Consider the following 72089-nt stretch of genomic DNA (forward strand, 5'->3'; position numbering starts at 1 on the left):
CAAGTTTAAAGACTTCAAAGGTAAATTTCAAACCCATTGGCTTGGGCCATATGAGATTGACAAAGTCTTTAGCAATGGAACGGTAAGAATCAAGACCATTGATGAATTTCAAACTCCTCTTATTGTGAATGGCCACAGATTAAAGATTTATCATAATCCACTCTCAAAAGGGGAATTTTCAAAATGTTTCAAGAGAATTCTGCAATAAGGCTGGTGAAGAATCCTTTTTCCCTACCAGCCTAGCCTTTGTTCCTTTCTGTTAAAAAAAAAAAAAAAAAAAAAAAATTGTATAAGCCTAAAAACCAATCACTGATTGGTAGTATTATACAGAAATTATGGAGTGAAAATCAGGGACACCTGACACTCTATATTTTCCAAACAAAATCTCTCCTTCTTTCCCATTTTCACTTCACTTCATTTCCATCCCACTCCATCTCCATTTCATCTTCATTTCACTCCACTCCATTTCATCTCACTCCATTTCATCCATTTCATCAATAAAAGTCTCTTTCATGACCATTTCCATTCAGTTAGTTATTATCTAACTATCTTTATTCAGCCAAGTGGGTGCTGTGTCAGTTTCCGCAGCTGGAATCAGTTTCCGCAGCCAGAAGCAGTTTCCGCAGCCACCACTCTATTATTCAAATTTATAGTCAAGATATTAGTGCAATAATCATGAAAATGCAGGTATGACTGATCATATGCTATGAAGACATGGAGCATCTACAGACATCAATAAGGAGCAGTTGATTAAGGGCTAATGGACAACAAATGACAAGGATTCCAAGGTATGAGTAAAAATTTCTTTCAAATAGCAATCAAAGGCACAATTTTGCATAGTTATTAAACCTTAAAGCTCCACTATATGCAATGATTATCACGATAGCTCCATTACCATTCCACGACATTATTCCATAAACCATGCATTTATTCCCTAAACGGTCTCATGATTAATTTTCGGGTTTAACTCGTAGTTGACTGCACTTTCACACTCCACTTGTAATCATGAGATGTGACCTATTTCATTACGGCTCCTCTCCACCGCATTTTTCGCAGCCATTTCATAAACGTGTAACATCTCATACGCAGCCGTTCAATTCAAAATTCCGACTTCACTTCACTACCCTGCCATTTTGTTAAAGCCATGGCTACATTACCACCTCGTTCACATATGTCTCCACTCCATTTTGTGAACTCACCTCAGCTGCTCATCCTCTGTTTCCGCTTACAGTTCCTGAACACTCCCATTACCTGTTATCCATCTTCCAATTGCAGCCACTGTTTTTTTTCCATAAACCCTGCAACCTAGCCATCTTACCTCTGCTAAACCCTCACACGCAGCTGAATTTCAGTTGAATTTCAAACAGAGGAAAGGATGGGACGATTATTGAGGGCAGAACCGGAGGGGCCTAAGTTCTTAGAAGGATATCCTCAAGTAAAATACTTGCTGAAGAAGGTAAAATGGCTACACTTCATTCAAAAATTTAAGGGCCACAATAAGGAGGTAACAAAAGCCTTTGCAAGGTCTTTCAACGGCCACATAGTGGAAATTGGAGACCTTAAGTTCACGGTCACTGAAGCATCAATAGCAGCTACCACAGACTTGCCCCAGGAAGGTGAGTGTTGGTTTAAAAACAAAAGTTTGGACGAGCAGGCATGGAGAATTATATTACGTAACCCAAGTATGGACGTTATTGTATTCACAAAAGGAATTCTTGTTCATGCATTAAAAGAAGAGTGGGCCAGCTTACTGTTAGTCATTCAAAATTTTATCACTTGTGAAGGCCGATTTGGAGCAATGTACATGTATCATACTAGGTTATTGATGAACTTCTTAGAGAACCAAACCCTTAATCTGCCCTATTTCTTATTCCTGAGCTTGAAAAAGATGAGCACCGCAGTCCAAAAGAACATAGGGGACATAGAACCTCATCTATATCATCATGGGCTTGTGAGGATTTTAATTGAAGACCAATTGAAGAAAAACAAAGATACCTGGGAACGGTTTCTAGTAAGAAACTACTTTCAAGAGCCATCTGAGGCACCTGAAAGCAGTACACCAAAGACACCAAGAAGGAGTAGGAGAAAAGAAAAAAGTGCCATAATCCAAGACTCTCCTATTAGCAAAACTAAAGAAGTTGGTCAAAAAGAGGAGGAAAGAACTAAGGACAGAAAACAGAGGAAATTGAAAGGAAAAAGGAACATAGAAGATGTCTACCAATCACCAGAGCCATCTGTAGAGGAAGACTATCAAGTGTTGTCTGAGAGACTAGTGCATCTTCGAAAGCAAGCTGCTACAGCTAAGAAGAAAGAAAAAGGAAAACAGAGCATGGAAGAAGGAGTACTAGCCCACAGTATTTAAGAAGAAGCAGCAGACTTAGAGGAAAGTGGAGGAAAACACAAGTAAAAGGACCCCACTTCATCGACTTGGGTGGGGAAACACCCGAGAAACCTCCAGCTGGCCGTAGTCCACCTCATCCTTAGCCAAATATTGAAACCAGTCCTCCAGATGTTGATGTAAGTCCTTCTCGGCCAGAATTAGAAAACAGTCCTCCTCCTCAACAAGACTTTGAAGTCAGCCCAAGGAAAACACCCGAAATAGATCCAAGTCAGCAAGAAGTGTATGATTACCTCGAATCCTTAGAAAAGACAGCTGCAGGCCTGAGCACATCATCCACTCTACCTCACATAACACAAGATGCACAAGTCCAATCCTTAAAACAAGAGGTGTTTGAATTGGAGGTTTTAAACAGACACATTAAACAAGAGAATGAAGCATTAAAGGAGCAAATCAAAGTGGACAAAATAGTTCATGATAATACTATGCTACATCTGGGACTGTGGCAGAAAAAGAACAAGAAACTAAAGAAAAAGTGCAGAAAGTTGAGCAGGGAATTAATCAATCTCAAATTCAGATGTTTGATAAGGAAGCCCAGGATGGTGGTAGCACCAAGAAAGAAGAGAAGAGGACTGGATGTACTAGCAGAGGCTTCAGAACATATGGACTAAAGGGGGATGACCAAAATTTTGGTTGCATGAGGACATGCAACACCTTCACAGTGGGGGTATGTTGAGTCCCAAACTTGCATCTTCCCTATACACCTTTTTAGCCTTTTTTTTCCAGTTACCTGAACCTCCAAGCTGTCAAATCATTGCATATTAGTTTAAAAAGAGCATATAAAATGGTTTCCTAACTATGTCTTGTGACTGCTGTTTGATCTAGATTTTTGCTCAGTCAGCTACGGAATCTTGTCACTTTCCGCAGCCAGCTCAACTTTCCGCAGCCTTTTTGTTGAAGTCTATGTTACAGGTGTCTACAGGAGAATCCGGCCACATGGGCAAGTTGCAAATTATGTGGACATGGAACGTGTCCCATTTGTTTAGCCGAATCACTCACAGAAGGTCGTGGTCAAAGACAGTTAAGCGGTGGTCAACCTAAGAGTTTTACGGTGGCAGAACTCAGTTATTCAACACGTGAAGACTTGTGTGGCAAATTCCTCAATCTCAAGAGGCGTGCTAACACCTGTGGACTACTCCATGAACCAAATCTAACAGCCACCTTCCTTGGATTTAATTTTCACGGCTACCATATTGCTAGATTTCCGGACGTGGTTATTCACGTGTCTGTTTATTAGCGCAGATTTTAGGAAGTAGTTGTATCATCCTTAGTTATAAATAACGTGTTATCATACGCATATTAGCTAGCTTTGTGTATGTAATTTTGACTGTTTTACGAGCCCACTGTGCCGTGACTCAATCTTTATGTTATGACTGCATTTTAATACATGAGAAGACAGTGTTTTTAAGCTCAATTCGTGGTTGATTGTTGATTGGCCGAGGTTGCAGAGGGCCCCTGTACACCAAGGTTCTGTAATTACTGTATAGTTTCATGCTTTCTTCCTTTACGTTCCTGATGCCATAATCGTTTGCTTGTATATACCACACTGTTTATGGTATTCATGTTGGTTGCTGTCCATAGTTTTTTTATGCTTTCTAATGACTGTTAACTGATCAGTGTTTTTCTTTCAGGTTCTAATAGACAGCCTGGGCAAGTGCACATAGCTTTTTAATGACTAATGACATGAAATTATCTTGTCCTTCTGCTGATTTATTTTCCTAGTTCTAATTCTAGCACTATTTATTTCTTTCAGTTTTGTTTTGTTCATTTACTTTTCTGCAAGATAGATATTAGACTGCTCATGTCATTTTCAGTTACCTCCTATAGCCAGAGCGAGTCAAATGGTGAGGGATTGAAGTATGAATGCGTAGTTTGATATTAGTTTATTTTTCTGCAAGTTAGTGGTTAGATTACTCATGTCATTTTCAGTTACCTCCTATAGCCAGAGCGAGTCGAATGGTGAGGGATTGAAGTATGAATGTGTAGTTTGATCTTAGTTTCACTTTATGCAATTTAGATATCATATTACTCAATTTATTTATGATTACCTCCTATAGCCAGAGCGAGTCGAATGGTGAGGGGTCAGAATATGAGTTGATGTAATATGATTTAGTTTACTTTGCTTACAGTTTTTGAATTGCTTTGAGTTCAGTTTTCTTTTTATACAGCAGCAAGGATACTGGGTTTCATAGTCACTAGCTCACTGTTTGGTTTAATTAGAATTTAGGTACACTTTTATTTCCTCTTAGGAATTGGTTTCATCATTGCAAGTTTTAAAACCTTTTTGAGAACTTTGAAGTTTGGAAATCATTGTAGAGGTCACCATTGCCTTGAACACTTATATCCATACTTGACTTTTAATTTTTCCATCTCACATTAGGGAATCAACAAAAGATAAACCCAAAAACAAACCAAAAATAAAAAACGACAAAGAAGTAAGAAATCGGTTATCTTGCATATATAGTGCACTTCACTTCAGCAGTTTACGACTCCCGGATTGAAAATTTATATAGCAATTTAGGAAACACTAAATTGACCAAATAGGTAACATACCCTCCCTCTCAACCACCAAGTCTCCATCAATTACCTTGCTGCTCAAGGCTTTGCATGCATCTTGAACCTCAAGAGCATACAGGTTCTTGACCCGTGAACCGATCTGCTTCACCTGTCTAGTGATGATGTGTCTATGGAAAACCTTTCCCTTACTTAAGACTACATCATAGCCTATGTCTTCCAACATCGCGATTAACACCAAGTTTCTTTTCAGTCCTGGTACATACTTGACATCGGTCAAGGTAAGGCAAGCTCCATACACTCCTTGGCCTTCCTAAGAGCTAGAAGCTCATCCCTGCATGTGATGAGCTTTTTCAGATACATAGAGATCGTCTCATCCTTCTCACACTTGATCTTTTGAATTTTTTCCTTTAGTCCCATCTTCCTCTAATCACTGCTATTCTTATATAAATCTTTCAATGTTTTCCACATTGCAAACGGAATCTCCTTCCCATGGAGGCTTGAGACAATGTGATCTCACACTCCCTCCAAGAGAATTCTCCTAGCTCTAGCCACACACTTCTTCCATTCTGCCAATTAAGTAGCATCAGTAGGCTTAGGGACTTCTTGATCAATGAAGTCCTTAAGGCCGTTATCTTCCAATACTGCCTCCATGCAATCCTTCCAAGCTATATAGTTTGAGCTGCCATCAAGGGCATACTCAAGCCTCAAACCATAGAACACTATCGGTGAAATAGATGTGATAAGAACTTGAGATCTATATCTCAAATAATAAAATTTGAATTCCTTCTTGTATATTATTCTTCCTTGATCACCTGTGCTCCGATACCATGTAGAATTTTCTATACAAATCAGCTAGCTCACTGATATCATGTAGAAATTTCACCTGCAAATCAACCTGATATATGCACTGTACTAAAGCATAATACTAGATCTACATCTACCATAAACTTTGCGGAAGATAATTGAACATGAGAAACATCAAGCATGAACACATATAACTAATAAGAAGGAACCAATCACACATAACATAGAAGAATTTATCCAAGAAAAGCACCAGCCTAAAACCCCATCTCTGTATTATCAATCAAATGGAAATCCTCAACAACATACAAAAAGAATCAACTCAAAAGCTATCCTGCTCTCTCTGTACTCTGATGATAAAGCTCATGGACTACCTAGCCCTGTATATAAAGGTTGCACCTCAGTTCCAAGCTCCTATTTCCTTGCGCAGTTTTGATTGGGGTCCAATTACAAAACACATGTAAATTGGCTTGATCATACTTGTTGTCACCTCGGGTCCAACTACGCAGTCATAGAAGGAAGAAGATTCCTTCCCCATGCAAGGAATACTTACTAGAAATATCCTAGCATCTGATAGTACACTATCCCACATCTGATCTCAACTAGGTCTCTGACAGAACTGACATGCATTAGTTATCCATGAGTGAATACACAGTTATCTAAAAATAACAGTTGTCACATGCATGCAAGCATCAACAAATTGTATCTCATTAATTAAACAACTTGTTAAATTAATCTAACTGAACTTGACTAAGTTAAACTAAGTCAACTGATCCTCTCAATATATAACTCATCCTTAATTCCTCAATCAGTGGAGCAAATCAAGGACACATTCCCCAATTAGTCGAGAAATAATTGCATGCTCTCACAAAGACTTCAAGTTTGATTTTCCTTAACTAATCAACTCATGGAGAATTAATTAATTAATATTCCAAACTGATGGTAAGACCAAAATCGAATTTACTTCCTATAGATAGACCAGGGACTGTTATAAATAAGAAGGGACCCATAAATGCTATTTTTAGAAGATGCTATTTTTAGTAGTTTCACCTCTCACCCAAGGTGGCCAAACTTCCACACTGGCCAAACTACTATGTTTAGCAATTTCTATTTTTACATTTCTTGTTGCACACTTTTCAACAGATTCTTACAACTTGAAATCTTTAGATGGCAGGACTGAACTTCTTCCTATCAATGGTCAAGCCTTAAACACTACTTTCAGTAGCAGCTTTGAGCTGCGTTCTTTTTGTACAATTTTATTTATTTGCTTCACGTTGTTCATTTTTTCATGTTTTGTCCCCTTTTCTTGCTTGGTCAGTGTACATAAATAAGACATATATGTGAATTTATGTATGGCTCAAAAGGACTATGTGGCGAAGAAATCAAGGATTGTGACAACCACAATGCTTGGCTATTTGTTAGTTCTTCTTCTTTGTTTTGGATATGCCTCAAATCAAGTAATTTCAAGATGGATAATATGATACATTCAAGAGGAAATCCTTGAGTAGAACCATGACACTCACATCTATTTAGAATCCTCATTCCTTCACTTGGTATTCTTCATGCTAATCCAATCAAGTAGAGGAGAAAAGGAAAAATCAATGGCGAGCAAACCTATATTAGAGGTATATATACCCTTCTCTGAAGGAGCAACCTCTTCTGCTCTCAATAATTCAGGATCCCTCTTTCGCTCCAGTGAAATAAAAAGCGCCTAAGCACATTCTATAAGTAAAATAAATAAAGGGTGATGAAGGGAAAGGCTTCCTAGACAGAGAGGCGAAGCAAGATAACTTCGTCAGGGTACTGAATAGGCTTGCTGGAAGCAAAGCAATGCTTGTGTTCCTATAGTGACTCCGCAGGAGTACTAAACATGTATGTTGGCTATGGAGCAACAGCAGAGATGAAAACTAAGACTTTGAATATCTTTAACTCGTAATTACATATTACCCTTCTCCTGGATTGAAACATTTGTGAAACGAAAAAAATATGTTGTGTGCTAAACCAAGAAGTATAAGTTATAATGATGTGTTAATTTGGGTCAGGCCTAATTCTAATCCTAACTTAGTGTGTTCTACAAGGCATCACCCTTCCAGACTTAGATAATTTTATGACTTTATACCCATGCCCTATAGGCCATGAGGAGCTCGTAACACAGTCCCAAGGCTTAGTGGAGACCCTCCTTTTCATTTTTTTTGCGCCTATCCCCTGCCTCATAGTTGAGCACACTGTGCTCTCTTAGTTGAAAATGAGGCCTCCCTTGTGCCTTGTTGTTGTACCTTGTGCCCTCCTTATGGCCCCGGTTCTCCCTTCTCAACGCACAACACACCCTCAGTGAACAGTCACATAGCCTTATACCTTGAAGTTGTGCCCTATGCTCATTAGGCCTCCTCCAACTCCATTTGAGCACACAGGGCATTATCAGTGATCAATGAAGCCCCCCCTTTCCCCTTACAAGTGCGCTTTCTCCCAAAAAGCTTCTCTCTCTCCCCTTGGCGCACTATTGATCAATAGGCAGAAATTTTGCATTAAGCATGATATAATATCCTATTTTTGGGTTAATGTTTTCTTTCCATGAGTGATATACATCTATAGGTGTTCAATGAAGCATGGAAAAGATATGTGAGAAGATATGATAAGAATTGCTTCCCAAGGAAGCATCCTGAAGATGAAGGAACCTTGTTGGTGACAATTGGCAGAATAATGGATCCTAATGACCAAAGTGACTCATGAATACTTCAAGATCTCTCAAGACCCTTTGGAGGGTATATGGAAACAAAAATGTAAGATATATTATGAATATTTAAGACATAGTGGCAATTTCATCACTTATCAAAGAAATTTATGTACAAGTCACCATGAGTCAAAGTCATTAATGTTACTGACTTGTCATGTTGTCATCACATGATGGTGTGGAAATTATAATGTAATTTTGGAAAATATTGTAAATGTAAATATGTGGAATTCCAAGAGTCATATATAGACAAAAGAGACACATGGATAAGTCCAAAGTCACATAGAAGTCCAAAGGTCACTTAGGGGTCCAAAAGTGATATAGAATTCCAAAGGTCACATTAGAAGTTCAAGATTCATGAGGAAGTTCAAAAGTCATGGGGATACGAAAGGTCATTCCTTTTGTTATAAAAGAGGCCTCATTACTCAAAGATTTGACTTTTAGCCTTGGATTCTCCATCCAAACATTAGATAAGAAGACACTTCTTTTGGAGAGCAAGTAGTGGCTTAACGCTCCACTATTGAAGCTAATGGTGTTCATTGTATCCATGTATCTTGGAAAATTTGCCTAATATTTGAAGCTCATTGAGCCAACACATTTTCATGTGTATATAGTGAATGTTTAAGGACTATTGTTGGGATGTTTGTGGTATATGTTAGAATTCATACGTACTAAAGAAATTTAACTACTTCAGTGGCTTTGGTGCTCATCTCATTGAATATGTGTTGTACTTGCTTTCATGATTGTTGCATCTATGTGAACTATTTAACTTGATGATTAATGATTCTTTCATATGTATATATGTGTGTATTTATTAGATTATTACTAATACTTTTCTTCTTAAGGCTCATTTTTGTTTCCTTCCAGTGAAAGAACCTTGATACATATTACAATCAAACTTTTCATAAGACACACTTGCTCATTCAAAAGTACATGTGGATTTCTCTATAATGCTAACAACTGCAGCCAAGGAAAATATTTAAGAAAATGGAAGTTGGGACATATTCCCATATGGGGCTCCTACACCAAAAGATGTGAAGTCTAATTAGGACTTCATATCGAGGAGACTCATGTATGCTAGCGGGATCCAGCACTGTCAAAACCACACAAAACCTTTCTCTTCATTGGCTCATCTTCAACAAAATCTTCTCATAGGGAAATTCACGTAATGGGGAACATTGCTTCATAAGGGGGCGGGGGGGGGGATTGATCCAAATGGAAAATAACATCCACCCACGGTATCTACCCTTGGTATTTACTCATGGTATTGTAACTCAAGAAGGCTATAAATAAGAGGCCTCACTTTTTGAAAGGAAAAAATAGTCCACCACAACGTAGCTATAATTGTTTTCCTTTATTTTAATAAAAGGTTTCTTTGTGTCTTTTCTTATTCACTCTCATGGTTGAATTTTCTCAGATCTTGGCCCCCAAGATCTGGATCATTACAGGTACATTTTCCAACATTTATCATAATGAATGAGTATTAAAGTGGAAAGAATACTTCACTATCATTACTTGCTACTGCCACTTCTTTACATGATATTCCAAAATCATAACTCACCCTCCAAAATTTGTTAAACTCATCACTCTGCACCAAAATTGGAAACTATCTCCTGAAAATTACCAAGCTACCATTTTCCTCTTGAAAACAGTGACAATAAAGAGAAAGAGAACTACAGGTACCATAGGAGGCTTGCTTATCCATCAAAAACCCACTAAATCAATGATGTTTGGAGCCTATGACCACATTCAAGCTATTTTTCAATAGACAAGATGGATGGAATATGTGCATAGGTTAAAGGGTTGTGATGTTGAAATAACACTTGAGTTTGCCTTGAATATTAGGGACAAAAAAATCTGTAGTGGTTGGAGTTTTTATAGAAGTAACAAAGGAATATATAGCTAAAGTAATGGGCTTCCTCAAGAAGGGGAGAAATGGTGTTGCAAATGGACCTCCAATCTTGAAATTATGTAGAAATTCCTAGATCCAGGAGAGAATTTGGTAAAGAAGGGGACAAGATTCAATCGTCGGTCTCTATTGAATGCCTGGGGAGATGTAGCCTCACTTATTCAAAGATATATCACATGTGAGGATGTTATGGGATTATGTACCTTCAGCACATCTACCTCGTTGACCATCTTAGACATAGTTGCACTGTTAATCTATGATACTTCTTGCTCAAGACCCTACAGTACATGGAGGCTCATGTACAAAAAGAAACAAGCCAAGAGATTTTGTCTCTCACCATGACCTTATCATGTTGTTGGTTGAGATGGATCTAAATAGAGTAGGAAAAACATGGGAAGGAATCACTATAGTTCCAGTGGTTGAAAATCCATTGAACGAACCCGACGTTGTTGCAACTCCACCTATTACAACTATGGAGGAAGAAGAATACATTTCTATGACTCCATTGGCTAAAAAATACTCGCCAATGCCTATTGAGGAATAAGGGCCAAAAACTACAACACCACCAAAGGAAAGTATCCTTGAAGTTGAAATAATTAGTAGCAAACTAGCCACCAAGAAAATTAGAGGGTATCAGAAGAGACCCCGTATATTCTTAGCAAGAAGAGGATGGGGTACACTCCTGCCATATCCCAAACCCCTACTACTCCACAAGAACCATCAAGGTCAGAGGAATCCAAGAAAACTAAGAATAAACCCCCGTTGTTAACACAAAAGAACCAACAGAGGTGGGGGACCCAAGGTTTGAATAATTTGGAATTGGTGACCTTGCTACTCCACAAGAACCAGTAAGGAGTTCTCTTGGGGAATGGTTCACCACTTTGATGAATGCATATTCAGATCATGAGGCCATGGATACAATTTTTGCTACTCTTAAGGGCATAAGTGTTACCATTCTTGTAGATAAAGTTATTGCTATTCTTGAATACACAGTTGTTTCCACTCCTATAAGCATGCTTATTGACACTTCTATTGTTGAGAATGAAGAAGAAATCATTTTTATCCCATGGGAACACTAGTTGTCACACTTGTAGGTACTAGTTTTGAAGAACCAATTGTATCCATCCTCACAATGTAAAAAGGCAAGGTGAATCCCCTCTTTTCATCTGTATACCTCACTTATTAGACATTAAAATTACTCAGTATGAAGAATGATTGATGTAATGAGGAAAAACTTATATGGAGGACAATGCTTTGAAGTATTATAATGCCTCACCCTGGAAGAAAAATCTATTACTTCCAAGGAACCTACTAAATAGAAAAAGGAGGAACCCATAACGAGGGAAGAGAAAAGAGAGATGTGGCAATACATAATGAAAGTTCCACTGTTGATAAACTATTCAAACTAAAACTAGAGAAAAATAATACAAACAGTGGTTAAAAGCACAAGAGCATAGGTGGAAACACTTGCTGGCTTCTTATGGGGAAGAAGTGAAACCCCTAAAATAAAATCATAAAGTTGTTAGTGATTTGAAAGACAGATGGGTTGAGACAACAAAAAATTATAAGGTGAAATGGGAGGAAGAGGAGGAGCACAAGAAGAAAGTGGATAAATTAGAATGAAAAATCAACAAGCTATAGATCCAAAAGGTTCAACTAGGCATGTTGGTGGAGGTTTCCCTCAGCTACATACCTCCCTCTTCCAATACAAAATATTCTTACAAGAGAAGTATTTCTTATTCCAGAAAATGCACTAATGAATGACAAGTCTTTTGAAATTACTAACCCTCCCACCTTTTTCATATCTTACTCTCAGTGCACTCCCAAGGATAATAACCTCCTTTACGAATTATATCAACATAATATTTTACTATTTCATGACACTATATGGAAGACTAATCAATTTGTGGGGGATGTAAAATTGAGAAATTTTGTTGATTTTGTATCCAACCAAGTGGATTGGGATACAACTCACAAGGTTGTAGAGAATAATTTTGACAACAATTTGTGGATAATGGGAGAACACTCGATGCACTTACAAGTTTTTCAAATTCATAAGAGTTTTATCTCTTCTCCCCCACATGCTGCCTTCGCATTAACGGATAAACAAGAGGTTTTCTCCTAGTTCTGGGATCATATCAATCTACTTAGGGAGCCTGTTGAGAAAGGATGTCAAAAAAGGTGGGAACAGAATTGGGGAGACAATAGGAAGAAAGACCCATTTAACCCTAACAACCTGTGTATTTCCATGGAGAGAGTACAAAGCTATGTTATATGCTTGGGAGAATATGGCGATAATTTGATTGTGTTGAAATTTCATTATCCGATGATATGATTTCTAGAAAAGCCCTACAAGAGGGAATTCAAAATGGCTAAGAAAAAGGAAGTTACCTGCTAGAAGACCATATGAGAGAAACAAGGATATCTCCTTATAGATGAAGTAGGGTAATAATATTTCAATATAAATAACCTTCATGGGAGCCTTGTTCTCTTTGAATCTGGTTGATCATTGGTTGCATAAGGGACATGCAATAATTTTGGCAAGGGTAGATGATGGGTGTCCAAATTAACATGTTTTCAACACTCTTCTATAACATTTTTTATTCCATTATTCCAATTTCCATCATGCCTTGATGTATTATTTGTCCAATATCACCCCATTATTATTGTAGGTATGCCTACTCTCTTTTTCTGCCACTTTTTCTTGTTCTTATGCATTGCGTTGCAAAAATGTTATCTTTCATACTAATATTGGTAGATGGGAGAAAAATGATATTGTTGCAACTTCTCTATGTGGCTTCAAATCCTCCATGATGTTGTAATTCCAACCGAGACTTCACAACAAATGTTGCAACTCCACAAGATAAGATTGGTAGAGTGCTACAACTCTCTACCATTCCACCACTGCAACTTTTCCATAGTGCTACAAGTTTGGCTCGACCATGTGAAGAGGTAATGCAACTTGCTTAAGACAACTTATGCTTCTGCAACTCATCAGTGCCATGACTTTGGGTTGTTGCAACTCCAATTGCCACGAATCTTGTTTCCACAACTCTTGTTGTTGCAACCTCCATTGTTGCAACTATGGCACATTATGACAGCTCAATGGTCAAATTCTCTAGCTTTACAACCAACGTGTGTTTCTCATGATGCAAAGTGACAAATAAAAGTGGAGAACCAATAAGGAAATGAAGTCCAACTACCAACAATGCTCAACTAATTTGAGTCAACTTTTTCCTAAAATCATACCAACTCTAAATGTACTATTGTAACAATATGTGTGACTTGATTCACTCAACTATCCATCCATGATAACACTCATTTTATATATTTAGATATTTTTATAAATATCTAACTTCCTTCAAATTCTGGGGAGAGAAAATACATTATTTCCATTTGTTGTATAATTCTCTATTTCTCTAGTAGAAAGACTCTTTCGTTTTGATCTTTAGATGTTTGTCTTGTGATCGCATGATTACTGGTTTCCAAGTACCTTATCTAAGGAGGTTAGGCCCCCTCCTTAACCTGGTACTACTAGTTAGTGTTAGTAGTTAACTTAAAATTTTAATTTGCAACTAGTTCATATTGATACTATTTAAATTACATTTCCTGTAATTCTTTTGGTTTCCCTTTTTCTACAACTCATATCTTTCATTTTCTACAACACCATTAATGTTATTTCACTGCAAATTTGGTATTTGTTACTCTTGTAATCATACTATTCACTAGTTTTTCCACTCCATGTTACATTGTTCTAAGTATAAATTGCAGGATTAACTACTAGCTAACAAAAATGCTTGTTTTAGTTGAATTGGTTGTTGTTGTAACCCTCATTGTTGCAACTTGTATGTAGGAATTTTTTACTTGGTTTATAGCGATAAATAATTGTGTCGTGATTAAATATTATTTATTATTTGTTTTTTCATCATACTTTGCATTTTCAAGCATGTGCCATTCCAATCAAGAATATCATTACACTAGAATAGGTCACTCTTAGTAATTTGAGTGTTTCCTTTTCTGCCAACGTGATTTATATTTCCTACAATTTAATTTTCCCGCAATTTAATTTCTTGCAAGTGTTGATTATTTCCTGCAAATGTGGTGTGCTAGATTAGTGACCTATGAAAGCATATAAATCTTGAATTGGGACAATTATTACATTAATACAACCTCCTGACACATAACAAGTTGCATTAGAATAGATTGTGCACTACAATTCACAAGTTCCAAACGAACCTCACATTGACAATTTAAATGAACAACTGATAAATTGCTCACTAAGATATTAAAAGTAATTGAAAGGCATATTAAGTGCTACATTGTAAGGGTATGGCAAAAGGTACATGTAATTACTCTCGGGATTTTGATTTTTATGAATATTCCTTATATGGGAAGTAGAGTAAGTTAATATTTCCCTCTAGTGCTATGAGGTAGAGGGAACATTACAATTAGTGCATGGTGACATTTTTGACCTATGTTGATTCCACAACTGCATAAATTTGTCTACAATGTCTCATTTATATATGAATTCTCAAGGAATATATGGATTTGTTTCCTTAGGAAGAGATATGAAGTCCTTGGAAAATTGAAAGAGTTTAGGAATCCTGTGGGAAATCATATAGAGAAGAAAATTAAGGTGCCAAGGACAGATAATAGTGGAGAATTCTCCAGGAATGAATTCAAGGAATTTTGTAAGGACTGTGGAATAGCAAGGTAGAAGAATACTCTATACACACCTCAAAAAAATATAGTTGTAGAAGTATGAACATGATTTTGATGGAACAAGAAAGGAGCATGCTCAATGGTGTCATATTAGGACATAAATTTTGGTAATAGGAAGTGGATATTGTGTGTTATCTAGTAAATAAATCATGCTCATCTATGTTTGATGATAAGACTCTGCATGACAGTTATGGACTGGTAAGAAACCATCTCTCAAACGTTTCAAGGTATTTGGCTATGATGCTTATACACATGTTTCATAGGAAAATGCGAGTAAGTTGGATAATAAGTCTAAGAAATCATATTTGTTGGTTATAAAGATGGTTTGGAAGATTCTAAGATTTAGTACCTAGAAACTAAGAAGGTTGTGTATAGTTGAGATGTGGTGTTTAAAGAAATTAAAGATGATGTCAAATATGAAGTCCAACTAGGCGAGAAATAAATAGAGAAGAATAGGAACCAGAAGAAAAATAATTGCATACTTCGGTATTAAGAATATTGATTCAATAAATAAGGCAAATAGAAAGGTACAATCCCCCTAATTTCCATTCAATTTTTGCTTTGTTTATTATTGATGATGATTCTAGATATGTTAGGGAGTAAATGTATTGTGAGGATCAAAAACTTTAGAAAAATGCCATGGTTGAAGAAATTGTTGGAAATAATACTGAGAGGGGGGGGGTGAATCAGTATTATCTAATTCTTTTAATCAATCTTCCTTATTTGTTCTTTGAATTATTTTTGCATGTCAGTACCATAAAATAATGAGCATGAACAAGGAAAAACAGATAGTCACACCAAAGAACACAAGATGTAAGGTGGAAACCCAATGTGGGTGAAAACCACCTGCTGCAATATGTCTCTATCTTCTTTCAACTTAGAAACTTCTTTTACAATGGTTTTGTACTGGTGCAGTCCTTTACCAGTACGCAGGCTGCAACCTGCAGAGAGCTACAACTCTCTCTCTCTCGTTTTCCAGTCTCTCCTGGAAGGGAGCTACAACCCCCTACTTCTTTTCATAAAGCATCAATTGAACATCAAGTACATGAAAGTTACAGTCCACTACAGTTATCAGATCAGCAATAACAGAACTAACCCAGAACACCTTATCAACAGAAAAATTCAATCAACAGAACTTTTTAAGACAGGTACGCAGTTTTCCCTTCTGTGGCCTGCGTCGCTACGCAGTTCACCTTCTGCTTTCCTGCGTCTACCCGCAGAGATCCTTCTGCCGCACTGCGTGCCCACGCACTGTTCCTTGAACTGCGCTGCGTACTGTTACTGCAGGGACGCACCCAAAGATACTATCGCGCCGCGTACTGTTACTGCAGGGACGCACCCAAAGACATTATCGCGCCGCGTACTTTTACTATGCGGATGCACCTAAACCTTAGTCGCTCTGCGTACCCACGCAGCTCTTCTTCTTCTGCTCTGCATACCGACGCAGGTATCCTTCTTCTGCTCTACGTACCGACGCAGATCTCCTGTTTCTGCACTGCGTCCTGACGCAGATCTCCTGTTTCTGCACTGCGTACCCACGCAGGTCTTCTGTTAAACACCTGTGTCCTTCTGATTAGGGTCGAATAGGCAGTCCACCAGAGTGGCACAGTTGCTCAGATCTGATCTTGCGCTCGAGAGATCACCCTTCACAGATTCGCCTTCAACTTCCCTTTCATATAGATCAAGCTTTTAAGACCATAACCCAATATTTCAGATCTAAAGATATTCAATTGCAAGAGATGCTTAGCCAAGTGGTCTCCTTTGCTTTATATAGGCAAGCTCCTCCTAAAATCATAGAATAATACCACGAGCCGACACCATAATAACCCAAAACCGTCGGCTAAATACCAAGAGTAAAACATAAGAAACCCCACGTGTGCTTTTCTCTGCCTTGAAATGTGTGCACTGGGGGGACGCACCTCCTGAACGGCTGGCTTGCATATCTGGACGCGGTCCCTGCATGGTGTACCTGCAGGTACGCACCTTATGATCTGATTTCCTGCGTACTTCTTTATTTTCAACAAAATGAGGGCCTTGCCATGGGAGTTGCCATCAAGTACAACATTTGAACATATAGCCATACCAAAAACATAATGCCAACAGAAATGACATCCTTGAACAAGAATGTGGCTTAAAATCTAGTGGATTTACAAGCTAGAAGAAATACCATTGGTAACGTATGGGTGTTTAAGAAGAAGTTGAATGTAGAAGGAGAAGTGGATAAATACAAAGCTCAATTAGTAGCAAAATGTTATTCCTAGATGGACATCATGAAAGAATTCCTGCATGGGGATTTGGAAGAATAAATTTACATCAAGCAGCCAAAAGGCTTTGCAATGAAGGGAAAGAAAGAGTTGGCATGTAGGCTAAAAAATTTCTTATTTGGTTTAAATAAATCACCAAGAATGTGGTACCAAAATTTTGATACTTATGTATTGGGACTTAGATTCACAAGGAGAAAAGTGGATCATTTTTCGTATTTCAAATTACCTGGTGATAGTTTTATTTATTTAGTCTTGTATGTGGATGATATGTTGCTAATTGTTAATGGCAAGGAGATAATTTAGGATGTGAAAACTTAGTTGTCTTATAAAATTGACATGAAGGATATTGGTGTTGCACATTTTGGGTAGGGGAATTAAAATAGATCAAGGAAACATGAGATTATGGTTAAATTAAAGGAGGCATGTCGAGAAAATATTGTAAAGGTTTAATATGTAGAAACATAAACTAGTAAAGGTCCCTATTCGTGTAGGTGTAAAGTTATCTACAAATCAACATCCCAATAAATAGGAAGAGGAAGAGGACATGTTTCAATTTCAATGTGCTAGTGTGGTTGGAAGTTTCATGTATGTCGTGGTATGTACTAAAACATACATTACACATGTAGTGGGACTATTAAGCAAGCATATGTCAAAACCAAAGAAGGATCACTGGACAATAATAAAGAGGGTTTTCATGTATTTATAGGGGAACTAATGGTTATCGATTGTGATACCAAGGAAGATCAAGATTGGATATAGTGTTGGACATACATGGATTTGTTGATGTAGACAGGCTAAAGGTTTGGGTCCCAAAATATCTACAAGTGGGTATGTTCTTAACCAATTTGGAGGAACAATCGGTTGGATGAGCAAGAGACAATTTTTCATGGTACTCTCAACTATAGAAGATGAATACATAGTACCCACTCATGCAAGAAAGGAAGAATTATGGTTATAGAGATTGTGTTTAGGTATTGCGTTGGTGAAACGAGCTATAAGGATAGATTGTGATAGTTAGAGTGAAATATTCCTTGTGAACAACCTACCTTATTATTCTAAGACAAAACATATTGGTGTTAAATTCACTATGTGAGAGATATTATTGAAGGTGACAAAGTGTTATTAGTAAAAGTGGACACTTTGAAGAATATTGCAAATTTATTAGAAAAATTTGTAAGCATTGAAAATTTCTCTTGGTGTAAAGAAACAATGGGCATTATTTCATCGGATTATTACTCATGTGCTCCTGTGACCCATTGTACATAAGGAAAAACAACATGTTGGGTATGCATTATAGTATTTTCATGACTAGCTTCCTGCATGATCATTATCCTGGGCCTAGCAAGGGATCCACAGGGGAGTGGGAGCCCCCTTATACAGGGGTTTGTTGGCAAAGCCCCCCAAAAAACATTTGGGGGATTTTTTATATCCATTTTTAGTAGTTTTTGGCACACAATTTTTTCGTTTAGTAGTTTTGTGGCACATGGTGCCTCAATCCATGGTTCTATCATTCCAATTAACTACAATTGTATTCTATTATAGATTTAATGGATTGGAAGTCTATGGATGCCACATGATATACTTATTTTATTGTAACATTTTAAAGAAATAATATACTAAAGAGTATTTATGGTTTTCTTGATTTTGGATTTCCAAGGTAGAATCTTTGTGTTAATGTGTGTGTGTGTGTTCCATTGTACACACACACACATACATATATATAAGAATCTATTTGCAGAAATCAAATGTAGAGGATTAAAACCTACACCCTTTGCACCCCTTTGGAAATTCCAAAAGGACCTCATATATCCAATTCACCTCATGGATCCCCTTTGTAAATGCCAAGAAGGCTTTATGATTATAAAGTACTTGGTTTACTTTATGAAATCATAATAGTGTGAAAGCCTTCAACTTGAGTTAAAGGGATAGGATAATTTTCTTAATATTTTGTCTTGTCTAAGAATATAAGGCGCTGAGAAAAGTGAAGTATCGAGGGAATGCTACATCAGTGAAAGATTCCCTTTATGCTATGTAGGCCCTCAGTGGCCAAATTTAGAGTGTTAATAGGCCTAGGCTCAGTATTTGAAAGGTATAATGTTTATTTCTTGTATATGAAGGACAATGTCCCATTGAATTTTGTAGATATGGTTAGTCTTCATAATTAATATTTTTGATCTTGATGTATTTATAATAAATATAAAGCATGTTCTTCATGCTAGTGTCAAAAAGAAAAATTCCTAAGGCATGTTCTTCATGACCTTGTTAAAAGAGAAACTTTTAATTTTTGAAAAATGAATTTTTGGCTCCAAAATAAGCAGGTCGGCCCTCCCCTAGTTAAGTTGGCCCCAACCTAAGATGCACCCATTTGGCCTAGCAAAAGACTATATATATGAGGCAATCGACCTCCCTCCAAGAGCACAATTCAAATATGTTATGTTCAAGCAAATTCAAACTTCTTGAGGCAAGATAAAGGGACGAGTCTGAGGCAAGAGAAAAAGACAAATATGAGGAACATTCCTTATGAAAGAAATATGAGTTTCTGAGGTATTATTTTGATGAAGAAAAAGGGTGAATTTTGTTGAATATGGATGAATTCCTGAGGCAAATAAGGTTGAAGTTCTAATACATAGCAAGGCCAAGTTTCTGAGGTAATCCAGAGTTGTAAGATCAAAATATTGGGTTGTAGGAACGAACTTCTAGAGTGTAACTAAGTCACAGGACCCATTTTATAGGTACATGAGTAGGCCTAACCATATCAAAGTTATTGGGCAATGATATGCCTTGACCAGGAGACAGTGGACCGGGTTTGACTAAGCATTATTAATGACTAGATGATTTAGGTGTATCTATTGTTGAACTGAATAATTTCTCTAAGGAAAAGGTTGTTGGTTTTTTCCCTCGTGTGGGTTTTCCTAGGGTAAATATTGGTGTTCTTATGCAGTTGCCTCTTTATGATCTTACTGGAATTTTTCTTATATTGTTGATATCCTCTATGTAATTAATTTATGTTGGATAAGAATGCATGAAAGAATGAAATTTAAAGAAATCATAGGAAGTAATTATTAGTGTAGAGGATACCTCAAAAAATGAACATGTTATCAAAGCTATGGTGAAAGAGAAACCTTGAAGAAGAAATCTTTTTTGTTTTCTAGCCATTCTCTAGGTCTTGTTTTGTCACTAGCCCTAGAAGCCCTAGTTCAAAGAACACATTCCAAAAGAAGGCCAATATTTGCCGTGATTGCTGAAGAAAATCCACACTAAGTCAATGATGAAAATTTTAACTAATGTTTAGGCTAAGTTTAGAAATAAATGACACCAAATTACTGTGTAATTGATGTTATAACTAATGTTTGTTCATGCCATTCTTTTTAAGTAATTTTTTTGTGCTAAGTAGGAAGAAGCCATCTTTATGTACCTCAGACATAAATGGACTAAATTTAACTACAAAAAGAAACATCAGACCAAACTCAAAAGGCCAAAAAAGGTCCAAGGAACTATTACACAAGAGCCTAGAAACCTCGGGATATCCGAGGACCCTCAGATTTAGGCTGCGAGACTTGTAGAATCCAAAGGAGGTTCAAAATAGGTCTTATTGTCTATTAGAATATCTAGCAACTTATTTAGGAATATTTATTTTCGTTTTTAATTATCTTGGACAGATCTATCTATCTTTGAAATACTAAGATGGATTAGAAGACTAACCAAAAGCTATTGATGATCTTTTGTAAAATAATGTTCACCTCTTAAGCTTGAGATTCACTATTTAAAAGGAAAACTCTTTTCATACTTCAAGGATATGTGTCAAGGATAAAGGCAAGGTTATTTAAGAAGATACAAAAATGATCTCAATATTATAATAGTACAAAAAGGCCTCAACCTATTAGAGTAGGTTGAGGAACCTCAGGAAGGTCAAGAAGCCTCAAAAGACCAAAATAACTTAGAGAATAGAAATAGTTGCAAAAGGACAAATATGACCACAATGACCTAGATAGCTGAAGTAAAAGGAGTATACTTTTGTTCTCTCTGTTATAATGAATAAATTAAAGAAGTTGAATTCACTTTGGAAGGAGCAGTCAAAAAGAAGATTGAAAACATCCTTGTCTAGAGGGTTGAATTACTAAGACCAGTGAATCCAGAAGTCTGCAATTTAATGCTTGGAATACAAGGTATTGTTGTAGCGATTGCAACACCCTCAAAAATTTTGGCTTACATCAAAATTTTGGAGCCTTCCTTGGTTTTTCCTTTGATGGTTGTAAACAATCGAGCTCACCCCATGAGCTCTTGTGATGTCTTTTCACCCTTTTTCTTATTTGACCAGAGGTCATCTTTTGGCATATTGATTGCTTTGTCATGCTTGTGATCTTGTTCTTGTGAGTTTGAACGTTTATCTTTGTGTGTTTAGGTTTTCTTCGCTATGTAAACATTTGTTGTACTCACACACAAAGTTGTAAGCATTGTCACACAAGTGTCGTCACAATCGTCCGAAGGTCTATCTCAAGTGTCATGCTTGTCGCTTTCATCTCTAGGATAGTCTCACCAAGGGAATTTTTTGTATTGATTTACTAGTGGTCTATGTTGTCTCATCATTGAAGTATGTTAAGTGTATGATCACAATGTCAAGTCTACACAAGTTCACTTGCTTACAACACTTAGCCATTTTCTTGAAAATCTGTCCGACTGGAAAACCCTCTTCCACCGGATCCCGACTGAGTTGCACTGTGTAGTCTCAGCCCTCAGTGACCTTTCTCTGCTACCTAGATATATGCAGTTCTTGAGGTTGTCCTCCAAGTAGGTTGCACTACACAATCCCAGAGGTGAGCATCATGTCTACCTCCCAAAACTGCGCAGAAACTGCCTCCATGTCCAAATTGAACTACGCATTTCTCAAGCACAGTCATTAAGCCTCCTTCTTCTTTGTTGGAACCCTAAACTACATGTTACACTAAAATTTGTCACCATGACTATTTGCAGTTAGTATGGCTCCATCAACTGTCATACTATCCTCCTTGGCAAGCCTCATACCTCTGCTCTCCATGTCAAACTCCAAGAAAGAGAGAAAGTCATTAAAAATCTATATATCTCTGGGTACGCAGTTTCTCTTAGCCTTACCTGCGTGTACGCACCCCAAGTTCACAATACCTGCGTACTTGTACGCTCTATCTGTAAAGCAATGGGTGCGTGTTATAGACATTTTTGTGCCTTACAGCATTGAGCATGAAATGTCCATAATCTAAGGGATCCAAAGTCCCTAAACATGTTGTTCCTACCCCTAGAGGAACAAGGCTAACAAACCACAGCAATTCACAGAAGTTCTCCACCAGAAACTGCTCAAAAACAAGTCAATTCAGGATCAATTCAGTGGCTCCACTAGCTGTCTACGCTGAATGTCAAAGCCAACACTGGCTACCTGCACTGCAACGCAGGTAGAAGCACTACCAGGGTGCGCTGAGCGAGAGTTGACAAATGGAAAGTTCATTCCAAGAGGTGTCAAGACCCAGGAAGCTTCCAGAATCTTCCTCAATGACACTTGCCTCAGTGAATTCGACTAGTGATGAGTAAGAGGTTCCCAATCTCCAAGTGGAAGCAAGAACCTCCAAGTGGAATCAAGAACTGACAGAGGGAGAGGACACTAGTCATATCTCAAGCTGACTCATCCTCTCTCCAAACATCTATATATGGATCTCTCCTCCATGAGATCTAGGGGGCTAGAATTTTGTTATTGCAAAGAATTTTTGTTGGTTTGAGATTGGAATCATTGGGTGCTTAATGCTTTGAAGGGGGTGAAGATAGGAATTCCATTTGCTGGGAAGGAGATGCTGGATTGGAGCCCTCTGGGTTGTATCTCTTCCTGAACCTTGTTATTCATCAATAAATCTATCTTGGTTTCTCCTATATACTGGTGTATCTTTGATGTATGATTGCATTAGTATGTTTAGTTTATTTCTAATCCTGAACTAGTTATGAATATGAATCCATGTCTTGTGTAGTGTTCTCTTCTTGTGATCTTGCAGAAACCTCTTGAAGCTGGGCGAGCGAGAAGACAAGTAGCTGGGAACTCTCAAAGAGAAGAGAAACTGGATCGAGGGACAAACGGAAGACACCGGTTAGTCCATCTATCTCTCTTCATTCTTAATTCGTAAAGGAAGAATACTAGAATAGCTGTCTCTGTTTGTTGCTAAGGCACTGTCACACCTTAGGTGGATAGGATCATCCTGCATAGGCATTTTTCCCCAAAACAAATTGGCGACTCCGCTGGGGAAATCTGTTTAGTCATTTTATTTGTGTTTCCATCATTGTTTGTTTCATAGACTCAACAGCAACAATCGAACTACATCTGCTATTCTCAGATGCAAAGTAGACAGTTGCTGCTTTGATCCAATCATTGGATTTGTCTATGATCTGAACAATGGACTCACAAATGATTTGATGATCCTTTGTGATAGATCTTAGTACTCCCTTAAAGCATCCCTTTGATTGTACCTTGCTTGTTGCTTTTATTTGGCCTGAAACAGTAGATTAATCAGCAATCTGTGACCCAGAACCCAGTGAGAAACTCTCGTTTCTCCTTCAGCGCAGACCCTGTGAAGAGGTCCTGCATTTGAACGCAGGTCCCGTGAAGGCTACCTGCGCTGAATGTCAAAACCTCTGTGTTGAGGTTGCGCTGATCCAGTTAGGCCTTGTGCAACTGGGGTTCTCTGCTCTGTTTTGCCTTGTTTTGATCTCTGATTTTTGCAGCCTGTAACCAGCATAGGTACCAGTCTGATAACTCCTTTTCTCTGCTTAAATTCCGCCTCCTTTTGTACAAAAAGACTGTGAGTGTTTTTATGTGTTTGTGGCGTCATTTACAGTTTTCCTTTGCAAGACTGAAATAGTCATCCTAAAGCCTTTGATTCAGATCTGTTGATTGTGATCTTAGGAGAGAGTTCATTGGCTGTTTACAGTTGATTATACATTTACTTTTGCATTCGGTTTGAGTTTGTCTCTTTTGAGTGTCGAAACAAGTATTCATTTCGGAAATCGTTAAGTGTTGTAATCTCTTCTACCCTCTCTGATTTCGAAAAAGTAAACTTGTTTGTATTTGTCATTTAAAAGCAAATTCAAAGTTGTACAAAAAGCTTTCTTTGTAGGCATCAATACTAAGAAAGCGGAAAACAAACACCTGCATTGTGCATAGTTTGCATGTTTGATTTAGGAAAAGTGCATTAGAGTGTGCTGATTGCTCTTTGAGAAAAGATGGTGTCTTTCTTTTCCCTTTGTAGCTAGGATTTTCATAAGTTGAAAAGATATAAAGCTTGCTTATCATCTTTAGACTGCATTTAGGAATTGTATCATACATCTCGTGGTGAACCTCAAAAGGCAAACTTCTAAAAAGATCAACCTAAAATAAATTGAATGAACTTAACAACGCTTTGCAACATAACGCACAACATAGAGGTCTAGGCTAGAGACGTGTCCCGGCGTCGTAAAGCTTGGTGACTGTCGATCTCGTTGATGGTGGGTGATTCCTCCTGAGGGACGATAGCGCCAGTACGGATTGTGCTCCCACGTACCGTCGCGTATATATTGGGAGACCCCTATAGGCATAAAACCTTTATCCTTAGGAAGCCGTGTCGGCCGCCCTACTGATCGCAATGCACTGAACACAGCATTCAGGAAGATCGACCGCCCATACCCTAAAAAGTATTCTGCGGTTTTGCGAAAAGTTTGGCACACCCTCTGCCTAGAACTCCAGAGCAGTTCCTTTTGGCCTTTTTCAGACTCTATAATGGAAAAAGTCCATCCGAGCATTTGTCACTTCGGGCTCGTTAAAACATCGAAGGAGACTACAGTCATCTTTAGCTTTTTCTCGACTCTTTAAAATTGAAAAAGCAAGTTGTGTCCAAGCGTCGTTAAAATTTATTTTAAACGGAATAATCATCACCTTTCCCTCGTTGATCTTCGAAGTTAGCCTACCTTCATCACAAAGTTTTTGTAGAATCGTTAGAAAATCTTTTGGATAGACTAAATATGTCTGAACAACCGTCGACATCCAGGACTGTGTCATCCGACACAGCAGCGGCAGAGCCTCCTGCAGCTACTCCAATGATGTTCGCTGGTATACCATCTGTCCCGGCAAATTGTCAACAACAAGCTGGAGTCCAATCAGAGACTGTTTCGACGACATGGTTAGTTCCTATTTCTTCATCCGGATTATCATCTGGTATTTCTTATATTGAAACTCAACAAATTGATCCAATGTGTCTTCAAAGGCCAATCTACCCTTTAAGTACTGGATTGCCACCATATGGAGGGCAGTATGCCTTTTCATTGTTCCCCCCCGGAGAACAACCATATGGGAGTTTACAACAAAGTTCAGGTCAAACTGGAATTACATCCAGCGGATGGGTACCGATACTGCCTTAGCAACCAAGGGTTGCATATTCAATGCAACCAGTCCACCCTGTGTCAAATGTTGCCACTATACCTGGTATGGTGATTGCGTCGCAAGTACAAGCGCTACCTGTTGTATGTCAACCCCAAGTTTCTCAGGTTGCCATACAACAGCCTCTTGTCTCAACGACTCAATCACAACCTCAGGTTAGTGCCTCCTTATCTAGAGCGACTCAGGATCAAATAAGTATTGTGACTCCTCGTCTTGGTCAATCATCCAGTATTGGTCAACAGCAAATGGTTCAACAACTAGAGCTGGTTCAAACTCAACAACCCCCATTCCAGCAATCATATCAAGCACCTGAGCAACAAGTCTTTGTAAGTAATGGGCAATCGCATTTCCAAAGCGGTAATCAACAACCATATTATAATGGTTATGCCCATCAACCTTGTCAAAGTTTCCAACATCAAATACATTATGTTGGTATGCAAAGACCCACTGCTCAGGCGATTCCATCTTATCCTGGGTATGCTTCGCCTAACCTGAATCAACAGTTGCCCTTTGTAGCAACTCTAGAATTACCAGATCTAAACCGGCTGACGAATGATCCAATTGCTTATGCCCCTTGGTGGCCAGCGATTCCGCATAAACTTCCGTTAGATATTCCTAAATTTAATGGAAATCCGGGTGAAGATCCGTCGAATCATGTGATGACCTTTCATCTGTGGTGTTCATCAAACACCCTAAATGATGATTCGATTAGGCTTCGCCTTTTTCAGAGGACGTTAACTGGTCCGGCAGCAAAATGGTATATCGAATTGCCTAGAGCTTCATTCGACAACTTCAGTACCCTAGCCACGACTTTCTTAACCCATTTTCAATTACCCATAAGGTATGAAACGGGAACGGAACTCCTAACCAACTTCAAATAGACAACGGCCACTCACATATCTGATCATATACATGAGTGGCGACGTCGTCGTAGGATGGTAAAAACGTACGTTCCCGATCAGCTATTAGCTGAATGGTTTATCAAGTCATTACTTCCTGCCATCACAGAAGATGTGGCAAAGGGGGGAGTCGTAATGGAAGAGCAAGTCATCGCTCGTGCGCAATATCTGGACTTGGTTTACACTCAGTTCGGCACGCTCTACGACAAAATACCTGATGCCCTTAGACCGGAATTCTCAATTCCTCCTCCTCCTAAATCAAACAATGACTCTCATGCCGGCGATGGCGTGATTGGCGCAACAGACATGAAATCGACAAAGGCTATATCTAAAAAGGCCCATAAGATTTCCGGTCAAAATGAAAATGAGGAACTTCTTGCCTTGGAAGTAAGTGCCGTGTCGGACGACAAGGGCAAACAACTGAAGCAACTAGGGGGCAAGAAGAAAAAGAAAGGGAGAAAAAGGAAACCCCCTACGGGGTGTCATATATGCGATGAGGATCATTGGACGAGAGATTGTCCACATATAGCTGAAGTTAAGAAACTCTTTAAGGATTCAAAACTCTCAGCAGTATTGACTGATCCATTTCCAAACCCCGGAACCAAACTGGTTGCTAATCAAAATGCTTCCCGATCCCAAGTGCTTATGTTGTCTGTATCAAAGCAGCAAAATGATGCTTTGACGAGGAATAAAGATTACAGGAATACAAAGCTTTCGAACAACAAGGCTAATGAATAACCTAGTAGTTCGACAACAACTTTGACCGAAGTTGTGCCACCCATCGTTCCTGAGCCAATGATAAAGTCGCAAAAGGGAGCAGTACACAAATCGACATTTAATCCTTGTGCGAAAATAGCACAGATAGAGGACCTGGCCCAATCGCCGTCCGCTATGTCGACACTTGAGGTACCACAAAATTGCTTCTCCCAAGAGCAAGCTTTATTATCAGCAATAGGTGGGATTGACCCAATGGATTCCAATCTTGTGGCCTTTGATCATAAAGGATATGACCCTCAGTTACCAGCTCAACTAGCTTTCCTTATTCAAGTGAAAGCCCTCAACAAAACTGTTCATCGAACAATTATTGATGAGGGGGCATCTACATGCATTATGTCGATGAGTTGCTGGAAAACTTTAGGATCTCCAACCTTATCGCGATCTTCGACGACATTAAAAGCATTCGACGGAAGGACATATACCCCATATGGTATTCTAAGTAACTTGAAAGTTGAACTAGGAGGGAAAATAGTAGAAATAGATGTTGAAGTCATCGATGGGAATCTTGATTACAACATCCTACTAGGAAGACCGTGGATCTATGCCATTGCCGCGGTTGTGTCGACCTACTTCAGGAAGATTGCATTTCCCTTCCAAGGAGGAATTACAATCGTCGACCAACAAACTTTTCTCCCCAACAGTTCACAAGTTACGGGAAGCATTCCAATGATCCATGGAAGCAATCATTCGCTCCAAAATATCGGAGTAGGTCTCCTAAAAGACCCTGCTTTAATGGGTACTTTTGCCCTACCGCCTCCAAGTAATCTGGCGGAAGTGGCCACAGTGGAATATGAAACCTTCTACATCTAATGGATTTGGACTCCGAGGACGGTTCTTATCTCGTGTCAACCTCGTTAAAAAATGAAACAAGGAGTCATGAGGATAGTTCTTTTACTGTGTCAACCTCATTAAAAAATGAAACAAATCCCCTTTTCAAATCTCAAAGGTAAACCTTCATTCCAACCACCGAGTTGAATGCAATGAAGATTGGGGGGCATGCACCTCGATTTGCGTTATTATGATGGGGGCATGCAAACTTATCATGAGCAGTGTTACCGCAGGGTTCAAGCTCGTTAAAAAATAAACCCGCACCGAGCAGTTTTATCGTATAGTTCATGCTCGTTAAAAAATAAACATAAAATCGAGCAAGTGTTTCAATCCGCGTTTAAGCTCGTTAAAAAATTAACTACCCGGTAAATAACCACAGTGAATGTAATATCATCAGCCATTAAAGCCTTGGTCGTGTTTGCACCGTCACCTCCACTTTTCCATTGGCTGATCATTCACCTCCTTTTGATTGTTTACCCATTTTGAGGAACAGCTGCGAAGAGTGATTTCACTAGCCATCCTTGTGACACTGCCGTGATTGGAAAATTCTAACCTATACCTGGAATCAGCTGCTAACCCGTTTTATCACTCATTCCTCAAAAGACGAGTCTTCTTTAAGCTCTTTTCATCTGACTCGTAAAATATGAAAAGATTGCCGAGTCCTTGGCCTTCCGGCTCGTTAAAGGGACAGGAAGTGTTATCCCTCCTCTAGATTTTAATCTTTTTGGACCTGAGGGATTATTGCACAAAAAGATCGAGCGCTTGTTTTGTTCGGCTCGTTAAAACTATCGAAAACTCATCCCTTCTGTATTGTTTTATACTTTTTCGGACTTAAGGGATTAGATGACGAAAAAGTACTTTTGGAGTTAACTTTATGTACCTTTTCAGACTCTCTAAAAATGAAAAGGGCCGAGTTATCTTTGTCGTTAGACTCGTTAAAATCGTTAAATAGCGACAAACTTGTCTTTAGACGAGAACGAGTTTCACTATTGCTAGGCTCGTTAAAACATAGCGATGGGCTTGCCCGAAGGGCAGGTTATAGAACAAGCATATGTTATCCTCCTCAAGCTTGACAAAAATAAAGAGGTACTGGTCAGCAATGACTGGGGAAAAATTGGGAGAAACTCAAGAAAACTTTGATGGTAGCAAGTCGCTCTTGAACATGACACTTTTCCTCCGTACCACAATCGGGTTGGGTTGTTTCATTCACCGGTCACATCCATGGTCTCGCCATACCATCCATATTTGGGGTAATGCTACCGATCCATCGCATCAGTGTCGCCATATGTTCAAGAGAAGTCGTTCAAAAAAGTCAACCGTGTCCCATCCACTACCGTACATTATCCTTCATCCTTTCATGACCACCACCCTGAATCATATGTCACAGATCGTTTTCACCTCCATCAAAATCATTAGCTCCGTTCCGTGTCATTGATGTGGGATTCATTAAGGCCCTCCTTTGACGGATCGCTTCTTGTCGACATCAGCTCATTATCCAAGAAGTTGATCTAGGAACAACCCCTTCAGTACTTTGAAGCTTGCATGCCTCAATGGCAAGTTTCTCACTTCCGGCGACAGGTATACATCAATGACCTTCGACCGAAAGATTTTGCGTGGTGTTCGACGCCAAGTCCTTTATTCACACCACGTGAAGGGTCATTATCATTATCGGTGATTCCTCTCGCGCTTGTTAACGGTTTACCTCATTGACTGGTAATCAAGCGATGTCTTTCCATGTTCGACTTCAGAACATTTCTCACATGGATCAACTTGTACTTAGAGTGAAGATCGAACGAGTTTGAAGACCCCGGATCTAGTTTCATCCATCCGGGCTGCGATATATATTCAGGAAAGATAAAGACATTGACATGTACATCATTGCAGCAGATAATCATCCTATCCAAAGGATGATAATTGCATCAAAATTATCAGTCTACCATCAGACGATTGTCTGTTCTATGTACAGGAAAATGAATTTATAAAGCTGAGCATGGGAATGCCCGCCTCAGCTAGATCATGAAAGTAGTATGAAAAATAATGTATTGTATTGTATCTTATTACAGGTCTCCTCCCAGCATTGGATGAACTTCGGATCCTCCTGATAAAGCATTTCACCCGATAAACGGCCTCATACTTTAGGGGGCAACTGTTATAGACATTTTTGTGCCTTACAGCATTGAGCATGAAATTTCCATAATCTAAGGGATCCAAAGTCCCTAAACATGTTGTTCCTACCCCTAGAGGAACAAGCCTAACAAACCACAGCAATTCACAGAAGTTCTCCACCAGAAACTGCTCAAAAACAAGTCAATTCAGGATCAATTCAGTGGCTCCACTAGCTGTCTGCGCTGAATGTCAAAGCCAACACTGGCTACCTGCACTGCAACGCAGATAGAAGCACTACCAGGGTGCGCTGAGCGAGAGTTGACAAATGGCAAGTTCATTCCAAGAGGTGTCAAGACCCAGGAAGCTTCCAGAATCTTCCTCAATGACACTTGCCTCAGTGAATTCGACTAGTGATGAGTAAGAGGTTCCCAATCTCCAAGTGGAAGCAAGAACCTCCAAGTGGAATCAAGAACTGACAGAGGGAGAGGACACTAGTCAGATCTCAAGCTGACTCATCCTCTCTCCAAACATCTATATATGGATCTCTCCTCCATGAGATCTAGGGGGCTGGAATTTTGTTATTGCAAAGAATTGCTATTGGTTTGAGATTGGAATCATTGGGTGCTTAATGCTTTGAAGGGGGTGAAGATAGGAATTCCATTTGCTGGGAAGGAGATGCTGGATTGGAGCCCTCTGGGTTGTATCTCTTCCTGAACCTTGTTATTCATCAATAAAGCTATCTTGGTTTCTCCTATATACTGGTGTATCTTTGATGTATGATTGCATTAATATGTTTAGTTTATTTCTAATCCTGAACTAGTTATGAATATGAATCCATGTCTTGTGTAGTGTTCTCTTCTTGTGATCTTGCAAAAACCTCTTGAAGCTGGGCGAGCGAGAAGACAAGTAGCTGAGAACTCTCAAAGAGAAGAGAAACTGGATCGAGGGACAAACAGAAGACACCGGTTAGTCCATCTATCTCTCTTCATTCTTAATTCGTAAAGGAAGAATACTAGAATAGCTGTCTCTGTTTGTTGCTAAGGCACTGTCACACCTTAGGTGGATAGGATCGTCCTGCATAGGCATTTTTCCCCACAACAGTGCGTACTCCTGTAAAGGTCAAAAGGCGCAAGTTTCACTCCAAAAAAGTTACTTGTGGTCATTTCTAGAGCATTCTAGAAGCTTGTTTGACGTGTATGAAGCGCCTCCAGATGGTTCATGTATCCCTACCAAAGAGGAACTTATCCCATCAAGAGGGGAGCTATCCCATCCAAAGAGGGGCTTATCCCATTGATGGTGGACCTGAATAACTTCCTCTAGAGCACTATAAATGCAGGCATTGGGCCAAAGGGAGGAGAGGTTGAAAGCTGAACATTCCTAAGGGTAGATGTTGCTGGAATTAGGACTCCCTTGTAAAGCTTGAGAGGAGAGATTCCCATCCTTTCCTAGCCTTATTTGAGAGTGGGTGAGCTGATCAAAGTAAAGGAAAACTCTTGCTGGACCCTAAGAGGGACTTGCACAACACCAAGGCTCAGGTTGTAATGGTTCCTTTTGTTCCCTCTTAATACAAATGAACTCATTTTTCTCAACAGATTGTTATTCATGATTTGTTTCATATACTCCTTGGTCTGTATGATGGATATGTATTGTTTTATGAGTTTATCAGGTACTATTTAATCTTTTGGCTTGTTAGTGAATGCAGGTTTCGAAGAGAAGGAGGAGCTCATCCGGATCGGCGAGGCTGGACTACTACAAAGCGTTGGACTAAAGGTATGTTAAGGTCCCCTGATTACTTGTATTCTCAATGCATGTTTAGAGAAAGGTAGTGTTTATTTGTCTTGTTTGTCACTAGAAAGCTTTTGCTTCTAGGGAGGTCAGTTGTGTCCGCACTATCGACTCTTTCCGCATGACAAAATGGCGACTCCACTGGGGAATCCATTGATGTGAATGTTTTTTCCTTTGTATGAAATTTTGATCTGAGAAAAGTCGTTTGTTTTCTGGTTTTTGGCTGTCTGACTGTGTTTTTGGGTGGGCTAGCTTAGGGTTAAATTAGATTTTAGTTTTTCTTTGTTTTGCTAGAAGTACGCAGCCTCTGAGTTGAGCACAGTGCGTACCTGTACGCACTGTAGCTTTGTGCACAGAGCGTACCCGCACCTGTGCAAACAGGTCGCCTGCGTACCCTGTCAAAATTAAGAAAATTTCAATTTTCTTCTTTTTGCCTTTTAGATTTTAGTTTTCAATTTGTTTTTCTGCCCAGATCCACTGGTTTTCTGCCATAAATCTTCACCTAAGCTTGTTTCGTCAGTGTCGAGAGTTTTAGTGAAATTCATAGAGGTTTTTCCTTGGGGTTTGATTTTTAACTGGTCCTGTAGTGACTTTGGCATTAGAGGTTGTCAAACTTTGGATCTCCCTGGTTTTGTTCAATCCTCTTAGGAGTCGGGCCTGTCATAGAATTCACCCTTGTGAGAGACCTACCTTTGTGTCTTCTCTTTGCGAATCTCGAAAAAGTTTGTTGATTGGACTTTGAATTTTATTCTTGAGAAAAAGAACAAAAGATTTTGATTTTTGTTTTTGACTGGTTTTTGGTTCTGCATTAACTAGTCCTTAGTTACATTTTGACTGAGTAAAACATCCAGGAATCATCTTTAGTAGGCTTTTGCCTCGTTAGATTTACTTTTAGATTTATTTCTCTTAGATTTGCTTTTGAGTTGATTTGATTGCCATAGCTTTTTTAACTTTGATTTTTGTTAAAGTAAGTTTTACATGCTTTATTAATTAGGAAAAAATACAAAAATATCTTTTGAAGGAAAGTTTGCTTTGGTAGCATTTGAGTCTTTGAAAGAAAAAGGAATTTTCGTGAAGTGATTAGTGGTCATGTGTCATATGTTTTGAAAAGATAAAGATTTTGTTTCTTTGATTTTCATTGCCAAGAAAGTTGTATTTATATCAATTTTGCATTCTCCAACTCTCTTAGCTAGGGAATTCATTAAAAAAGAAAAAATTAGTATAAATCATCCTAAGTGCATCTTTTTAGTGGATTTCGGTCGAGTCTACACACCATCAGTTTCATCTCCACTACCTTTTGTCTTAAAGAAAAGCCATAAAATTAACGCTTAAAGTAAAATCAATTTAGTAACTTTTTATTTACTAGGGCTCTGAAACACCAATATAGATCAAGCTAGTGTCTTGGAGTAGGAGAGTAATTAACTCTCCAAGACAGCAAAACCAAACAAGTAGCTCATCTTGTGGTAGGATAAATCCAACTGTTTCATTTGTACTCTGGGAAAGCTCCTCTTAAAGGAGAAGCACGAGACCGTGTCCGAACCAGTGAGGGGATCAATCCTCCTTCATTGGGAAAGATGCCAGATACGCACGTACTACAAATGGTAAACCTCGGATTATTGTCGAGGAGCCTAGGGTCACTTGTCGGTAAACCTTGGATTATTGTCAAGGAGCCGGCAAGGGGATTGAGCTTGTTACTCTGCCCTTGCGTGCTATCGGGTCGTAGACTGTTCCCCCAGGTGCATTTGTTGTTGTTGGTAACCTTAGTGACCATTATCTTTAGGATTCTACCGAGGTGACGGTGGAGGGAAGATCCCATTGTACCTGGAGCAGACGTCGGCTAGACTCACTTGGATTTTTCGGGGGCTTCACTTCACTCGAGACGGTTAAAGTGGAGGAACTTGTGCCGGTCTATTCATTAAGCAGGTTGCCGGGGTAATTGTTCCGCCCACCACTTCTGTACTGAATTCGGCGATGTTGGGTTTCATCTCCAACTAGTGTTTTCGGTCCGGAAGGCTACTGTTTGTGTATGGTTTTACGCCCTAGATTCTTTAGGCGTGTGATTCAAATTTGTTTGGTTCTTTAGAGACTTTAGGTGGTTGCTTTGAGATTTTACTTTGTTTGCGTGTGCAGTAGTTAAAAGTTTTTAACTGTGGTTGAATTACCGAGACAGTCCCGTAGACTTCGAGGCAAGTCTCCTGAGATTGTTACCGTGGCCGATTTGTTGAGGAAGTCCCGTAGATTGCAGGGCAAACCTCCTGAAGAGGTCCCGAGTCATTACGAAGGTTTGAAGGTCCTTGTAACTCCTAGTGGCAGTAAAGTAGGTTCACCTGAAGAAGGAGAATCATCGTTGGTAGTCCATCCAGATTACCAAGGTCTAGAAACAGGTTATAATCCCGAAGTTGTTGCAGTTTCCGAGCTTGCTGGTAGTTTTTCATCTACTAGTGATATAGGCGAAGAACCTGAAATATCTGAACCTGTTACTCCAACTTCTAGTGCACCTGGTTCACCTAGGGTAGAAAGAGTCATCACCGAAAATCTTCCTGCTGGTTTGATAGCTATTGAAGCACTTGCTCCAGAGGAAGAATTTGGCGTATCTATCCTTGAAGATCAACCTACTATTGATCTAAGGGAGCGTGAATCTATCTTTTACAGTCCTCCTAGAAGTACCACTTGGTACCTTTCGTTAACCAATTATTTAGACAACTCAAGGATAAGTTTTTCTCCACCTCGTACTCCTTTTCCACCTGGAGGTATTTATACTCTTGTAAATATGTCTGGTCAGTCGTCCGTGTTCACTCAATCTCCTGAATCTTTCTTGTATGGCGATCCTTCCGTTCCCTCTGTGTATCAATCACTTTCTGGTACTTTTGCGGGAGCATCTCCTCAACCCATTGAACATGGGTTATTAGCTGGAAACAATGGTAATAAACCGTTGGGTGTAGGAGACATTTACATGATGTCAGGTTCAGTTCCCGGTTCTCAACCTCAAGGTGGCCAATTATCGCCTGGGGGGCAACCTCAAGGTACACAAGTTGCGTCTGGGGGGAAACCTCAAGGACAGTATGTACCCATAGTACAATACATTCCTCAAGGTCAACCCCAGCCTCAATATGTACCCCAGGGTCAACCTCAGTATCAGTATTTACCTCAAGGGTATCAACCTCAAGGTCAAGGTCAACCCCAGTATCAGTATTTACCTCAAGGTTATCAACCTCAAGGTCAATACTCGAGTCAAGGTTATCAACCTCAAGGTCAATACTCGAGTCAAGGTTATCAACCACCTCAAGGTCAATCATATGTTCAAGGTACGGGAACTGTGCCTTTCAGTTATCAATCCTACCCCCAATCCGGTTATGGATCTCAATATCCTCAACCTGTCATGGGTCCATACCCCGGAATGAACATAGTGTGGGATCCATCGCAAGTTCAACAAGTATTGCAGCCAAGTGTACAGTTGTCATCTCAAGCTGGACAACCCTTAGTTGCTAGTCCATCCCAGCAACCAGTCCAGTCTAATATTCAAACTTTTGTACCTTCGGTAGTTACTCAGTCGCCAATTGCACCTAGTACTCCATCTCAAACGACTGCTGCAACTACCGCAACATCTGCTCCTTCCACCACACTTGCTTCTGGAGTATCGACAGCTCCGGTTTCTACTGTCTCTGCAACTACTCCTCAGACATCTTTACCATTGTCTGGATCTACGATTCAAACTACGGTTCAGATGCCTGTAGGACAACCTGGTTTAAGTACGGTTGTCACTAGTCAACCACAATTCGCTTATCAACCGTACCAGGGACAGTACCAATACGGGCCTGCTGTCCAACAGCCGGTTTACCAGTATCAACCGTATCCTGGGTACACTTATCAACAACCTCAACAACCCCAGTACGGTCCGGTTAATCCTGGTTTTCCAGGAGGATACAATATCCCGAATGCGATACCTATTCCAAGTTATCCAGGATATCCTCCTCCTGGGACTGGTCTTGTGACCCAGAATTTTAGGGATCCTAATCAGCAATTACCATTTATCGCAACTTTGGATTTACCAGACTTGTCGCGCCTAACGAACGATCCAATAAATTATCTTCCGTTTTGGCCGCCAATGCCAAATAAGTTGCCCAGTGATATACCCAAGTTCGAAGGTAAGTCTGGAGAGGATCCGTCCAATCATGTGATGACTTACCACCTCTGGTGTGCTTCAAATTCCATCTTGGATGATTCGATCCGCTTACGTCTTTTCCAGCGTACGCTCATTGGTCTCGCGGCCAAGTGGTACATTGAGTTACCACGGGCCTCTTTTTACAATTTTAGTCAATTAGCTACCTCTTTCCTAACTCATTTTCAGTTGCCAGTCAGATATGATAATGGCACGGAGCTACTAACTTCATTAAAACAGTCGACGTCCACTTATATTTCCGATCATATACATGAATGGAGACGTCGACGGCGATTAGTGAAAGTTTTTATCCCGGACCAAATCTTAGCTGAATGGTTTGTTAAATCATTATTACCGAAGATTACTGAAGACGTAGCTAAGGCCGGAGTAGTTACTGAGGAGCAAGTAATTGCTCAAGTGCAGTACCTTGACTTAGTTTACACTGAGTCAGGTACGTTACATGAAAAGATCCCAGATCTTCCAAAGTCAAATCAAATCGCTGCTGCTCCTTCGGGATCTCATGCTGCTGATGGCATGATTGGTACGGTAAATACTAAAAGCAAGAAGAAATCTTCAAAGAATTCTTCGCCCATTATAACCTTACCAGATTCCCCGACAGGAGAGTCTTCTCCTGAAATTTCCGCTGATATTCACGTTGTAGAGTCATCTACGGCTAAATCAAAAAACGGTGGGAAGAAGAAGGGTAAGAAGAAGGGTAAAGTAGACAAGACTCCAAAGGAGAAAACAGAAAAGTCAGAAACCAATGACGAAAAGCGCAAACCTCGATATCCTTGTCTTATTTGTGAAGAGGATCATTTTACAAGAGATTGCCCCCATCGGGCCGAGGTTGTGAAAATCGTCAAAGGTTCCTCAACTCCTACTGTTTTGAAAGATCCATTTCCAAAGCAGGAGAGTAAGATGATAGGTTCTTCCTCGAGTGCCACTGAAGAACCCATATTGATGATGTCTCATGTAAGGATTGTGACTCGATCACACGATTATGGTAGTAAAAGTCCTGTTGATGGATCGAAAGAAGCAAAATCTTCTCATTCAAATCCATCAACCTCAGCTCCCGGTTCCGATCCACTACAGATCAAGAAACCTAACCCTGACTTAGTAATCAAACCGCCCACCAAGGGTGTACTTCGAAGGTCTGCTTTCAATCCACATACGAGAGCGGCCCAGAATTACAACATTGTTGAGGATTTAGCTGATTCACCCTCAGCAATGTCGGCTTTAGAAGTGCTGCAATCATGCCCAGCACAGCGAAAATTACTTTTGTCGGCTATAGGAGCTGTTGATGTTCAGGACCCGAACCTGATAATCTTTGATCTAGAAAATAGTACACCGCGTCTCCCTCATCAGATGGCTTTCCATATTCCAGTGATAGTCAAAAACAGGCCTATTCATCGGACTGTAATTGATGAGGGAGCTTCCACGTGTATTATGTCGATTTAGTGTTGGAGATCGCTTGGTTCTCCTTCGCTGAACCAATCCTCGACAATTCTTAAGGCCTTTGATGGCCGTGGGTTCCATCCGTTTGGCATTTTACAGGATTTGCCTATAGGGGTTGAAGGAAAAACCGTTAGTCTAGATGTGGAGGTGGTTGATGCCCCTCTGGACTACAACCTTCTTTTGGGTCGAAGTTGGTCTTACGCTATGACAGCGGTCGTTTCATCGGTCTTCAGAGTCATAAAGTTTCCACATAATGGCAAGATCATAACCATAGACCAGCTGGCTTATTTTTCATCCGACCCAGCCTCTTCAGAGAGTATCCAGCATGTCGGTAAAACGACTATCCCTTATAAGGATGTTGGCGTAGGATTAGTTAAAGATTCCGGTTTACTGGGAACTTTTCCTTTTCCTCCAATCAACGCAGACCCTTCATTCGCATTCATTCATATGATTACTTCAGACACTATTATTTATGACGATCCTTGGATCGTTCCTTCTGAATCTGAGATAGACTCATTTGGTGATGCAATGCCTTTGAGTCCATATGAAATTGCCTATGAAGCCGTGCAGTCTTTTTCCGACCCAAGTTCAACCAAAATCGACCAAATGAATGTGGTCCGTGAGGAATCCCTTTTCGCGTCAACCTCGGAGTTAATAACGTTTCCCGAAGTTGTGTCATCTGACGAACAACTTTGTGAAGTCCTGTGTGTAGACGATTTACCATGGGAAGATCTCCATCATAGGTCTTCGTTTTTACCTGAGGATGATCGTTTTGAAAACGATTTCTCATCAATCTTTACAACTGAATATGTCAAAGACGCTCAGAGTCCAATGAAACATCCTGATTCAGAGCTGAATTTGGGAAACATTTCTCGCACTATTCCCATTGACATTTCAGTGAAGCTCGGAATTGTTGAACACATTCATATAGGTGCCTCGTGTTCAGATGACGAAATTCAAACATACAAGGCCCTATTTCAAGAATTCTGCGACGTGTTTGCCTGGTCCTATGAGGAAATGCCAGGAATTGATCCCTCCATTGTTGTTCATGAGATCAAGACTTACCCGGACGCTAAACCCGTTCGGCAACATCTGCGTCAGATACACCCTTGGAAAGCGGCTGCAATTAAAGCAGAAGTTGAGAAGCTGTTGAAAGCAGGTTTCATTTATCCGATCCCGTTAACGGATTGGGTATCGAATATTGTTCTGGTTAACAAAAAGCAGGGAACAATAAGAATATGTATCGACTATAGGGATATCAATCGTGCTTGTCCCAAGGACAACTATCCAACGCCCTATATCGATCAAATAATTGATGATTGTGCCAGCAGTGAAATATTTTCCTTTATGGATGGTTTTTTCGGTTACAACCAAATCAATATTCTACCTGCCGATCAACCAAAAACGGCTTTCATTTGTCCATGGGGGACATTTGCTTATTGCAAATTACCTTATGGGCTTAAGAATGCCGGAGCCACTTTTCAAAGGGTGATGTCTTATGCATTTCATTACATCAAGCACATTGTGCAACCGTATCTCGATGATTTGCCCGCTTACTCCTTACATCGAGCTGATCACCTTGTCCATTTACGAGCAATTTTTATGAGGTGTAGGCATTATCGTATACGGTTGAACCCACACAAATGTGTCTTCTGCATAGAAGTGGGACGATTGCTGGGATTTGTAGTTTCAAAAGCCGGCATTCACGTCGATCCCTCGAAGGTCGAAGCTATCATCAAATTGCCTCCTCCTTCGAGTCTGCGCCAACTCCAAAGTTTGCAAGGGAAAGAAAACTTTTTACGCTGATTCATTCCTAACCACGCCGAGATTACCAAGGGTTTTACCCGGTTGTTGAAACAAAATGCTCAATTCTCTTGGGATGAGATAGCTCAGAAATCTTTGGATGCACTAAAGCACGCGTTGACCCATGCACCGTTGCTGCATCCTCCCAACTACAACCAGGATTACTTTTGTACCTCGCCGCCGCTCATTCCACCATTGGAATGGTCTTGGTACAGGAAGATGAATTCGAAACGGAACATGTGATATATTATCTTAGTAGGACGTTAAATCCCACTGAGCTCAAATATTCACATGTGGAGAAATTGGCCTTGGCAGTTGTTCAAGCTGTCCAACGTTTTCGTCACTACATTCTTCTCCATAAAACTACAGTCATTTCGGATTGCAACCCTATGATCTACATTTTGACTAAACAATTGCTAGGGGGCAAGTACTCTAAATGGATTGTTATCTTGCAAGAGTTCGACTTGGAGTTTGAAAAATCTAAGTCTAAGAAATCTTTAGTTTTTGCAGAGTTGATGTGTGACTTCCCGCGTGCTGACACAGAAACTGTGGCAGAGGAACCCATTGCGGACGAATCTCTGTTTCTCATCAGCACTTTAGATCCGTGGTATGGGGATATAATTGTTTATCTCCAAACCCAATACTTTCGGCCCGAAGCTTCAAAGTCGGAACGTCAGAAAATTCGATTCCAGTCCCAACAGTACAAAATTATTGGAGATACTCTTTATCGTCGTGGGGCAGATTTGGTTTTTCGTCGTTGCTTAACTCATGAAGAGGCAGAAAGGGTTATGAATGACTGTTATTCTGGAGCGTGTGGCGGTCATATGTCTGGGTATGCCACAGCCCAGAAGGTGTTGCGTGCTGGCTACTTCTGGCCGTCCATGTTTAAAGATTGTATCATTGCGATCCGAAAATGCCACAACTGTCAAGTGTTTGATCGCAAGATGTGCGCACCACCTGCTCCTCTCCACCCTATAATTGTCGTTGGTCCTTTTGCTAAATGGGGTATCGATTTTATTCCATGTAACCCTCACTCGGCCGGGGGGCATGCGTATATCATCCTTGCGGTTGATTATTTTACTAAGTGGGCCGAGGTGATGCCTACATTCGAGGCAGACGGCAAGACAGCTGCGATTTTCGTATTCAATCATATTATTGCTAGGTTTGGTGTCCCACAAGCAATAATCACTAACCATGGGTGCCATTTTCGAAACATTATGATGACAGAACTTACAGGCCAGCTTGGTTTGCGTCACGATAGTTCTACTCCTTATTATCCCCAAGCAAACGGTTTGGTTGAGTCCATCAACAAAGTTCTAGTTATCATGATCCGACGAATCATTGGTATTCATCGGTCGAATTGGCACAACATGTTATTTTCAGCGCTTTGGGCGTACCGAACCTAAGTGAAAACATCAATAGGGTTCACTCCTTTCCAACTAGTTTATGGTTTGGAAGCTATGCTGCCTATTGAATGCGAAATCCCATCACTTCAAATGGCTGTCGAATTACTTCCAGCTACTTCCGAAGAGGAGAAGCGTTTATTATACTTAGCTCAATTAGATGAGACTCGACGCGATGCTGCACTAGCAATCGAGACTCATGCAAAACGGATGAAAGCTCAGTATGACCGTAACGTGACCCCTCGAAATTTTTCGGAAGGAGACCTAGTGCTATTATATGATCAAGCTAACGATAAATTAGGTGCTGGAAAATTCGTTCCTATGTGGCATGGGCCCTACATTGTTAAGCGAAAGCTAGCAAAAGGGGCCTATGAGCTGGTAGATTTTGATGGGGACTCTTTGGGTAAGCCCAGAAATGGACTTTACCTAAAGAGGTATTATGCTTAAATGATGGGTATGGAGATTTAGTTAGGTTAGTTTTTCTTTCTAGCTGGTGTGTTTGTTAGTATAGACAGTGTGCTTAGCTTAGAGAGTGTGTTTTTAGTCGTTATTCTGGATTATCTTGGTTTTACTCTTGATATTGCAGATGTCGACGCCTCTCCAAACGTACATTGGATTCGCTGATGGTGCTTGTCGTAGTACATGAAATATCTCTTCCGCAGCTTGGGTTATCTATTCGCCCTCTGACGAGTTAGTTTCTATGCATGGGGTGAGCCTCGGTCAAACAACAAACAACATTGCAGAATACAGTGCAGTGATTGAGTTATTATCTGAATCTATTTCGTTTGGGATTCGGAGTTTGATAGTGAGGTTAGATTCTGAACTCGTTGTATTACAGCTTAATAGAGTATATGCCATTAGAAATCCAGTGTTATTAAGGTTATTTTTGAGAGTGCGCCTCTTGGAACGTGAATTTGATTACATTGAATATCAGCATATTCCAAGGTCGTTAAATACATTAGCGGATGCAATTGCTTCTCGAATGTTAGACAGACATTTGCGATAATCATACATGTAAATTTAAAAACATTTCATCATACATGTTTAACAAGATAAGCTGGTAATAATGATATATATAGATAGGAGTGTGTAAAAATATACATCGTCTTCGATCATAGGTTGAAAAACACCTTATGATCGGCAAAAATGATAAGTACAAAAAAAAAAACCAAAATGTCACATGTGTCTAAAAAAGTGACTAGCCAATCACTGGTGGTGCTCTCTATACGACACCACTGCCCGCGCTACCCTACACAAGAACCTCCTGAAAGGTCCTGGGACTGCGACCACATAGCGCTGAAGTCGGATAGGAATATCGTCTATAATCGTCTCTGGTATGTCCGCCGTGAGACGCTCTAGGTCCTGTTCCAACTCGGCTAAGGTCACTGCGGCCGTATCCTGTGGGGTCGGTGCTGGTGCAACTGGTACTCTTCTCTCGAATCGCCGGAGATTGGCCGGACGCTGTGGACCTACATCTGCATTTTGAAAATTGTCACTGTCAGTTTTGAGACGATATAAAAAAAAAAACAAAAAAAAAGTAAATAATTTAAAAACTTGTGAAAAATGAATTACCTCTGTCATCCCATTGTTCTCCCTGTGGAAGAACCATGTCCGGATCACCGCGAAAATCTACTCCGGCATAAGGAAAATCCTGGATCACAAAGACCTGGTCCTCCAACCAGTGAAAGTAACCCGCGGGAAATCGGACAACTCTCACTCCCTCATCAGGATGCCGGGCCATCACCGCAACCCATCGCATCAACTTTGGCTCCCGAGGAGGCCCAACTGCAACAGTGAGATGCTGTGGGATCAGCATCGGAACTCTCTCTAGGGCAAAGCTCACAACTAAAGGCCCATACCCAAAGGTCTTTAATTGCCCGTTCTTTGCCCTAGTCAGTTGGCCTTTCATATTGGCCAACACAGCGTCACACCAGTCGAAAATGGTGCCTCGGCAGCAATCAATCGCCATCCGCATTTGGGACCCGGTGGCAATATGCAAAGCGGCTGCGCTGCAGAGTCTGGTAACTGTAAAGGCAATTACCATAAGTTCAGGCAGGGATATGTATTTGATTTCTATCCCTTTCTCTTGGTGCTGATTGTTGCACCACTCTAGCCGGAGACTAGCAAGGGATTGGCCACCCGGCCTAGTCCCGGACAGAGTCAGTTGCTCGCCCCTATTAGGCAAACCAGTGAGAAAATATATGTCTAAGGGCTCTATCTCGAGCTGGTGCCCTCCGATGTAAAAGCATTGATCCTGAACGTTCCACCTTTCAACCAGCCATTCTAAGAATCGCACCTGGGCCCTCATGCCAGGTATGGCCCAGTATTTGTAGAGACCGCATGCCTTCAAAGCATCAATGGAAGGTTGATGATCTATTGTGGCCAAATCGACATCTTCGTGTTCTCTTTCGAGCCAATCAAGCATGGTGGGCAATCTACACACCAGAAAACATTCATTAGAATTCATTAAATCAAAAAATTAATGGTTTAGTTTTGAGATTTGGGGTTTTAAATTTACTTTGCGCGGAGTACGCACCCCGCTTTCAGAAAACAGAGCGTGGGTACGCAGCTGTTCTGAAGGTAGGCTGCGTACTCCTGCCATTTTCCCATTAACGAAAATGTCAGGGTACGCAGGTCGCCCATGGGGCACCTGCGTACCCCGCAAAGCAGATCTTGAAACCCCAAAGCCCCCAAAAAATCAAACTAGGGCTTAAACAAAGAGGAGGATGTTGTGAAATACCTGAAAGAGACGGCGCTCGATTCCGACGGTCGGATTCTCCACAAAGTCCACGGGAAGTTTCTTGCCAAAAGCCCTTTTCTCTCCCTCAACAGTAAAATGGTAAAAATGACATGGTAAAAGGTCTTTTTATAGGTTTTTTGGATAAATGAATGCTAAGTTTGTTTATTTTTTACCATAGAAGGATATTTTTCAATGCATTTTTGCTTATCTTAAACAGGTATGAGTAATGTGTCGTTTTTGTGCAGGACAAAAGGACTTTCAAGGAAAATTATCATTTTTCACGAACCAAAAAATCAGAGTCATCTTTTAAGCCCTTTTCTGACTCCTAAAACATGAAAAGATTTCCGAGCGTTTCTTTTACACTCGTTAAAATGGAATTAAAAGACGGTCCCCTTATAGCTCTTTTCTGACCGTAAAAATAGGAAAAGATTGCCGGGTTTTTGTCGTTTCAAACTCGATACTGGAAATAAAACGACGTGTCCTTGATCACTTTTTACTTTTCAGGTCAGAGGCACTAATCATGAAAGTACTCCTTGGTCGCAAGACTAAGCGGTTCTCTCAAGTATTATTTTATACTTTTTCGGGCTTGGGAGACACAACTTTACGAAAAAGTTCAACCTGGAGTCTTCTTAAGTTTTTTCAGACTCTCTAAAAATGAAAAACGCCGAGTTTCTCCTATACTGGACTTGTTAAAATTTCACAGTAAAGGACCTGTTCGATTACAAACAGAAACAGACCACTCCTTCTTAGGGTTCGAATCAAAACTAAGTTGCACTCATCCGAAGGATGAGCTTATAATCAAGCATATGTTATCCTCCTCAAGCTTGTAAAAAATAAAGAGGTACTTGCCAGAAATGGTGGGGAAAAGAGAGAAAAATGAGCCCATTTGTTATCCTTTGTCTCAGAAGAAGCCTTATTACCACTCTTGAACACGACACTTTGCATTCACCTGGGTTGGGAAATCCTTTGCCTCACAGTTGATCAAACCACATTGAAAGTTTTCAGCCGGGTATTAACTTTGGGTCAAATGTCACTAAGCCATCTGTCGTGTCGTTATGTGTTCAAGAGGTCTCTGCAATAACCATTCATCTGCAAAATACCCGTCATCCATTTTGACCATCCCTGAGTCAGTCCTTACAGCTACATTTCTTCAACTTGATCTATGATTTCGTGTTGTGGGCTTGCCTGCAACGGGTCGCTTTCTATCGACATCAGCACATTATCTAGAAAGATGACCTAGGAATCGTCAGTACCTTGAAATCTGCATGCATCAATGGTAGGTTTCTCGCCTTTGACGACGGTTTACATCATTGACTTTCGATCGAAGGATTCCGTGAAATGTTCGACATCAACTCATTCATTCACATCTCATGGATTGTACTGGGTACTTTGAGAACCATTGACATCACTGGTGGTCTCTCTCACGCTTGTTAACAGTTTACATCATTGACTGGTAATCAAGTGGTTTCTACCATGTTCGACATCAACTCATTTATTCGCATGGATAGAATCGTACCTGTTCGGGAAGTAAATGAAGACCCTGGATCTAGTTTCCACCATCCAGGCTGCGAGGAGTTTTGTATTCATTATACAGTAGACTAATCATAAACATATGGCTACGTCCATACTGTGTCTACAAAAGTCTATGATTATGATGTGCTGCAAAATCATTCCTGTATCAGAGCAGTAGATAGTCAATTAGTTAAAGTTTTCAATCTGAGTATGGGAATGCCTACCTCAGCGATGATATGATCTTATATATGTATTTTGTGTTGAATACTTGCAGGTTCCAACTGGGCTCTCCACAAGATAATCCTTGAAATGATAAAGTACTTCACCCTTCCTAGATTATATGAAACCCTAATCTACTACAGGCTTCGCACTTTAGGGGGCAATCTGTTACACTAAAATTTGTCACCATGACTATTTGCAGTTAGTATGGCTCCATCAACTGTCATACTATCCTCCTTGGCAAGCCTCATACCTCTGCTCTCCATGTCAAACTCCAAGAAAGAGAGAAAGTCATTAAAAATCTATATATATCTGGGTACGCAGTTTCTCTTAGCCTTACCTGCGTGTACGCACCCCAAGTTCACAATACCTGCGTACTTGTACGCTCTGTCTGTAAAGAAATGGTTGCGTACTCCTGTAAAGGTCAAAAGGCACAAGTTTCACTCCAAAAAAGTTACTTGTGGTCATTTCTAGAGCATTCTAGAAGCTTGTTTGACGTGTATGAAGCGCCTCCAGATGGTTCATGTATCCCTACCAAAGAGGAACTTATCCCATCAAGAGGGGAGCTATCCCATCCAAAGAGGGGCTTATCCCATTGATGGTGGACCTGAATAACTTCCTCTAGAGCACTATAAATACAAGCATTGGGCCAAAGGGAGGAGAGGTTGAAAGCTGAACATTCCTAAGGGTAGATGCTGCTGGAATTAGGACTCCCTTGTAAAGCTTGAGAGGAGAGATTCCCATCCTTTCCTAGCCTTATTTGAGAGTGGGTGAGCTGATCAAAGTAAAGGAAAACTCTTGCTGGACCCTAGGAGGGACTTGCACAACACCAAGGCTCAGATTGTAATGGTTCCTTTTGTTCCCTCTTAATACAAATGAACTCATTTTTCTCAACAAATTGTTATTCATGATTTGTTTCATATACTCCTTGTCAGTATGATGGATATGTATTGTTTTATGAGTTTATCAGGTGCTATTTAATCTTTTGGCTTGTTAGTGAATGCAGGTTTCGAAGAGAAGGAGGAGCTCATCCGGATCAGCGAGGCTGGACTACTACAAAGCGTTGGACTAAATGTATGTTAAGATCCCCTGATTACTTGTATTCTCAATGCATGTTTAGAGAAAGGTAGTGTTTATTTGTCTTGTTTGTCACTAGAAAGCTTTTGCTTCTAGGGAGGTCAGTTGTGTCCGCACTATCGACTCTTTCCGCATGACACTACACCAATACCTAAGTGTGTACTAGTATCCAAAACTGTGCAGACATGGCCTACTAATCCTCTACTGCCTTGTTGTACAATGCCTTCAGACACTGCACAGACATGTCCAGCAGGCTTCCTACTACCTGTCCTACACTGATTTCCAAAATTGTGTAGACATGTCCAGATGGTCCTCTATTACCTTGTTTTTCACTACCTTCAGAAACTACACAGACATGTCTAGCAGGCCCTCTACTTCCTGTCCTGCACTGTTCTCCAAAACTACACAGTCATGTCTAGCAATCCCTTTGCTTCATGTCCTGTAGTATTATCCAAAACTACGTAGTCATGCTCAGCAGGTCCCTTGTAGCCCTGTCATGAATTGCTCTTAAAAACTGCACAAAACTGCCCAGTAGGTCCCCTGCAACCCTGTCTTTCCTTCCCTCCAAGAAATGCGCAAAATTTCCCCTCAAGGTCCCACCTTGCAACTTCCATTAGTGTCCTTCACTACGCAATTCTGCCTCCCAGTGGTCACTACGTAGTTTTTCTCAATAGTTCAGGTTGTCCTCCTGGAGTTCCTCATTGCAGCCTGAGTTGCACTCTACGTTGTCTCAGTGAGTTGTCCTCCCTCCCTGTCACCCGAAACACGATAATAATGCATCATGCTAGACTAGGAGGTTTTGGATTTGATGTCGTCCCGTCATGAGTGAATTGCAGGAACAAGTACACTGATAGATCATGGTGAGACGATGAACGGGATGAAGAAGGAGCGCACATGCTAGAAGACTTTCTTGCAGCTGGATGGATGTACCAAGCACATCAAGCAACAAGTGAAAGGAACATATGCATTGAACCATCATGCAATACCAAGACCATCGAAGACCCCACAACACTATGCCATGTGGAGGAGGAGACAAATCACACTAAGAGTACATCCATCACTCAGCAGCGCAGTAGCTTAACATGGACACCACATTCAGCTAGTACATGCGAGCATTGTCATGTCGATTTGTGCCATGAGTTGTCTTGACCGCATCACCACTATGGGCCATATCCGTTGTAACTCAATATAATGTAAAGTGAAGTCCAATGGACGTACACAAGAAGTTGAAGAGTCATGTCAATTGAAAATTCATTAGAAGTTTAACGGACATGAGGGTAGTCCAAGAGTCATAAGGGTCAAGCATCACCCTTGGCTATATATACCCCTCGCATTATATAAGCAAGGGCTTTTCACCTTGGCTCCTCCCACATAGCCTTGAGAGTCTGTAGTTTGTTCTTTGAGGAGCGAGGAGTGGCTCCAATGAACCACTACTGGGACTAGTGATGTATGGTGTACAAATGTGTCTTGGGACTTTTTCTTAAGTCATAAGCCTGTTAAGGCCAACACGTTTTCACGCATGTTTTGTAGATGTTTGTAAGACTACTCTTTAAACATTTCTAATGCATGTTTTCTTAACCTGTACTAAGATAGTTGAACTACTTCGGTTATTTTAGTACTCACATTGTTGAAGATGTGTTATATTGCCTATCATCGTTGTCTCATCCCTGTGGACTACTCAAAAAAATGGCGCCAAGCTATAAACTTCTCCCTACGCCACAAGATAGAGTATGAAGGTGTATGGATTGTATTACTCACCCTCACATTCGAAGGTCATGCTCAACGTTGGTGTTACACATTACCCTTTGCCTATATTGATTCATTTTGCCAGCTTTCTGAAATGATGATTAAAACATTCGATGAGTATAGCGACCAGGATTTTGGTGAAAAAAATGTTCATTTAAGTATGAAGCCTGACGAATTAGATTAGGAATTTGTTGATCGCTTCCTTCACCTTTGTTATGAAATTCCTGAATAGATTGTGAACTTTGACTTCTTGAGAGAAGAGTTTAAACGCTTGGTTCATAGTTCTCAATATGCTGAACGTCACGATTTCCCTTCCTCCCCAACTCTTGCAGATCATGAGGCACCTCAGATTGCATAGGAGGAGCCCAACACCCTGTTTGTTCCTTGTCCTCCTCCCTTTCTGGTCCCAATGTGGGTGCCCCCTTGCAGTGATTGAAAAGCTGAGAAATTTTTGCAGCATGTCCCCAGCCTATCTTCTCATTGTCTCCCACTTCAATGGAGGAAATTCCATAATGGCTCAAGAAGCCTACAGCGAAGACTCACTCCTCCATTCCGCAAGAGGACATCACCATGCATAACTCAAGTCTCGAATTTGATCTGCGTCTTTCCATCCTCTATCATCTATAAGTCATGACCCCTTGTACCATGACTCACTTGATCAATTCGCTTCACTAGTAAGTTGTTTGCATTCACTTGATTCTCAAGTTGCTCGATCAAATTGCGGTCAGGTGAAAGGCAGTCACATTACACAGGTAGAGGAACAGAAAGGTGAGGACTTTATCAATCTTCCCTCTTTGTTTCAAAATTGTTTGTATCAAAATAATGATCTTTCATTCTTCAATGATACTCAATCTACTAATATCGGTGGAACATCCTATACAATCAATTCTTTCGATCAACACCCAATCTTGGGTAGTCATCACTCCCATGCTTCCATATGCCGTGATGAACACGCAAGGACATCATGTGATTTTATGTTTTCTCATGAAGACTTTAACTTAGATATAGAATATGCTTTGGTCAAAGAAGACGTCCATATCGAAAATTCCTCTTCACCTCACTTTCCCTTGTGTCCTATCATTCACAACACATCTACATGCAGAGGAGATACTCCATGTTCTCTTGCTTCTCCATCTAATGAGTTATATCCTCGACTGACACAAGGCAGTGATTCTATCCATGATGAAGTTGACAATAGTCTAATCATAGAGTATTCTTCCCATTCCCTGTCATCTCTTCGTATGCATGAAGATGACTCTTCAAATAAGGTTGTTGAAGTTGAAAATTTTGGTGAAACTATGACAGAGATGGATGCCATCTTGAGAGAAGTTTTGAAATGACCAAAAACAGCCATCCTCAAGCCATGCATGATCTGGCTCAAGCTTCAAAATGCAATTATGCAATTCTAGAAATTTTTGGGATGTATCAAGAAGTCAAGGCACTTCAACATCCGTTGATGGTTATGTCAGGACCTCGCGACTCTAGTAAGCCCCCTGAACCCAATCAAATCTGGTTTCTCACGTATAATCCATCTATTTGCATGCTCTCAATCGATGTGGATTCCCATGTAAAAAAAAATTGGTATTCCGGGTGTGATCTTTCAAATTTTCAAAATTTCACTTATGTCTGAATCCACAAATTTGTTACAACGCACCTATCTTCATGCACATTTCTTACATCAAACTTAGGTTGGGAGTGTACGTCCCTCATTTTTGGGTGTGGAGCTTTATTATCTTGTTTATTTAGAGTTCTTTGTTTCAGTCGGATATATACCCCAGGAAGACTGTACACCCCTCCATGTGTGGAGATGCGGGGGAGACTTGTCCCCCCTGTAGGGGTCTAAGGGGCAACGCCCCTAAAGCTAAAACAAAAGATGTAAATTTTCCTTGTAAAATGTTGTAATTTCTTAGTCAATCTGAGCTGTTCATTAGGCAAATGATCTAATGGCAGAAGTTATGTTTAATTTAGGGTTTTTTCTATTGAAGGCAACCCCACGTTATATATGACGAAATTGAATTGTGGCTATGTATATGTATATTCTGAGCGAGAAAGAGAGAGGATATTGTGTGATAGAGAAGAGGAAATTACAGCAGAGCAGTTGTAGGTTGTATCTCTTCATTTTGTTGGATAATATAAAAGGAAGGACTAGTTGTTTCTACATGGATGTAGCCCAAATTAGGTGAACCACATATATATGTGTCTCTCTTTTTTTATGCATTTTATATGTTTGTGTTTCTACAATATTGTATGTGTTCCATTGCTCTATATTATATAATTTTCTAACACTCATGAAATCATGGAATTGTGAAGTTGATCATCTCAAAGATTATCTTTGCGCCCAATCGTACTTATCGAATTTTCCCTCTCATGATAAGCTCCTTGGTCTTATTGTGATCCTTGCACGAAAAATTTGTCTGCTCATAACACCAGAAATCTCCTTGGGAGATGATGAGTGCATAAGCTATCACATGATTCAAGTTCCTCTCCATTCACCATGCCCCAACTAGTTTCACACATTCACAATGTTGGCATCCTTTTTAAATTCTTGTGATGACCATGATGCCTGCGCAATTTTCACCAGTTTCAGGAAGGTGGTTTGTCATGTCTAGCTCACAGCGAACTTGGTTCCATTTTTCAAAGCATTCGCAAGATTGTTTAAATGAATTTTTCTTTGTTCATTGCAAACTGGGAATCTGACGTCTCAATTAGCTCATCTGGTCATTTCTCTATCTTGGGTGACTGTCATTCGGCTTATCATTTTCCCATGAGCACACCCGATGATAGTTGCTTCTCACACTCTGATCTTCATTGTTTACCATCTTTCTCTTCAGACTTCTATCAATCAGGTGAGGCACTTCAGCCTTTGTTGATGGTTATGGAAGGTCCTCACTGTCTTGGCATGACTACTGAGAATGATCGGATCTATCTTTCCTTCCTAGATTCCCATCGTGATCCCCTCTCTTGAATCATAAATCTGTCTTTTCAAATATCACGAGCCTTTCTAAACATCCATCACAAATTTTATGATCCAATCGTTGAATGGTTGGAACAATCTTACTTGTGAAGCCATGTTGCAAGCAAAAAATTGCAATCTTTCCTTGCACTTTCTAAGAAGCTCGGTGCAAACAAGGACACATCTGCCAAAATCTTACGAGGCATTTTTAGAAAGGGTATCCATCAAAAAGGTAAGCACGTGTATTGGGTGGTTGTGACACATATTTTTTCCCACAGGCAAGACCTTCCTTTCCATGTGCATCGTGTTCAAGTTTTTATATTTTATCTATTTTAATCGTTTGTATCTTTGTGGATGCAGGTCGGGAGCAACTACAGTCGCTTCACTGGAAATTTCATTTCACGTAACCCTGACCATTTAGTTGTTAGGATAGGAGTAGGATTAGTTGCATCTCATTTTTCCATTCCTTGCACTGATAGTCCATCATGGTTTTCTTATTATGGTTTTACATCCGTTTTGCTTTGGTCATTTTTCTTTCTTGTCTTCTAGTTTTTTTTCCTTGTTGTGTATGCCTTTCCTCTCATCTTATTTTTCCTTTCGTGATGAGTTGTTCATTTGTGTGCACTACGTGAATAATTGTTGTGCCTAGACCTGTTATCTGGCTTCTGAATGGGTATGTGGCTGAAGTTCAAAGAGTTTTGTGACACTGTAGCGCTTGGTCAGTCACGTGTCTATATTCTTTGTGCTTGGTTGTAACTTTTGGCCGATGAAGTCTTCACGGAAAATACAATCCGTCTATAAGGAAAGTTTTGGTCAAACCATGAACCCGTGTCTAGTCTGGAAAACCTCATGCCTATACTCATCTTTCTGCTCTGGTGTGTTCAATCTTATCCAACTAGTAGGAACGAAGAAGGGTAAAATCTAAACGAGCAAACACAAATCAGAGGTCTTTACATGCTTCTCTGAAGGAACAACCGCTCCTACTCTCAATAAGTCAGGACCCCTCTTCTACCCCAAAAATAAATAAGTGCCTATGCACAGTTCTCTTTCAAAAAAATAACAAAGGCGAAAGAAGATAAAGGCTTCATGTGCAGAGAGGTGAAGCAGGCAACTCCACGGGGGTATTGTCCAGGCTCGCTGGCAGTGGATAAATGCTTGTGTTCCTGCGTGACTCCATCGGGGTACTGTCCAAGCCTACTCGCAATGCAGCAACACCAGAGATGAAAAATTATACTTTGAAAAATCTTAGGCTCACAAGCCAACTTACCCTTCCTAATTTAAAACATTGTGACCTGACTGAATCTTGTGTTGTGTTCAACTGATTCGGTACAAGGTGAACCATTTCTATCCATGGGGAAGTGGGGAAGCCAAAGTGATCTACACAATGAATCAGTACTCCCCGAAAGGCCAAGGCCCTGCATTGTAAACGAACCAAAACAGAGAAGTTGGTATTCAACCAGTGTATCGCCAAGTGTTGTAGCGGATGCAACACCCTCCAAAATTTTTGCTTACGTCCAAATTTCATAGCCTTCCTTGGTTTTTATATTGATGGTTTCAAACACTCGAGCTCACCCCATGAGCTCTTGTGAAGTCTTTTCACCCTTTTGCTTGTTTAATCAGTGGTCATCTTTTGGCATATTGATTGATTTGTCATGCTTTCAATCTTGTTCTAGTGAGCTTGAAGGTTTGTCTTTGTGTGTTTGGGTTGTCTTCACTATGTAAACATTCGTCATACTCACACACAAAGTTGTAAGAATTGTCACCCAAGTGTCCTCACGGTCGTCCGAAGGTCTATCTCAAGTGTTGCACTTGTCACTTTCATCTCTAAGATAGTCTCACCGAGGGCATGTTTTTTCTTGTTGTACTAGTGGTTTGGGTTGTCTCGTCGTTGAAGTATGCTAACTATATGATCACAATGTAAAGTCTGCACAAGTTCACTTGCTTTCAACACAGTCATTTTCTAAACAGTTGTCCAACCGGACAACCCTCTTCCGCTGAATCCTGACTAAGCTGCATTGCTTAGTCTCAGCCCTTAGTGAACTTGCTCTACTGCCCAGAACTATGCAGTGCTTGAGGTTGTCCTCCAACTCAGTTGCACTATGAAATCCTAGAGGGGAGTTGTTGTGAAGGAAAATCCCCTCTATAGAAAAATGTGATCCCTCTAGCCCAATGAGTGGGTCTAGCAACAAACTGAACAATCTAATACACACTTTTCTAGATTATGCTTGACAAATGCAATAAGAAAGAGGAACCTACAGCATTCTAATGTTAATCACTTGATCCTCATAGATCGATTTGAATATTTCACTCCAGGCCTCTCTCTCAAGTTGTTCTTCACGTCTGGAAACCTACAAGGAAGATCAAAGTACTATGTAAGACACGAGGGCATATAAAACATATATCAAGCATAAAATACTTAAAATATCAAGGAACATTAAGCTAGTCGCATAAATATTTACACAATTATGGAAAGTGAACATCAGATGTATATATCAAGAAACCAAAAAGGGAAGCATACAACCTAAGACTTGATGTTGGATCCTTCCTTTAGGTGGATATCCAAGTCCAAGCAAATATTCTTCAAGCACTCCTTCTCCAAGTGATGAGCCTCATCATTGGGTAATTATATGGGCCTTAATTCACCTCCTAGCTTAGTCAAACCAACTATTCTCGTAACTTATTGCATAATTTTGATTATATTGTGTTTATGAGATGAGTTAGAGTTGGATATTTTGCTTTGTGGTCTAATGTGCATTTAATGCGAGATTAAAGGATAAAAGCAACGAATTTTGGCAAAGACCATGATCAAAACTCGAATGGGACAAGGGAGAGGAATTATAGGAGGTAAATCCTCCTCGTTTACTACCCCTCCATTCAAATATTCCTCCACCATCTTGGAGTGCAAACAACCAACTCATGAGGACTAGAAGGCAGTCGAGCAAGTGAAAGGCAAAGCACCAATTTATCTCGAGTTTGGGATCCGAGCCTCCCTAATTTTTAGGAAGTCCTTGGGTAATTTAGATGTATAAGTAGAGAGGCTTAGGACCTCAGTAGGCTTCAGATTTTTATTGTAAAACTCTACTCTATTTCCGAGTTGCAAGACTTGTGACAGTTTTGATCTAATCCATTGTTTTGGTAATGAGAATGAGTTTTGTTTTGAGCCAGCACTGATTAACTCAAAGGGCCGAAGCTCTTGGGTTAGGGCCCAACCCTAGCAACCAAGGCTCCTCTTTATTGTACATGTATGCTAGTATAGATTCATAGTTTAATTGTTCATTTGCTTAGTAGATGCATTTCCATTATAGCAGTATAGATTAGATTGGTTGTGTGATAGTTTGCTTCCATTTGTGCCTTCTTTCAAGTAGCAGGTTAGCAAGGAGAAAAAGGATCACCATAAGGTTGCCAGCAAGTGTCTCGGCCTCACTTCCTCCCTCTGGGACCATGAGTTGAGGAAGGGACCCTTCAGCAGCTCAAAAAACACAGATTTCTAGTTCTTGCATGAGCTTTGGAGTTTGTTGTCTTTGATTCAGTATTTGGTTCATGTTGCAAGGCAGATTTCATTGTCATCTTTTTCCATCTCATTTCTTCAATAAGATCTCACTCATGCTTTCATCCACTTCAGCAACTTTCTTCATGCATAACATAGGCAATTCATTCATGCTTTTCTAGTTTATGAAAATGTATCTTGTTGCATAGTTCTTGGAAGACACACATGTTTTAAGAAAAGCAGGTACTTCAGGAGGAGATCCAAACTTCATCACTAGTAGCCACCTTCCACTTCATCCACCTTAGCCATCTCTTGTTCCACCATCACCCTCACTAGTTTTTTTATCATTTTTCATTGAAATTCCCCTAATTACCTTGAGTGAATCTAGCCATCTCTTATCTTATTGACTCTTGAGTTCTCCTAGACCCTCTAACACCCCATTCCATTCATCATACACCTTTTCAAATTTCCCAACACCTCACAATTAGCTCTTGGTTGTATCTTGTAGGTTTCCTGTAATTCCTACGGGATCATCCTGTAGGTTTCTAGTACATCCTGTAGGTTTTCCTGAAACAGCCTGTTTTGAGGCCGAATTGATGGGGAACCTCAAGGAAGTCACAAAAAGCCTCCTAGGACCCTTCCACACCATCCAACCAATCCATAAACCTTCTAGCCATCCTCAATCACCTTCCATCCACTTGTCACATCCACAAGAATAATTAATTTGCATACTTGATTTTGCCTAAAAAACCCAAAAAAGTGAAAACAGATTTAGCTTAGCTTTTTGCTTACACATTAGTATGGTTTGATGCTCTTCACTTCTGCAGCTTAGATAGTAGCATTTGTTTAGTGTTGATTTAGCAATTCTTCTTAGCATAGATGTTTAAATGGTTAATTAGGATATGGTGTGATTTAGAATTACATATTGTTTTCTTCATTACATCAGTAGAGTAGCTCTCTTAGAGTAGATTTGATCTTCTTCCATCAAAAGAATCAAGCTTCTTCTGACTCCATAGAAGTCTAGCTTGGAACCCCTAGGGTCTCTCACCCAACGAACAGTGACAACAGGAAGGACCTTCACTTTTACTTGTGCATATAGCATTGTCACCTCCAATTTTGTACAAACACAGAGTTGATAAGTAAAGCTGGTAGCCCAGGAGTTGCAGCATCCTTGCTACAATACTGGTGCTCATCACCAAACTACAGTGGGTAGAAAATAAGCATAATCTTAGCATAGGGATGCAGTAATCAATGACCAACCATTTGGGAATGAAAGGAGGTGAATTTATAGGAAGGGAGAGGGAGTTAGGGATCCAAAAAAGAGGGAGGAAGGTCCACATCTCAAGGGGAAAGCCCATGATGATAAGATCAAGAGGCCCAAATTAGAGAGCTTGACCATATCAACAACAACCAATATCCATCTCATTGTTCCTGAAGGTTCTAGTGAGTGAAGATTCTCCTCCGGTTTGGGAAAACCTGCTAGAAGGAGTTTAGCACGAGTTTTCCTATGAAAACCCACTTTGGTAGAGCGAGTGTATAACTGAGAAACCTGCCATCAGCACAGGCAAGAAGTGGATAAAAATGCGTTGATGCCAAAAATTAGTTTTTTAGGCAACTTTCCTTTGATTCTTCAGGGAGGTTTTGGTCTGTATATCACTATGGATATGTTGCACAATTGTCAATGTTTTGGCACTCCGGGATATGGCATGGGAAGTAAATAGGAGATATGACAAAATAATGTGTAACATGAGAAACATGTTTTCCTCCCAGAACTTTGCAGAAACTTCCTCCGTGTCCAAACTGAACTGTGCATTTCTCAAGCACAATCATCAAGCCTCCTTCTAGTCTGTTGAAACCCTGCACTGCACCAAGACTAGGGTCTTCACTGATCCCCAAATTGTGAAGACATTTCCTGCTGGTCCTCTACTACCTTGCTCTGCACTGCCTTCAAAAACTGCGCAGACATGTCCAGTAGGCCTCCTACTGCCTGTCCTGCACTGATCTCCAAAACTGTGCAAACATGTCCAGCTAGTCCACTGCTGCCTTGCTCTGTACTACCTTCATAAACTACGAAGAAATTTCTAGCAGGGCCTCTACTGCCTATCTTGTACTGTTCTCCAAAATTGTGCAGTCATGTCTAGCAATCCCTCTGTTGCATGTCCTACACTATTCTCCAAAACTTGCTTAGTCATGCTCAGTAGGTCCCTTGTAACCCTTTCATGCCTTGCTCTTGAAATTGCGCACAACTGCCCAAGAATTCCCTTACATCCCTATCTTGTCTTTCCTCCAAGAACTACGCAGAAGTTCCCCTCAGGGTCCCACCTTGCAGCTGCCATTGGTATCCTTCACTGCGCAATTCTATCTCCCAGTGGTCACTGCACAGTTTTTCTTGACAGTGCAAGTTATCCTCCCAGAGTTCCTCATTCCAGCTTGAGCTGCACTCTGTGTTGTCTTAGTGAGTTGTCCTCCCTCCCTGTCACCCAGAACACGATAAAAATGCATCATGCTAGACTAGGAGGTTTTGGATTTATTGTCTTTCTGTCATGAGTGAATTGCAGGAACAGTTACACTGATAGATCATGGCGAGATAAAGAACGGGATGAAGAAGGAGCGCACATGCTAGAAGACTTGCTTGCAGTTGGATGGGCGTACCAAGCACATTAAGAAACAAGCGAAAGGAACATATGAATTGAACCATCATGCAAGACCAAGACCATCGAAGACCCCGTAGCACAATTCCATGCGGAGGAGAAGACAAATCACACCAAGAGTACATCCATCACTCAGTAGCGTAACAGCTTGACACAGACACCACAGTCAACCAGTACATGTCAGCAATGTCATGTTGAGTTGTGTCATGAGTTGTCTTGGCCACATCACTGCTATGGGCCATATCCGTTGTAACTCAATGCAATGTAAAGTGAAGTCCAATGGATGCACACAAGAAGTTTAAGAGTCATGTCAGTTGAAAATTCATTGGAAGTTGAATGGTCATGAGGGTAGTCCAAGAGTCACAAGGGTCAAGCATCACCCTTGGTTATATATACCCCTCTCATTGTATGAGCAAGGACTTTTCACCTTAGATCCTCCCACATTGCCTTGAGAGTTTGTATTATGTTCTTTGAGGAGCGAGGAGTGGCTCCAATGCCCCACTACTGGGACTAGTGATGTATGGTGTACAGATGTGTCTGGGGCCTTTTTCTTAATTCAGAAACTTATTAAGGCTAGCAAATTTTCACGCATGCTTTGTAGATGTTTGTAAGACTACTCTTTAAACATTTGTAATGCATGTTTTCTTAACATGTACTAAGATAGTATAACTACTTTGGTTATTTTAGTACTCACATTTTTGAAGATGTGTTGTATTTCCTATCGTCGTTGTCTCATCCTTGTGGACTACTCCGTCAGATACTAGACAGACCACCTTTGTGTATTGGTTATCACCACTGTCACATCCTTGTGAACTACTCTGCAAGATATATTCAATAGACCATATTTGTTTTCTGATTATAACGACTGTCACATCCGTGTGGACTACTCCGTTGGGTGGTGTACGTGTTGTCCCCTTAACCTCAGTTTTAACAACTACCGCATCTGCTTTGGACTATTCCATTGCATGTTGGATAGACCTTTATGGTCTGTGTGTGTCTCTTCCTAGGTAGTACTACTACCTCTCATTTAGAGGCTCACTTTACTCTCCCCCTTTGTAGTAAGATAACCTTGACACAGTTACATTACGCACTCACCAGGCACATGTACCTTGTTGTTTGAAGATACCAACGTAACACTCTCATGTACTGACAGCTAGAGCCAAGGCATATCTCTAAGTATATGGCAACCAAGCCTTCATACCGGATGGGACTCCTACACCAAATGGTGTGAAGTCTAGTTGGGACTTAACATTGGGGAGATCCCCTTTGTTAGTAGGTCCAGCACCGTCAACAGGTATGTATTTACTAATAATAATTTTTGTTTGAGATCATGTTCCCTTGGAAAGCATAATTGAAAGTTAGTGGTAAGAACTGTATCAAAGTTTCTACTTGGAACTATTGATCTCAAGTTCAATGAAATAAATCTAAATCTTAGTAGATTGAAAATTCACTGACCTAGTCTTAGGACTATAAGGAGTTCACTTATGAAGATTTACAAATAATCTTCAATCATGATAATATATGTTGTGGTATGAAAGCTATGGAAACATCCAATTTGAATTATGGCTCAAAGCATGACATAATCACATAAGGGAAACATGTGACCTTTACACATGTGATGAAATTTTGAAACAACCTAGTGCGTTTTCTTGAAAGATATTGCATTATATGATCAGAAGCAGGACATTAATTTGAAGCTACAAGCTTGATTAAACTTTACACTGTTAATACAAGTTTTTGAAGATTCCGAGTTTTCCTTTAAGGATCATGATATACCCTATCATGTTATTGGATGTAGAGGGAGTTAATAAGGATTATTGTCAGTGCAAAGTTCTTTCATGTAGACCTAGGGTTCAACCACTAATTTACAACAAAATACTTTGTCGTATTCTAACACAACATCGACATTTTTATTCCTTTGAAAAGGAGAAAAGTCTCACCCTCAGACATGTCGAGACTTCTTAAATGTTAGAGGGAGTTTAGATAGTTTCAAGATTGAAATTATTAATTACAACATTCATCAATTACTGAGTTACGCAATAAGCTCAAATGATCTTGTGCACCATATACAAATAGATAGAAAACTACTCATTCAAGCATCATTAAAATTTTAAAGGAGGACCCATAACATAAAAACATTCATTCAAAAAACACATAGATATAGCCCCACAACATTCTCTTTATATTAAATCAAGATCCAAACCATTACAATACAGATATGCAAAACCACACAAGATCTACTCAGGATTATATCAAATAACATAGGACAAGTTTGGATTACAATCAAAATACATTCAGAAGGATTCAAATGTCATTCTGACAACATGTCGGCATATATCTCTCTCGGTTCAATTCATGCATATCTTATAAATATATTCTTTGTCTTGATCACGCTTTCTTAATCTGGTCCAACTTAATCCCTTTGACAAAATCCTGGTGGTTTGGTTCACTTTTGCTTTCATTCCTTCAAAACTGAAACCTAGATCCTTCTTTCCGGCTTTGACAAACCTTGAGATAGCCACTTTCTTTCTCTTCTTGCCACTTTCTCCTTTCTAATATTGTCTTCCGACCTATTCTTCCATTTACTTTTCTTCTTTCATTGATCATATTTGTGGATATTTTCCGACCAAAAATTGATCAAAATTGTCCAAAAATAAAGGACCCAACAGGCTAAAACCATAGCTTATTGACTCACCCTCGATTCAATCCCTTTTTTGCACACTTTTTTCTTCTTGTGGTTTTGCAATTGTCATTGGCACCCTTTATTCCTATTATGTTGCTTTGAGTTTAAATGAAGGACCTATCTTCGGTACTGTCCAGAAAACTTCAACTTTGAAAGAGTGGTAGTGATCCATTGCAAATTTCCCTATGGCAAGTAAATTAGTACCCTGATCATTGAATTGTGTAGTAGTCTTAGCGTTTGGTTGTTCAGACCGCGAGGAGAGAAAATTCTGCCATTGGGTGTCTGAATCATGATTAAATTTACAAATCTTCATACATTTAGCTTTAGCGAAAAGTTGAAGGTTTTGAACAACAATCTTGACTCTATATGCTTCCTCCTCTAGCACACGAATTTTCTTCTCAAGTATGTTATGCAACCAGCTCACAAAAAGATAGATCAACAACTTAAAAAGTATCCTCTTCGAGGGGGAAACCTCCTTTACATTACATAAATGAACAATTCTTGGATGATACAAATGATAACACCTCCTTTGTATATATAGGAGTCTAAGGGGTCACACTATAATCAGAGCCTACATAACAATAATAATGTAAGGGCACAACAATAACAATAATGGGCTTCAATGGGGCACCACAATAACAATATGGGGGCTACATGGGAAAAACAATAACAATTAAGGGACTTACGCTAACCATAACAATAAGGGGGCTACACTAGTATTATAGGGACTTAACATTCCCCTCTCCTTCAAAAAAGTGTTATCCTTAACGCTTTAGTAGCTCTGGATGCTTCTGTACAAAATTCTCATCCTCCCATGTGGAATCTTCAACAAGTAAGTTCATCCACTTAATGAGATACTCTGAAATTGATCGATTTTGTAGTTGTCGGATTATTGTTTCATTGACTGCTTTAGGCTCAAATATGATTTTTCCTTCTTCATCAAGTTCTTTCAACACTGTTTGAATTGGAAGCCTGTCACCAATAACCTTCTTTAAGCATGAAACATGGAAAACTGGGTGTACTCAAGAAGATGCAGGTAGCTCCCATTTGTATGCCATAGTACCAATCTTTTGCAACACCTTTTAAGGATTGTAGTACTTGGGTGATAATTTATTATCCTTATTAGCTTTCTTGAGAGACAATTGTTTTTATGGTTGTAGCCATAAAAATACCCAGTCATGTACATCAAAACTTGTTTCACTAGGATGTTGATCTTCCTGTTGTTTCATTCGATTCTGCGCCATAGTGAGGTTATCCTTTAATAGTTGGAGAACTTGTTATTGATGCTCGATGTGATCTTCCACTACTTGAACCTTAAAATTTTCTCTTTTTTAGCACTCTATGAATCCTTTTAGGCTGAAGGAAAAGGACCACGAAGGTAACCATAGACCTCTTTTGACTAGAAACTGACCTTTTCTAGCCAGAGGGGGCTCCCTCACTCAGAGAGAGAAAAAAAAAAAAAAAAACCAAATATGGAGACTCTGAAAACACATATAAGACAGAGACCAGATATGAAAGGATTTTGTGAAAACATGCTTCTTGAAAGTAAACGAAGATTACTGGGAAGTGAAAATCTGTGATCCAAAAACTATTGGCTAATGATGTTTATGCATTTAACAACCAATAACACACACATAGGCTTGTCTGGCATATACTTCAGATAAAGGAAACAAATTATAGTATAGTGGGAGATGAACATAAATAATACTCATTCACACATAACAAAAATAGATTAGGCTCTGATGTTGCATATTTGAGACTAAGTATTAAGAAGAAAAGACAGAAAACAAGGGTATAATATATTCCATTTGCAACTGAAATATTTGACACAGCTTAATTAGATAAATGCAAGATTGAATTCTAACACAGCTGAATCAATATACCCATAAACTGAAAGACTATAAAAGAAATATAATAATATAGCTATCACAAGAAGGGAACAAATCTGAAGCACAATACCACAAGTATCTTTGCGAATATCCACTAGAACACTGAGCACAAAACACCTTTATTCATGAAAAACTAGACCACAATACACAAGTTTCTGAAAACTAGTTCACAATACTATCCAACCCTTTCTTTCTTCCAAACTTTGGCATTAAATAGCCATACAACATTCAAAATACCTTGCCTAGATGCAAAGCATCTCTTATCCATGAAGTGGATCGGATTAAACACAAAAGAGGAAACTTTAACATACTTTGCATTTTTTTTCTTTGATAGAAAAAAAAAAAAAAAAAAAAAACAAACAAACAAAAACAAAAAAAAAAAACTTGACAAAATCTTATCATATTATCTTATCATAAAATTTATCCAAAGTCCTAATAGTCCTATGAAACATTAAACCATACTTTTTACATAAAAAGAAGAAACAACATAAAGTCTTCATATCAGCACTGTGCAGCAACTAGGTAGCATGCCCTGTTGGCATAAATTTCCACACAATCGAACACCCTGCTGATGACTCAATGATGACTCTCCTATGACTCAGCAACACATTGAACCACCCTCCTCTTGACCAATGGTATCGAAAAAACACATTTAAACATGTACACAGCATGTGCGCAGCAGCTACGCAATGTTTGTGTATTCTGATTTTTAAATTCATTATTGTGCCTCTTTCTTGCCATCAAAACTTCATAAAATAAACTGGTCGCATACCAACACTTTCAGAATACCCAAGATCACTTCAGAATGCCAACAAAATGATATTTATAGCTTCTGCAAGACAAAAATAATTTCTGCTACGCAACACCAACAGTCTTCAGCCATCATCAAAATTTCAAAACTTAACAAACAACATGTTACCTCCTCTTTCTTTTTTTGGATGAAGGTTTGTTGGTGGATGCTTTGACTCCAGTGCCTTTGAGTGAAGGATATTTTTCTTCAACTGATACTGGTTGAGAAGGCTTTGATTGTGGTTGAGTTTTAGTCCTAGGCCTAGGCACATTTCCAGGTGTAGGTACTCCAAAATCTTCCTTGTATTTTTTAATCAATCTCCATGTCTTTGATAACTTTTTCTTCATTATCCTCACCCTTCGCTTCAGAACCAAATTTCTTATGTAATATTGTTTGAATTTATTTCTCATAGGAATAGTCCACTTAACAAAATATTTTTCTCTATCAAGTGCTTTACTAGCTTGTAGCACTTCTTTGTTAGCATCTAGAATCAATTGATTAATAGCCTTCTTGAAGTCCTCATTGTCCTGTGAAATTTTCAACACCTGCATCTGGCATTCCTCAAGCTCTTCTAGGTACCTATGATATTCTCTCCACTGATCAAAATCTGCTTTATCAGGAGATTGAGCTATTTGTTTCATTTGTTGCACCCATCCTTGCTTGATTCTTGATGCTCTAGTAAAGGGTCTTCTAGGATTTAACTTGGCTCCTCCTCTTGCTCTACATCAATCACTTGTTTGCCTTTATCCAGTGCAGTAGGCTTGAGAGGTGTCTTTGGTTCTTCCTTTACCTTAGTTTCCTGTGCAGCAATACCTTGAAACTCTTTATATTGTTTCTTTAGAAAGGCCATCTTCAGTTGTACTTTTGCGAGGGAATCCTTCAACCTGTCAACCTCATCATCTACCTCTTTCATTTGAAAATCTATTTCTTCCTTGACATCTTGTTCTTGTTTGTTTTCTGAGACATCATCAATTTCGACTATACCTTCAACTACTTTCTTAATACTTGGTTTGGTTTTTGACCTAGTTCTAGGCCTTAACACAAACTTAGTATCCTCCTTTTCTTGTTTATTCTCATCACTTGGTTTTAGAAATGACTCCTCAACCACCTGCTTACCCTTAGCATGTATAATAGGTTTTGGGTTTTGTTGAGCTTCTTGTATAGTTGCCTCTCTGAGCTCTCGGTTTTGTCTTTTCAAAAATGTTATTTCTAGTTGTGACTTAGAAAATGCATCTTTCATTTTAGTTATCTTTGGATCCTCTTCCTCTGCCTGGGTTGTTTTGGTCTCTTTCACATTTTCTTCTTGCTTGTTCTCTGGGGTAACATCAATCATCTGAGGAACTGACTCCTCAACCACCTTCTTCACCTTCAACCTAGTTCTAGGTTTCAGCAAGAACTTTTCATCCTTCATTGTATCTTATGTTGTTAACTAAACCTTTATTGTTTGGAACTCTGCTTCATGTACCTCTGTTACATGAAACTATGTTACATGAACCTTTGGCACCTAGTCCTTCTTCTTTCCTTTTGCACTTTGCTTCTTGCTTAACCCTTTGTTGGATTTCTTTCTTGGTTTCTCACTTAGCTGCTCATCTTCACTTACCTTTTCCACTGTCTCGGTCATTGGTTCATTATGTGGCTCTTCTTTTTCTTCACACAAATCCATTGGTGAGGAATCTACTTGAGGCAATAAACTAAGATTTGACAAAAAAACTAGACCAATAAACTTTTATTTTCTCAAGTTCAAACACAACCAGGATTTTAATCAAGGAAAAATGAAACAAGCTTGACATGTGATTGTCTCTCTTAAGCTAGACTTTCTCTGCCATCCTTCCCAAACTCTTAAGAAAATAATAAGGTAGGTTCATGGTCTTCTTAGCTGTAAAATGCACCAGGAGTCTGAGGTGATATTGATAAACTCGACTGAACCTACCCTCACAAGTAAAATACCTTTGTATGACTTTAAGCAACTGGCTATGATGATCTTGAAGGTAAGTGCTTGGGAAGGTTGTATCAAACTGATTTCTAAACTATGGTTTGACAAATTCCTTGAAGAATGAGGCATTAAGATCATCCCCTTTGAACCACTTTTCTCCATCTGAAGGAATGTATGTGGCATCAGAAATGAGTTTCTCTGTAATGACCATCTCCAAGTCCCCCAACCTCACCTTTCCATCTTTGAAACTCAAAGAAAAAATACTGGCTAACTGGACATGATGACCCACTGTTTGAATCTTCTCACAGAAATGTATGCACCCAGCATTCTCGAAAGCAACCCTAATTGTTGGATTAGAGTTTATGAGGGCCAAATTTTTGGGTTTTATACGCACAATACCCCCCCTCTTTCACTTGTAGTAGGATCCATTGGCCACTTTTGTACACAGGGCAGACTTCTAGACCTTTTGGGAGATCATGTGGGTTGTTGCAACAGCAATGATAGGCATGCCTTTGAACAACGATAAATGGAAATTTATAAGACAGACACGTTGCGGAGTGAGGAAAGGGTATGTCGATAGCTTCAAAGGTGACTGGTTAGTTTCAGAACTCCACTAACCTCAACCCTAGACCATCTTAGTGCTCAACATAAACTATCATTTACTTATGACCCCTAACTCAAATATTTTAAAATGAAAACAAAGTCTGTGAGACAACAGAGTATGCGCAACAATTTTACATTGACGGCTAATCACAGCTCCACATTCAAAATAGGTAGTAAAAGGGTTTTAAAATATGAGTGGCACGACCCTACCTCTGAAAAGCCAAGAGCAAGTTATGTTGATACTGGATGACTTTGGGAAAAAAATGCGCAGCAATTGCGTACCAATCTGTGTGCATCGACCAAATGCATAGCGCTCTGCGTAGCGACCCACTCCTGCAAATTGAACCTCTGTGTAGTTGTTTCCTTCAATTCCTGGCTTGAATAGTCTGCAAATGAAACTTCATTCAATCAAATTACATTGAAAATTGATAATGCAGACAACTGTGTGAAGAAAAATGGTGGTCTGTCCACTCCATTTGATTTGTCTTGTAGTGTGATGTTAGAATGTGCCTCCTTTGAAAAATATGATTTTTTGGGTATTAAAATCATTAGAAGGTTTGGTTTAGCATAGTATTTGTAGTGGGAGGTTTATAGGATTAGTGCCATACTTAATGTGCAATCATATCTTTTGAGGGGGGGAATGGAAAAGAAGTTGTGATAATTGCATGTTTATCAGTGGGGAGTGATTAAATGCATAGGGGGATAGGGTAGGGGATTTAATACATGAATGATGGGAAATGGGAAAATGGATGTAGGTTATAATGTTTGGTAAAAAATGAATAAACTAGGAGGGGAAATAAATGTGGTGTTTTCAATAGCTATCTTGCTTTGAGTAGTGGAATTTTCAACTGTCACTCACTCATGTAAACTTTATGACAACCCCACTATTGACACATAACCCATGACTCGATTGATAAAGATTTTGACAATGTTCCCCAATAACTCACAAAAACTTCATGCTTTCAACTGAACCTCTTGATGACCACACCCATGGGGATGTTTTGGACAGTGACATTCTAACTTAAGACAGCAAAATCGACATTAAGTTCTATTTGTTCAAACTAACCATTAAGTAATTTGTATACATTCGACAAATGTAGACCTATTGACCCTAACACTCTTAAAGATGATGTGATGGATGGTAGATGATATCCATAAAGGTCCATAAATGGTGTCCTTTTTGTTACAGCATGGAAGGAAGTGTTATACGACCATTCAGCTAGAGGTAACCACTTGATCCATTATGTTTGTTTATCAAATACAAAGCAACAAATATATCCTTCCAAACATTTGTTCACTATCTCAGTTTGCATATCAGATTAAGGATGATAAGATGAGCTATGAGCTAATTTAGTACCAAGACAAGAAAATAATTTCGTCCAAAAATTTCCAGTGAAAATGTGATCTATGTCACTTACTATAATCTTTGGATTTCCATGAAGCTTTTGGATTGTTTCCATAAATGCAATAACAAGAGTAATGGATTTAAAAAGATGAGATAATGCACAAAATTGTGCATACTTGGTAAGTCTATCAACTACCACCATGATGACACTCTTTCCTTTAGACATGGGTAAACCTGTGATAAAATCCATTGATACCTCCTCCCAACGCTAATTTGGAATGGCTAAAGGTTCTAACAGACCCGGGGTCTTAATTGTCTCAACTTTATTTTGTTGGAAAACCAAAAATTCTATTAGAAACTTTTGAATATCAAATTTAAGGCCATCCCTAAAAAATTACTTCTTAACCCTATGGTAAGTTTTTAAAAATATCGAGTACCCTCCTAAGGGAGAGGTTTGCAATTCCAAAAGAATATTTTGTTTGAGTTGGGATTTATTACAAAGATATAAGTGATCATTGTACCTATTCTAGCGGCTACAACCACCCTCCAAAAATTTTCCTTAGCTTCGTTTTGGAGCCTCCCTTCCAACCTTCACAGTAGATTGTCTTGCTTCATCAGGTTCTTGCACAAAGGCAGCTTGTTGAGCACAGCTTGATGCATCCCCCTCATAGGTTGTTCACCGAACATGGTCCAGCTGCAAGCTGAGCAACTTCCCCAAGAAAATTGTGCATTTCTGGAGGGAAACCAACCTTCACTCCAGAAATTACGCAATTCTGTCTGGCAGCCTGCTGGGCTCCAGAATTTTGCAATTCTGCTAGCCAACACTCCCAGCAGAAATTGCACAAATTTTCCCAGTAGGGTTGCTCAGCCCAAAATTTGTGCATATCTGGGCAGTATTCAGCTGCTCTATCCAAAAATTTCACAAATCTCCTACGAGTTAGCCCAGCTCCTAGCCAGAAATATGCATTTCCTTCAAGCAGTCAAGCAGTCTCTTGCATGTGTAGATGAGTTGACCGGTTCCCTCTAGGACCGAGCAAAACTAACTTGCATGCATGGGTTGCTTCTCCCAAGGTAGCATGCAAAGGCATCCATTGTTTCAGGGATCTTTTTCTAGCAGTTGGAGGTTACATACAAGGATCATTTCAGAAACCTCCCACCAAGTGTCACTTTCCCTAGATTTGTGGCATGCGTGTCACAACCTCGATGTTATCAAAACTCATCAACCGAATGTTGCAGAGCTCATTCCTCACATCAACCTTGCATCTCTGACATACCACATCACATCTAGGAGCAGCCGGCACATTCAGCTCAGTTGTTATTGGGGTAAGCCCGCTTCCCATGCCTTATGTTGCATTTTTGTCACTTTTTGTTTTTTCACCTGTATGATTATTGTTTTCTTGATTTCTTTGAATGCTTGCTGTCATTTACATTTATATTATCTTTTCCTAGCACCATTTTAGTTTTCGTTGAAATCTCATTGTTGTCGCATGCATGAAACTATTTTTCACAAACGGTCATCGATTCAATGACTCGCCTCACCCACATGCATGTTGTTCCATTTTATGAATCTGTCATTCACCATTTGCATGCATGATCATTCACTTATGCTTACACTCAGTATCAGCATGCATTCACACTCACAGTCACTTTCAGTTGCCCGTCAGTGAGTTTGGCCAACCTCGGCCCAGACTCTGCCTCACCAAGACAACATTGCACAATCCTAAGAGGGAATAATCTGCCTTCCTCCCCAGAAATGCACATTTCTTCCTAATAGTTGTTCCCCAGGCCTACTTTGCACAATCCTGAGGGACAGTGACTGCTGGCCAAGAAAATTGTTTAATGCAGTCACTGAGCCTACAGCTATTTCCAGTTGAGATTGCGCCTTGTGCAATCCCAGCAGTTAGCAGCTAGACTGGACTATGCATTGCACAGTTCCAGCAGTCAGTCAGTCTCCCAGCAACCCAGACTATGCCTTTTTTAGTCTTGGCAATCAGTCTCGTGACCTCCTGGCTAAAATTGCGCAACCTTCATGATCAATCACGCAGGTATGTTGCAATTCAGATCTCAAGTTCATTTTGGTTTTCGACAAACAAATTGTTTGCCATGAGTGTTGCCATGTCTCTAGGTATTGTAGGTGTTCATCTGCCTCTCAGAAGTGCAAGTACAATGGTTTCCAAGAAAGCATAATCGGAGACACCATTCAGAGCACACCTAGAGATGAATTTGATCAAATTTCTATGAGCTTGCCTACTCACGAAGATATCAAGTTATTCGTAGACAAGAACATCAATATGTCACAGCGAGCAGCACCATGAATAGCAGCTGAAGGAAGCATACCAAATGCAGCGAATGCAATGAATGCAAGAGGAAGGTTTTTGACAACACAGAGGCGGAACAAAGTTACGAGATCAAGCAGATCCACTAATGTTGAAAGCAACTTTGGAGACTCAGGCTATGAGGTGATGACGTGAAATGATGATCGTGTGAAGACAGAGAATGGAACAAAGAAGGAGTTGCATGTGCTGAAGTAGCAACTCAAGGAAGTACATGAAGCTTCACAGACAAATGAATTAGCTATAGCAGGAACAGGAATAGCAGTGGGCGCAACATTCACTCATGGAAGAAACTTCCCGTACAAGTTAAATATTCATCCTAGCAGCTGACACGGAGTAGACATGGTGAGAAGTGTTGTTGATCGCATGTAAGGGATTCAACAGCATGCATGTCATTGTGCGCATGCATGAAATCCAACCCATTCAACACACTCACTAAGGCAAAGAGAAGAAGCAAGTCCAACTGGAGTTGAACTTGTACTTCGGCAAGTTGATGTGAATGACCACCAACACACACTTGAAGATCAGCACAAACACTATGCATCAGTGTGTTTCTGATTCAGATGCACCCAAGGAGACCATGTGCATGTTGGTAGACGAGTTGGATGAAGGATCCGAACCAATGCACCGGTTACAACGGAGGCAAGAGTTCGCTTCAGCAAGATTTCACCATGAGGTGCATGCACATCATCATGGACGACCAAACTTGGCATCAACTCACCACCATCACCATCACAAGCATGTCAAAGAGTTGGTCTCATCACAGCAAACCGACTGTCAGTGATGTCTTACATGGCTTGCTCAAGCCATGTTGTCTCACATGAGTACATGTTCATTGTAATGTTGAGTCATGTCAAGTGTAAGTCAAGTGTCAATAGTTGGATATAACAGTCATAGAGTAGGTGAAGAGTCATGAGGGTAGTTGAACTGTCACAAAGGGGAATGTCAAGGGTCACCCCACCCTTTGCTATAGATAGTCCCTCATAACTCATTGTATATGCTTTTAGTCAGCCAATCTTTTGTTAATACTATATTGAAGAAAGCTTGGATAGTATTGTAATGTGCCTTGGCTTCTCCACAGCACGGAGCTAGTTCATCTCTTTGGAGGAGTAGACAGATGTGGTTGTAACATTCCACTATTGGGGCTAGCGGGTTTACATGGATGTATTTTATGATTGGAACTTACAATTATTTATATAATAAGAGCCAACACGTTTTCACACATGTATTGTATCTATTGTAAGACTAATCTTTAACACTTGTAATGCATGTTGCTTTAACCTGTGTTCTACATCTAAACTATTTCATTTGTTGTAATACATAATCTATTAATGGAAATGTGTTATATATGTTGTTAATGTTGTCTTGTCCATGTCGACTGCTCTACTGGAAATCAAACAGACCTTTCATATGAAACTTGTTGGAACAACCGTTGCAGTCGTTTGGACTAATCTGTGAGTGTTGTACGTGTTATCTTACCTTGTATGTTGTGACTGTCACATCTGTGTGGACTGCTCCACCAAAATCTATGTATGTCCTACGTGTTGTGTGTTCCTAGCCAAGTTTGGACTGATCCCTTTCAACCTAGAACTCACCTTCACCCTCATCTCAACCCACCTGTGTTAGAACCTCTCATACACCTTCTTTGACTCACTGCAATGGTCACACCCTTGTTACCAACAGAGTTATCCTACTTGCCTCTGTGCGACATCGCGGTCAAGGCATTGCTTTACAACCCATTACTGGGACTCCTACATCAAATGGTATGAAGTCTAATAGGGACTTCTTACCGATGAGATCCCCTTACATGTTGGCGGGTCTAGCACCGTCAACATTTTGGCACTAGAAGGAGGGCCAGAAGACAAGTTGAATCCTTACATCTATTTTGAATCTCTAAACATATATCATGACTAACTATTGAGTTGCTCTTCCAGGATGTATGTCTTATAGAAACAATTTCATCATCCCAAAAAATCTCCCGGATAACTTGTCTCATAAAACATTTGATAGTGGAGGCTACGTAGCCTTGGTAACGCACGTAGTTGGCATTGTAGGCTCATGTGAAAGACATCAATTCTTTAAAGAATACATGAGCTATGCATTGTTCATCTACATGCTTCAAGGGAACCCAATGCACTGGTGTGCCACGCTGCCCAAAAAATCCATTCATTCTCTTGCTCATCTGGTCACAAAGATAGATCATGCTTTCAATCACTTCGACTCCCAAGCACTCAACAAAGAAATTCTGAAATTACGAAAAGCATCCGATGAATCCGTTGAATAGTTTTACACGCGCTTTTGTAATATTGCATACTGATTCCCGGAAGATGATATTGATTGGGAATTTCTTGATGGAATATTTGAGTATCTTCTTCATGTATCTAAACCTCACTCAACACACTTTGGTGATGGAGCTGCGTAATCACAGGCAGGCACAGTTGCTGTCACAAGTGACGGTCCACCTTCACCTCATCAAACAGCTCCACCACCAGCTCCACCATCGTGGACTGATGTGGGAGATCATACATACACCTCGGTTGAACTTTCACATCCTCCCACCCCACCTGCTCTTGATATTTGTGAAGATTTGGCTTGCAAACTTGCTAGTTGTCACATGGACTCGTTCCCTCGACCTCCGTCCTCACATTTTGTTGATCCTCTGGATTGTATTGTTTTGTGTTCTTCCATTCTGGACTCCTCACCTATTTTGAATGAGGATCAAGTTGTCGACGGAGTTGGTGTTATGCAGCCAACCTATCCCATCATTCATGATGAGTATGTGTAGGAATCTAAAGAAGAGCCCGCGGTGAAGGGTGACTCCCTTTTGGCCGCACCTCATCCGCTTCATCCTGACATCCCTTTTGATTCTGCCACTGCTGATTTTCCCTGTGAAAACTCATTTCTGGATGCTTCTACTTCCGATCATTCATAGGACACCTCAGATGTCAATCTGTCATTACAGTGCAAAGAGGACACATCTTCCTCAGAAAATCTGTTCAATCTATCATTTATCTTTCTTGAAAAAACAGAGGGTGAACATCTTTGCTTCTCATCTACCCCTCTGCCCGATTCATCAAATCATGAGGATGCCAACAAACATCTTGAATTTTCTGATCTTGGTTGTCGTGATTTATTCACTTCCTCATCTG

Source organism: Pinus tabuliformis, chromosome 5_2, assembly GCF_031772625.1.
Source record: "Pinus tabuliformis cultivar Carrire ecotype Pingquan chromosome 5_2, CPIR1, whole genome shotgun sequence".
Classification (NCBI taxonomy): domain Eukaryota; kingdom Viridiplantae; phylum Streptophyta; class Pinopsida; order Pinales; family Pinaceae; genus Pinus; species Pinus tabuliformis.